The sequence below is a fragment of the Ornithorhynchus anatinus genome, chromosome Y2, assembly GCF_004115215.2.
Source record: "Ornithorhynchus anatinus isolate Pmale09 chromosome Y2, mOrnAna1.pri.v4, whole genome shotgun sequence".
Lineage (NCBI taxonomy): Eukaryota > Metazoa > Chordata > Mammalia > Monotremata > Ornithorhynchidae > Ornithorhynchus > Ornithorhynchus anatinus.
In genome coordinates, this window is record NC_053176.1 from 2,649,572 (window position 1) to 2,721,660 (window position 72,089).

Sequence of the window (72,089 nt, forward strand, 5' to 3'; positions counted from 1 at the left end):
CCTTCAATGGGACTGGCTGAGGAGATCAAAAGGCAAGAGACAAAGGACAGAAGGCAAAGGAGTGGAGAAGAGAGAAAGGAGTAGACAGAAGAGGATAAAAATAATGGAGGCTGGAGAGAGTAAACAGCCTCCTGGACTGAAGAGTTCAAAATTAAGGAACTCACTGGGGCAGGATGCCGAAAAAGATTCACTAAACTCCCTAAAATTCCTTCAATTTCCACTCTAGCAAATATTTCCACTCTAGCAATTTGTTTTAATTTTATGTGTTAAAAAGTTTAAAAAAAATCACAGTGGCTTCAGAGAAATATGATTTCCTCAGGCATTTCAATTTACCTCTGGTCCTGCTCACCAATGCTGTCCCCTTCACCCTCCCTAAGGGTTACTAGATCAAAATTTGGAGGAAACTTTAAGGATAATTCATAGCCATTTTATAGAACCAATGACAATCAATGACAAGCCTATATATTCCAAGGAGGTAGGAAAGAGGCCATTAACCAAAATATAACATATTATGAAACAAAAGCAAACAGATTAAATCATCCAAAAAAACTGAACTTGAAATTCTCAAAGGCTCTGATTTCAAGTGAGCACTCCAGAAGACCTGCAACATTATTTAGGGTAAGATATTTTAAGATTAGGCCCTTTTAATATATTCACACCAAACATTGAATGAAATTCCACCTATTATTCACTAGTAGTGCTATCTTTCATTACGAATTGCTTATTAAAATCCAAGCTTTTTATATTTGCAGGTGACAAGCACAGTAGCTTTAAAATATACTATCTCCCATATTAAATTGAAAGCTAAAATACTATGCATTTCACAGAAGGAAAGTTCAACAGGAATACAAACATAGGTAGCCCTCCATCTTAATCAATCGATCAATCAAATAATTGTATTTATTATGCACTTACTATGTAAAGAGCACTGTACTGACTGCTTAGAAGACTCCAACACAAAAGAATTAGCAGACATACTTTTCTGCCCAACTTAGACCCTGCATTAATCCACTGAGTAGAAATGAGTCTGAAAATATTATCTATCATGGACTTAGATGTTTGGTTCTTTCAGAAGAGTTTCAGAAAAGGATAGAAGACCAAGAGGGAAAAGGGAAATAGTAAGCAAAGAGGGGTAGAAAGTTAAATTAAAATACATAAAGCCCCTGGATCGCTCTTCCTTCTAAATGTGTAAAATGGCTTCTTCCTTTAGCTTCAGTCTTTATTCAGTCAAGCCTTAATGACAAAAAACTAATGACCTTCAAACTAGGTCATGGAGTAATGTACCTGGCTGGCTAAGTTCAAAACATTAAAGTTTTAAAGAAATTATGGGTCATCTTTTCTTTATGAGTCCCTTAAATTTTCAGTAAATACTTTTTTACTAAAAAGATTATTCATGTAAGCCTAAAATACACTTAAAAAAACTATCCAAAACATATGGGAAAAAAACTTGCTCTTAAAAACCAATCAACCAAATGAAAAACAGTTCACTCTGATTCGTTCAGGATTTATGACATCAGTGTGGATGAAATTTTTGAAGTGTTTTGAAGAATTTACAAGTGCTTTTTCTTCGTACTGGAATTCTAGCCCCTGTTCAGAAAACAAGTTTGGGAAATTCATGTACTCAATTAAACGTAATGCAATTTCTACAATGACAGATTTGTGCTAATGGAAAATTTTCCCTAATGTATAAATACTGAGGAGGCCTAACATCATTCAACAGCTATCTCTCTAGTTAGAGGCAACATAACTATGACAGACAATCAAATAGTTTGGCACACACAAGTGTACTTTTTTCTCCATTTATAAGAAAATTATTTTTCATAAACCTATTTCAGCATAAATGTATTGCTGAAGAAATCCCACATTTACACAAACTCATTTAATCATTATAAGGAAGTTTTCTTACTGTGCACATTACAATGAAGAGCAAAATCCCAAATAAAACATTATACTGCCAGAAGTAGCTTCCTGTAGATGCCTTTACAATACTAACTACCTAACACTCAACAAAAAAACCTACACAATTTGTGCCACTTTTGCTAAATCAGTAACTATTCAGACAAACAGAATGGCTGACAGGTAGTCTGCTGCACAACTCTAAGTATGACATAAGAAGGAGAAACTTCTTTTAACAGAACAGTAAGTTTTCTGGAAAAAAAATTAGAAACTTCAGTATTCTGAAGGCACATACATGAGGCATACCAGTGATTCTGCTAAAACCAACTGCTTATTACATCCACACACACAGATCTCAAGGTTTAAAAAACCAAGATTTTTTTTTTAAGAAAAGGAAATAACAGTGCATTTACAGCAATATTTTCACCACAGATTCTGATTACTCAGCCAAAAATTTAAGTTGTAGTTTCTTCAGATGTGGATATGGCTTCTCTGCACTAATTCCCACCAGGCCCCAAAAAGTGAGGAGAGTTTAGTAAAGATTAAATTGCTGCACATATTTCGATTTATTCATCTGAGCCCACTGTTCTTTTCTGTACTCTTTTCCGGGGCAAGCGTCTCGGTGAAGCTTTATCTGCGAAAAGAGAAAAAGGAAGTTTTAATAACTGCCTAAAGTGTGAAATTTTAAAAAAGAAATGTGTACAACTTAGTTTATTGCTTCCACTGATGATAAAGATTACTATATGACGGTTTACAGAAATGCACTGAGAGAAGATAACTTACTAGAAATAAAAGGCAATTCTTAGTCTGTGGTTTGGAGGAATTTCACCCTTCAAGAGAATTCCCTCCCTCTCTCCCTCCCTTCTCTGGAAAGGAAAAATAGAAAAAAATGGGAAAGATGGGAAAATACTCTGGCTATTGAAGACACTAGGGAAACTTCTTAGATCCAGTTGATCAATCAGTCAATCAATGGTACTTATACTAATTGATCACTGTATATAGGGCACTGTACTAAGGTTTGGAAGAGCACTAGATTTCACGAGACAAGTGGCATAACCAGGATGAGAACCCAGGTCCTTCTGATATCCAGGCCCATACTTTATTCACTCATTCAATAGTATTTATTGAGCGCTTACTATGTGCAGAGCACTGTACTAAGCGCTTGGGATGAACAAGTCGGCAACAGATAGAGACAGTCCCTGCCATTTTGATGGGCTTACAGTCTAATCGGGGGAGATGGACAGACAAGAACAATGGCAATAAATAGAGTCAAGGGGAAGAACATCTCGTAAAAACAATAGCAACTAAATAGATTCAAGGCAATGTACAATTCATTAACAAAATAAATAGGGTAATGAAAATACATACAGTTGAGCGGACAAGTACAGTGCTGTGGGGATGGGAAGGGAGAGGTGGAGGAGCAGAGGGAAAAGGGGAAAAAGAGGGTTTAGCTGCAGAGAGGTAAGGGGGGGTAGCATAGGGAGTAGAGGGAGAAGAGGAGCTCAGTCTGGGAAGGCCTCTTGGAGGAGGTGAGTTTTAAGTAGTGTTTTGAAGAGGGAAAGAGAATCAGTTTGGCGGAGGTGAGGAGGGAGGGCGTTCCAGGACCGCGGGAGGACTTGACCCAGGGGTCGACGGCGGGATAGGCGAGACCGAGGGACGGTGAGGAGGTGGGCGGCAGAGGAGCGGAGCGTGCGGGGTGGGTGGTAGAAAGAGAGAAGGGAGGAGAGGTAGGAAGGGGCAAGGTGATGGAGAGCCTTGAAGCCTAGAGTGAGGAGTTTTTGTTTGGAGCGGAGGTTGATAGGCAACCACTGGAGTTGTTTAAGAAGGGGAGTGACATGTCCAGATCGTGTCTGCAGGAAGATGAGCCGGGCAGCGGAGTGAAGAATAGCCTGGAGCGGGGCGAGAGAGGAGGAAGGGAGGTCAGAGAGAAGGCTGACACAGTAGTCTAGCCGGGATATAACGAGAGCCTGTAACAGTAAGGTAGCCGTTTGGGTGGAGAGGAAAGGGCGGATCTTGGCAATATTGTAGAGGTGAAACCGGCAGGTCTTGGTAACAGATAGGATGTGTGGGGTGAACGAGAGAGACGAGTCAAGGATGACACCGAGATTGCGGGCCTGAGAGACAGGAAGGATGGTCGTGCCATCCACGGTGATAGAGAAGTCTGGGAGCGGACCGGGTTTGGGAGGGAAGATGAGGAGCTCAGTCTTGCTCATGTTGAGTTTTAGGTGGCGGGCCGACATCCAGGTGGAGACGTCCTGGAGGCAGGAGGAGATGCGAGCCTGAAGGGATGGGGAGAGGACAGGGGCGGAGATGTAGATCTGCGTGTCATCTGCGTAGAGATGGTAGTCAAAGCCGTGAGAGCGAATGAGTTCACCGAGGGAGTGAGTGTAAATGGAGAACAGAAGAGGGCCAAGAACTGACCCTTGAGGAACTCCAACAGTTAAAGGATGGGAGGGGGAGGAGGCTCCAGCGAAGGAGACCGAGAATGACCGGCCAGAGAGGTAAGAGGAGAACCAGGAGAGGACAGAGTCCGTGAAGCCAAGGTGAGATAAGGTATGGAGGAGGAGGGGATGGTCGACAGTGTCAAAGGCAGCAGAGAGGTCAAGGAGGATTAGAATGGAGTAGGAGCCATTGGATTTGGCAAGAAGGAGGTCATGGGTGACCTTAGAGAGAGCAGTCTCGGTAGAGTGGAGGGGACGGAAGCCAGATTGGAGGGGGTCTGGGAGAGAATGGGAGTTAAGGAATTCTAAGCATCGATTGTAGACGACTCGTTCTAGGATTTTGGAAAGGAAGGGTAGTAGGGAGATAGGGTGATAACTGGAGGGGGAAGTGGGGTCAAGAGTGGGTTTTTTTAGGATGGGGAAGACGTGGGCATGTTTGAAGGCAGAGGGGAAGGAGCCATTGGAGATTGAGTGGTTAAAAATAGAAGTTAAGGAAGGTTGGAGGGCAGGGGCGATGGTTTTAATAAGGTAAGAGGGAATGGGGTCCGAGGCGCAGGTGAAGGGGGTGGCACTTGCGAGGAGGGCGGAGATCTCTGAGGATACTGCAGGGAAGGATGGGAAAGTAGGGGAGAGGGTACTTTATGTACTATGGCACACTGCTTCTCTGACAGTGAATAGTGGTTAAGAATGTACATTCATTTAAGGGTTGTTCCCCAGAGCTACCAGTTCAATAAACACTTTTACACCATTTTTAATATGTAGAAAATAGAGACTATGTTCAGATAAGATAAAATGAAGATGGGAATTGTGCTCCAGGAATCAAAGCCTGAATCAAATATAGTAGGACATCACGAATTAGTGATATTTCAAAGCAATCTGGGAGGGAGAGAGGGCTGTTTATGCTCTCAACTCTAACTGTTACTAGCCACTGGGCCACATTTCCTTAAAAGTAAATTAAAAAAACCAACCTACCTAATTTATAACTTTGTCTCATAAATATCTTCTTTACAACCAACACATTTATGAAGTTTTTACAACTAATTCCCAGGGCACATTCAAATGACTATTTTTAAGACTAGCACATCCAGGACGAGCTTCTGAATCTCTACTCTTAGTCTGTACAGCTCTTATTTTATTACTCCATCTCCAAATTAACTGCACCGAAAGATGGATCTGCATAACTTTCCAATCCTTCTTAAAGCCACTTTCTCAGTGGCCTAAAGGTAACAATAGCATGATAAGAGATTTTAATAACAAGAAGTGTGATATATGTTAAGAGCTCTGGTTCCAAGCACTATACTAAAAACTGGGGTAAATTCAATCCTATTGTCCCTAAGAGGGACAGTCTAAGAGGGAAGGAGAACAAGTATGGAATTCCCATTTTACAGATGAAGAAACCAAGACTGTGAAGTGACTTGCCCAGCATCACACAACAGGTTAAGTAATAGAATCGGGATTAGAACCCAGGACTCAACACATAGGCCTATGCTTTTTCCACCAGACTGTGCAGCTTCTCAATATGAATGTATTGTTGTCTTTTAATGATAGTCTGTCTTTTAAGGACAGACTAGCAAGAAAGAGGTTTTCTTCTTCAAATTCTTCTAGGTCCTAGAATTTCCAATCTAGAAGTTACCAAATTTCTTAAGAGAAAACAAGTTCATTTGGTTGGCTGGTTTTGTTGGTTGGAGTCTGGGAGGTGATTAGTTTCCTAAATTTTAAAGTGTTTCTGCAGGAGTGACACCCTGCCCAATGTTGTGGCAGCACTAACTATTCTTATACTAATATGGAAGGGTCAGAAGATGGCAAGTGGACTAGAAGCAAAATTTACTAAAATTCTAAATGAATTCTATAAATGAATTCAAAATGAATTCAAAATTCTAAATGAATTCTATATAGAATTCGAAAATTCTATATTTGGGATGAAGAAGGGAGAGCACGGTTTCACGGAGTTGGTTCGGAAGGGGGAGACGGCATTAGATTCTCCCCCACAGCTTTTGCGTAAGGCTACAACTTGCCTGTTAAGCCCTCTGGATTCAGGAGGTGTGGCCAAGATGCTGGCTTTAATTCTTTCCTGTCCTGGGCCAGCAGGAGGAGGATGACAATATTACCATTGCCACTTTTCTCATCCTTTAGTATCTTTTCAACCAGCTCTGGCAATTGGTATGTGGCAGCAACAATGAAGAGGGCAGATTTTCTCCATATCCTTCCCTCTTCTCTTTACCTTTTTCCCACACCACTCAAACTTCCTCTCCATTCCCAACTCCATCCCATTGCATTCCTTCTCCTGCCATACCCCAACCCAGAGTTCAAAATGAAAAATGTTGGAAGCCATGCTGGCTAGGCATTCTTTGATGTTGGTGGAAGCTGACTTATTTTTGGAATAGTAAAACTTTTTGTATTTGACTGTTTTTCAAATTTCCCCCCAAACTTTCAGGACACCACATATTGAATTTAACTGAACAAATGGAGAAACTCCTTCAAGAATGGAAGATACCCATGTATACCCCAGTGACATCCAGGTTCTCATACATTCACACTGACCTCGGAAGTATTCACTCATTCATTCAATTTACTGAACACTTACTGTGTGCAGATCACTGCACTAAGTGCTTGGAACGTACAATTTGGCAAGGTAGCAATAGGAGTGCAGACATCAGTGATTAAAGACGGGAAGCTCTGGGCTAAATCATCAAATTTAAGGCTAGAGGAAAAAGATTCTACATTTGTAAGAACACCAAAATGGTACACCCCCGAACCCAAATTTTTCTGAAATTACCTAAGAGTTAGGTTAGAACTTTCTACCAAGTTCTATTCTCTTCAATAAATTACTGTTGGAAACTGCATGAAATCCTGAATTAGATATTTACAATTTGTTCAATTAATATATTTATATTCAGGAAGAGTTGCCATTATTACATGAAATACCAAAAACAAAATGTAATTTCCTCACCTCTTCTACTGTGCACTAAGGGAGCAGAAAAGAAAAACGAAGATAGCAAAAAGATTAGTAATAAAGAGGCTCAATCTTAAATTATAAACAGAATTTAGATTCATTTTCAGTAAATATATGAAAAAATGAATATTTACTATTCTTCAAAAATTAGAAAAGAAACCAGAGAGAAAAGTCTGTAATTTAGCTCCTCCAGTGCTTGCTATAAGATTCAGGAGAACACTGTAATGTGATGTGCCATTACCACCTAGTCAACAAGTCCATTTATTGTTTTGTAGGCTTATTGTTTTGTATTATTTATACAAATATATATATATATATATATATATAAATTGTATTATTTATTGTTTTGTAGGCTCTTGCACAAGATCAAAAAACTTCTGTTGGGAAAAACTGATTTTTTTTTCTTCATGAAGTATGTTATATAAATCAAAGAACACATTTTACAGACATTTTAGAACAAAATAATACAAAAATAACAAAAATAATTCCAAGATCTTTGATTACTTACTGATTTGATTTAAAGTTTCTTGAGGAATCCAGCTCATATCAACATCATTCTGATTTGCGGAACCCATTTCAACTTGCTGTACCGGTCTTTTCTTCTGAAGAAGAGAGGCAGTTCAAGCCATTTATACAAAATCAACAAAAATATAATTTCCTTAGTTCACAGATCTATAGATAGCACCTGACCAGCTGGTTTTATGTTGAATAAAAACTGCCATTCCAGTAGCTCCTCGTCATTAGAAAACTCAAATGGCAAGACAGGATCAAAAACAATGAAGTTCTAGACAGAGTCAGTCTCCAACCATCGAAGCTTTGCTCACCTGTGTGGGACATGGTAGCAGAATGAGTGACAATAAGATGCCCAAAGAGCTGCCTGATGGACAGCTGAAATTGGGAAACCAAAAGTAAGGGGAGCAGAGGAAAGCTTTTCAGGGACATGGTAAAACAGAGGGTAATAAAATGCTAACCCTCAGCTAAAAACTGGGAGTCAATTGCAGAGGAGAGTTCTGCATGGCCACTGAGATCAAGACAGGAGTGGTTTTCTGAGGAAGAACTTAGTAAGGAAAGAGACACAAGGAGGAAAGGAAGAAATAGGCATCATGTGTTACAATCTAAGTGCATTGCAACTTTTTGTATTCCCAATGTAATTGAGACTGTAAATGCTACAGTGGCTTTTTAAGCCATTTACGCATGTAGGTGAACTTAATAATTCCATTAAAAAAAATAATTCCCCCAACATTTCTCCACCTTATTCACTTTCCTCTTAGTGTCACCTAGGCACTTAGGCATGTAGCTCTTAAGCACTCCATTCTTAGACTATTTACATTCGTAAATCTTTCTACTATACTGCTCCCCTATCTGTAACATTTCCATATCTGTATCCCTTTCTAGACTGTAAGCTCCTTGTGGGAAGGACCATTTCTACTTCATTCTACAGTACTGTACTCTTTCAACCACTTAGTACAGTGCTCTGTCCACAATAAGAGTTCAATGAATACCATGAATTGATTGATTTCACAAATAATAAAAACTAACTCTGAAGGAACTAGCTAACCTAATTCACCTTAGTTTATAGCCCACGCAGTTTAAGGACCCCCCCCCAAATCCAAAATCTTAACTTCAAAAATAGATGAAAGAAGATTTACATATTGAATTAACTTGGATGATACAATTTTCACTAATGTTACTGTCAATAAATGAATAATAATTACCTTTCTGGATTCTAGAAGTTGATGCAGACTAACAATGATAAGTAACCCAAGTCCAACAAGGAACACATACATGAAGATCCTTATTGAAAAGGAAGAAAAATAAATATAACCATAAATAGATGATCCCTCTCTACTCAACTATAAGCTATATTCCAAAAGAGGAGGAAAAAAGAAAATATATTTAGAAGTATTTTACTTTAGACAAACATACTGTACACAACACATTATCTCTAACCTCTTTAGGGATGCCTAGTACCCAGGAAAATACATTAACCAAAATAAAATGAATATGAAATACTTTCATATGTGCCATATTTAAAACATGGCAGCATTTAAGTTTTAAAATACATAACTCCAAAAAGAATTATTTTTTTCAACTTCTCTTTTCTCTTAGCCAACTATGAGGAGGACAGAGTCTGACTGTCATATTCCAAAAGGCTATCAAGATTATCTTATAAATATGAAACTTGTCTTACATTTCTCCATCCAGACTATCCTCCTTCTCAGTGATAGTGACGGTTTGATTGAAAACAGCATCTTGGAAAACATTCCCCTGTATAAATAATAAAAAAGTTTAATTTTTTCTAGAATCTTTATTATTTGAGTGTATTTCAGACCTGCAGCACAACAGGTGATATCACCGCACCTATACTTCAAGAACAAAAGTATACATGGCCAGGGATCAAGAAAACCACTTTCCTCAGCTCCCATTCCCTTCCACCTAACTCCCTTTACTCTTGCCCCCTCCCCATAGCACTTATGTATATATCTATAATTTTATTTATTTATATTGACATCTGTTTACTTGTAATGATGTCTGTTCCTCTCCCCTCCAAACTGTGATCCTGCAATGTGGGCAGGGACTGTCTCTCTTTACTGCTGTATTGTAAAAGTACATAAGTAAAAGAGTTTAGTTCAGTGCTCTGAACACAGTAAGCACTCAATAAATGACTGAATGAATGAAAGTCAATGCCATCCCTGATATCACCTCTTCCACTCCGAAGCAGGTCACTGACTATGTGACCTCCAGCCTCACAGCTAGACAAAGTGGGAAGAGGCCCCAAACTTCAAGAGCAGGGAATTAACAACTTCTTAGTAGCACTTCACTGTTTAAGGGGTATGGATTCAGGTGAGTGGGGAAGCAGAAGGGAAGGAAGACAGATGGAGATGTGAGAAATTAATCAAGAAAGGCCTCCTGGAGGAAATGTGGTTTTAGTAGGGCTCTAAAAATAAGGAGAGTGCCTGCTTTACAAATGTGGAGGAGAGAGTTACAGGCAGGAAAGAGGGCCTGTGCAAGAAGCAAAGAGTAAGAGAGATGAGAATGAGTTACAGTGAGTGAGTTAGCATTAGAGGAGTGAAAGGTGAGCTGGCCTGAAGTGGGAGAGGAGTAAGGGGCGAGGGGACGACAGCTGAATGAGTGGCTTAATGGTAAGCTGATGGTAAGAAGTTTCTGCTTGACTTAGAGTTGGATAGGTAACTACCAACCATTTGAGGTTTTTGAGAAGTGGGGGACATGTGCTGAATGATGCTTCCATAAGATGACATGGATAGCAAAGTAAGGCAACTAGACTGAATAGGATATTCCTACTATTCTTTAGGCATCTGGGGAAATTACAGCCCAATTACATAAAGAAACAAACACTCACTTATATGATGCACTTACATAAACCAGTTACAAGTTTCCTATTCTCATGTTTGGTTACTACATCTAAAGAGTAGTGGAAAGCTAAGATATTTGTAGCAAAAATAAGGTTTGGGTTGGCCTAATTTGCAGGCTTTTCCTTTTACCAGACACAAAAACAAGGTTAAGAGGATGTCAGAAGCGATAAGATTATGATATTGGAGGTGTTTACTTTGGTCAAATAAACATCCAGTCTCTCATAATAACCACAGAGACATTTTCTATCTTACTGAAAGTAAGTCCACATGGCATATATTATTTCTGTCAATTGTCAACACCTAAACTTGGGATGCAGAGCCCACTATTATTCCAAATCTATTCCAAAGACTGTTATCCAAAGAGTAAATCTCTAGGGTTTTTTCTTACTGAAATTCATCTGAAAAAAACATTTTAAATGAAGTTCAACAAAGAACCCCACCTTCCATTAGATGAATAAAAATAAATGTGCACTTATACAGGGGAGGCCTCAGTAACTACTGCTAGTATGCCAGAAAATTGTTGTCCAAGCACCTTCCCTGAAAACATACATCTCTGGTAAAGCTGCCATGAATTGACAACCTGGATGGAGTTCTTGATTCTGCTTCTGCAGTCACAGACCCTCCACTGTCCACTACTGTCTGTTTGAATGGCCCAAGATTCAAAAGACTTGCCCCAGGGAAATTGGGTCCCAGAAATTAACAAAAAACGGAGTTTGGGAAGAGGAGGAAGCTACTGCTATCGTTACAGAGAATGACACTTACACTAAGTACTTCCATGAAAAATCCAGAAAGCGCTATTGAAAAGTGAAATGGCCATAAAGCAAACAATGAGATTGACTTACTAAAACTGAAGACCTTGGTCTTCCTAAATAGTATGACCAATCCTTGAATTACAGGATGGACCACTAAGTTACTTGGTATGATTTTAACATGAAGTTAGGAAAAGCTAAGCAGTAAGCTTACATTTACATCCTTGTAGTTCAGATTGATAACTAAACCAAATGGGCGCCCACCCATTGGTTCTGCAGGGATGAAAGAGTATTCAAATGTAGCCTGCTTCTGGGGTGGCACCACAGTGTTGAGAGGAAGAGCCGTAAAATTCTGGATAAAAAATTGGTAATCTTGAGGATAACGAAAAGAGGCATCCAGGGATTCAATCACAAAATCTTCCAAACCCTTGTTTGTGAAACCCACTAGAAACTTCACAATGTTGTTTGCAGGAAAATCTAGGAAACAAAATATGGAAAAACATGAAAATTTCCAAGCAACCCACAAAGAAATCCCAAATTTCTACTTTAACCATCTATAACCGTACAAAAATCCCATCAATATTTCATGCCAAAAAAACCATACAAAATGAGCTGTCTCCAACACCCTACTGGATTCACTGTCAGAACCTCTTTTGAGAATATAAAGGATGTGAATCAAAATCACTAATGTTTTTCCATCCTAGGCTAACACCATGGATTCCTTTATTTCTAATGAGGATAGTAAGCAGGAGAAAATGAGTTAATGTGAGAGCACAATGATTTTGTTATTTAGAATGATAATACTTCCATTTTACCTTCTCCTTTTACAAACAAGATAGTTGTATCAGCATTAGATGAGGCTTTGGCCTCACCAAACAGATCTTCTTCCTCTTTATCTTCTGCCTAAAAGCAACAAAAAGATTTACTAGGATAAAAACAAAACAAGAAACCCCTATAGACCCAAACTTGTTTTTCCAAATAGGAAAAAGTGTTGTTCTTCTAAACCAATGTAAATTCTGAGTGTATGTGTTTTACTTTGAAGCAACGTAACCTAGTGGAAAGAGCACAAACCTGGAGATCAAATGACTTGGCCCCTAATCCTAACCTCATTATCTGACTGCTGGGTAACTGCAGGCAAGTCATCTATCTGTGAAATGGAGATGAAACACTTGTTTTACCTACTACTTAACCTGTTTCCGGTGGTCAGTGGTTGGGTCCAACCAGATTATCTTCTAACACCCCAGCACTCAGAACAGTGCTTGACACAAATAACACCCTTACTGAGTAACACTATTATTATTATTAAACAAAAATACTCAGTTCTTCCACACTTTCCCTGTGCTCTTTGATGAGAATACTGCATAGACTGTTGTTGGATTCCTGGCTCTGCTACTTGTCCACTGTGTGACTTTGGGCAAGTCACTTCACTTCTCTGTGCCTCAGTTACCTCATCTGTAAAATGGGGATTAACTGTGAGCCTCATGTGGGACAACATGACCCTGTATCTACCCCCAGCGCTTAGAACAGTGCTCTGCACATAGTAAGCGCTTAACAAATACCAACATTACTATTATTACCAATTATCCAATGCAACATAGGAGGGAAATGGTCACATTTAAGGATATGGTGCTATATGGCAGCATGGGGCACGGTGCATGATGCAAAGAGCACAGACCTAGGAGTCAGGAGGTCATGGGTTCTAATCCCAGCTCCACCTCTAGTTTGCTATGTGATCTTGAACAACGCACTTTCCTTCTCGATGCCTCAACTGCCTCATCTTTATAATGGAGATCGAAATTGGGAGTCCCACGTGGGACAGGACTGAGTCGAACCTGATTTGCTTATATCCACCCCAAAGCTTAGTACAGAGCATAGCACATAATAAGCACTCAACAAATACCATTATTATTATTATTAATGCAGGTTTTGGAAGAACACAAACCCCACATTATAGAACTGGGTATATTTATATTAAATCTTCACGTTTGGTTGATCATGTCATGCCACTGTTTCAACTATCATCTCTACGCAGATGACACCCAAATCTACATCTCCTCCCCCATTCTCTCCCCGTCCCTCCAAGCTCATATCTCCTCCTCTCCTCAGGACATCTTCACCTGGTTGTCCGCCTACCACCTAAAACTCAACATGTCCAAATTTGAGCTCTTCATTTTCCCTCCCAAACCCTGTCCTCTCCCTAACTTCCCTGTCACTGTGGATGGCACTACCTTCCTTCCCATCTCATAGGACCCGCAATCTTGGTACCATCCTTGACTCTGCTCTCTCATTCATCCCATACATCCAATCTGTCACCAAAACCTGCTGGTCTCACCTTCACAACATTGCCAAGATCCGCCCTTTCCTCTCCATCCAAACTGCTACCTTGCTGGTACAAACTCTCATAATATCCCAATTTCATTATTGTATCAACCTCCTCTCTGATCTCCCATCCTCCTGTCTCTCCCTGTTCCAGAGTGTTCTTCATTCTCCTGCCCAGATTATCTTTCTACAGAAATGCTCTAGGCATGCCACTCCCCTCCTCAAAAAACTTCAGTGGCTGCCTATCAACCTTCGCATGAAACAAAAACTCCTCTCTATTGGCTTCAAAGCTCACCATCACCGGGCCCCTCCTACCTCACCTCCCGTCTCTCTTCTACAGCCCAACCCTTACACTGCGTTTCTCTGCCACTAACCTCCTCACGGTGCCTCGTTGTCGCCTGTCCCGACATCAATTCCTGGCCCACGTCATACCATTGACCTGGAATGCCCTCCCTCCTCACATCCACCAAACTAACTCTCTTCCCTTCTTCAAAGCCCTACTGAAAGCTCACCTCCTCCAGGAGGCCTTCCCAGACTTAGCCCTCCCTTTCCCTTTGCTCCTTTTCCCTTCCCCGTTCTCCCTCCTCCCTCCCTCTGCTCTTCTTCCTTCCCCCCACAGCATTTGTGCATATTTGTATATATTATTTGTCTATTTATTTTACTAATGATGCGTATATATCTATGATTCTATTTATCTTGATGGTATTGATGCCTGACTACTTGTTTCGATTTGTTGTCTGTCTCCCCGTTTTAGACTGTGAGTTTGCTGCTGGGCAGGGATTGTTTCTATCTGTTGCTGAATTGTACATTCCAAGGGCTTAGTACAGTGCTCAATAAATACTATTGAATGAATGAATGAATGAACTGCTCCCAATTATGCTTTTAGCTATTTATTATAATGCATGTTCAAGAAATACTAGAAAAACCTATAAAACCCAAAAAAATTAGGCTTGCAAGTGGCTATATTTGAATGTTTTTGCTAGAAAATTGGCTATTACTGCAATTTTGTTTATGTTAAGGTAACTAAACTACACTTGGACAATGCCAGTAAGGCTATATTCCCTTCCTATACTGCTCAACAGTTCCCATGGCCAACAAACAGCATTTTAACTATTAAAAAAATTTAAAATTAAATTAAAATTTTTGATAGATAGTACCTTTTAAAAGTGCTTTTTCCTTAATAGATTCGGGGTATCCATGTAAGAATTATTTGCCTATTTTAATGCATAGGAAACTTGAGTTTTTCATAAAAAGTCACAAAGTAAGTGAGGAAATGAGCAGGAACTACTGTAAACACCTCTCATAGTACCAGCCTTGTTAGAATGGAAAGAGACCAAACTGAAAAACCCACCTGAACCAAGAAAGGACAGGAAGGAAGGAAGAAAAACAGAGAAAACCATGGTTCCATGGTTGACTCGGATAGAGCCCTGAACCCTGTGTGACTGTGGGCAAGTCACTTCACTTCTCAGTGCCTCAGTTACCTCATCTGTAAAATGGGGATGAAGACTGTGAGCCCCACGTGGGACTTGATTCCCCTGTGTCTACCCCAGCGCTTAGAACAGTGCTCGGCACATAGTAAGCACTTAACAAATACCAATATTATTATTATTAACTATTTGATCTGAGATTCCCGAGCTCTGGACAAGGTTGGATCAGCATAAAAACATCATCTGATTCAAAACATTACAACAGACCTGCTTCATATTGGTCCAGGATCTCGGTGCAATGAATAGGTTGCCACAAGGAATAAAGCCTGGTACACTTTTGGGATGGCACTGAAATCCTGATATGAGACCCTTGCCAGGTTCTAGTCCCTAAAGCAAATGCCATCCTGGGTAAAATATCTTCAATTTACTCCTTCCCAAACAACCCAAAACTTTGTAATCATTGTTTTATTAACTTACCATTACTGCTAATTTTAGAACCCTGATGGTTGGAATGGCCATCCACTCTGGGAGCAGAGGCATCACATGACCAAGATATCACATGCTCCAGGGTTTATAAGAAGCCATCTAATGCCTGGAGCAGACTCCTCAATCCCTATTCTAGTATTTCAGAGCCTTCTCCTCCTCACCCTTTCTCTCCACACAGCACAGTGGTCATGAGAATTTACCTTCTCAAACAGTATTTGGAACCCAAGATCAATGCCTGGAAGGCTGATAAATCCGAGTCTCCTCCAATGTACACATCAATAATTTATTTACATTAAGGTCTGTTTCCCCCTCTAGATGGTAGCTCCCAGTGGTCAGGGAATGTGTATACCAATTCTACTGTACTGTACTCTTTCAAGAGCTCAGTGCAGTGCTCTGTACAAGGTAGGGGCTCAATAAATATTACTGATTTCTCATTAAAAAAACTTTATTTGTTAACAAGTTTCTTAAGAAGTTACTATGTGCCAGGCACTGTATCAAGAGCTAGGGTAGATATGGGCTTATAAATTTGGCAGAGCCTATGTCCCAAATGGGGCTAACAGACTTAATCCCCATTTCACAGTTTACATGAGGCACAGAGAATTTAGTGACACCCCAAGGTCATAGAGAAGGCAAATGACTGATTGATAATATCAACCTAATCACTGCCTTGGTTTCTTGTCTCCTGCTTGCTCACAACATTGCTCCTGCCTGGACCTTTCAGCGGGCCACATTGCTTCTCTAATTCATTGACATTTATGGTCTTAATTTTGACTGAATTTTTAATTGCTCTCATTGTTTGTATTATGTTAGAGGTGAACATAATAAAAAGAGGTGTTGGGGTCTAACCCACTGAAGAGAATAGGAAGGGACTATCTTCAATGCTTTTCTACCAAATATATAACTGGGCATAGAACCTTATAATACCATTACAATAGTGAAAACAATAAACCCCCATTTTGTATCTGCCAGCTTTATGATGGTCTATACTGTTTTACTATCTGAGTGGATAATTGAGTAGGATTCCCATGAAAGGAGTTCTTGTAACTTTTATGATGAGTGGTAGCTGAATTCCACTTCTGTCTGTCCTCTACTGATGGTGACGAGCAGTGAACTCTGTTACTGAGCAGGACAGAAGAGGGAAGAAGGCTCCAATAATTGCCAGGCTGGAGAGGAACACAATCTCTGCTTCTTTACAACAACCAGAGTTGTGGAAGGTAAGGCTTTAAACTGAGGATTGGAGAAGAAAGAGAGACAGGCCATGAGATAAATTTAATTTGATATGGAGAGTTTTTTATTTTAAACTGTTTGTTCTTTTTCCAAGAAAAAGAAGAACTGCAAAACCCATACAAACTCTTCAAAAATCTTAAAAGTGAAGGATACTTGGTACTGATGTTTTCTAAATAGGGACCTTACTGTAACATAAGTCTTTTGATTTCCTATCTAGTGCTCTCATCATTTTCCCTAAGAAATGACCAACTGTTTTTCAAATCAATGAATCAAAGTATTTACTGAGCAGTGTGAGCAATGCACTGAATTGTTTGGGCATGTACAAAAGAGTAAATGGACACAATCTCTGCACTCATGCACCTTAGAATCTAGTGAGTGAGGCAGACCTTAGTATGGTATAATGGACAGGGCATGACCCTAGGGGTCAGAAGGACTCGCATTCTAATTTCGGCTCTGGCACTTTTCTGCTGTGTGACCTAGGCAAGTCACTTCATTTCTCCGTGCCTCTGTTACTTTATCTGTAAAATGGGGATTAAGACTGTGAGCCCCATGCGGGACAGGGACTGTGTCCAACCTGATTTGCTTGTATCTTTGCCAGCAGATAATATGCATTTAATGAACACCACAATTATCACCATTATTGTTATTATTGGGACAATTCAAGAGAGTTGGTCCATGAATTTCCTGACCACAATGAGTCTACACTCTAAAGGTCCTGCCTGTCTACCATCCACAGCCTTCCCTGACTAAACCTCTCATTTCTCTACCCTACTTCTACATCATCCATGCAATTGATTCTAAATCCCTGGAGCACTCTGATTTTCATAGTGCTGAGATATTCACAGAAGCAACATGGCCAAATGGATAGATCACAGGCTTGGGAGTTAGAGGTTGTGAGTTCTAATCATGGCTTTGCGACTTATTAGCTTTGGGACTTTGGGCAAGTCACTTAACTTCTCTATGCCTCAGTTACCTCATCTATAAAATGGGGATTAGCAATGTAAGCCCCACAGGGGACAACCTGATTACCTTGTAACTACCCCAGTGCTTAGAACAGTGCTTGACATATAGTAAGTGCTTAATGAATGCCATCATTACCTGACCCCACATCCTCCCATATCTGACATTACTTTAATGTCTCTCCCCACTTCAGGCATACTTCACTCTGCAAAAATAGATGTGATGAAGGTATTGTGACTAGGTTGGCATTAGAGGACCAAACTTTGTGGGGCTGGGTTGTTGTAGGAAATCAGCAAGGTAAGATTGGAGGGTATGAGGTAATGGAGTATTTTAAGGAGTTTATGTTTAATGCAGAGGTGGTGGGGCACACACACTGGAGGTTCTTCAGGAGTAGGGTAACCAGGACTGAACAACTTTGCAGAAAAATTATCTGAGCAGTAAAGAGAAGTATGGCTCAAGTGGGGAGAGATAGGAGGCAGGGAGGCTGATGATTTGCAGCAGGATAGACTAAGTGCTTGGATTAACATGTTAGCAGTTTGGATGGAGAGAAAAGGACAGATTTTAGTGACATGACTTTGATAAAACAGAGTGTTGTGTCAGACTGAATATATGCACTGAGTGACAAATCACTCAAGGACAAGCCAAAGGTTAAGGGTTTGTGAGATAGGGAGAATAGTGATACTGACTACAAGTGATGGGAACATAAAGGAGAGGATAGAGTTTGAGTGGGAAGATAAGTAGTACTGTTTCAGACATATTAAGTTTGAGGCATTAGTGAGATATCAAATAGAGATGTCCTGAAGGTGGGTGTTAATATGAGACAGTAGAGAAGAAAGATCAGGGCTGGAGATGTAGATTTGGAAATCACCTGCTTAGATATCATAGTTGAAGTCATGTGAGGAATTGAGTTCTCCAAGGAAGTGGGAATAGTTAGACAACAGGAGGAACCCGAAGACTGAGCCCTGAGACACTCCCACATTTAAAGGATGGGATGCAAAGGAGAAACCCATAAAAGACACCGATAATGAGCAGCTAGAGAGATGGGAGGAAAACCAAAAGAGGACAATGTCAGTGAAGCCAAGCTTAGAAAATGTTTCCAAGAGAAGGGGGAGGTCCACAATGTTAAAGGCAGCTATGAGGTCAAAGGAGGATTGGGATGGAATAGAGGTCAGTGGATTTGGCATGGAGGTCACTGGTAGCAGGGGGAAGTTCTAGTGGAGTCAAGGGCATGGAAGCCAGACTGGAGGGCATCAGGAGATTACTGGAAGAAAGAGAAAAGAGGAGATGTAGACAACTCACTCAAGGAGTTTTAGGGTAACTATAAGATTCATTCAGTAGTATTCACTGAATATTTTTTGTGTGCAGAGCACTATACTAAATGCTTAGAAGAGTAACAATATAACAATAAACTGACACATTCCCTGCCCACAATAAGCTTTCAGTATAGAGAAGAGGAGATAAGTGAAAGGAGTTGTGGGGTTATGGGAGGATTTTTTTTAGGATAGGGAAGCAAGAGCATGATTGAAAGCAGTGGGGAAGATGCCACTGGAGAGCTGACAGTTGAAGAACTGTAGTAAGAGAAGGAAGGGAATGGGCAAGAGTTTGATGAGGTGTGAAGGACTGGGGTTGGAGACATAGGTGGAAGGGGTGGATTTTGAAAGGAGGGAGGAAATCTCATCTTGAGATCCTGCTGGGAAAATGTATCAGAGGAGAGAAGTGTGTGGGTTTGTAGTGTGAAAGGGGATAGCACAAGTGTGGGAAGAGAACTGATTACATGCCTCAAAGCTGATGGTGAGGAGTTTCTGCTTGATGTGGAGACGAATAAGTAACCACTAGAGATTTTGAAGAGTGGGGAGTCATGCAAAGGACAATGTTTCAGAAGAAGAATATGGGACCAGAGTGAAACATGGACTGGAGAGTCAAAAAGCTGGAGGCAGGGAGGTCAGCAAGGAGACTGAAGTGATAATTGTGGTAGTGATTTGGATGGCAAGGAAGAGTGTAGGAAGAACAAAGGGAATTGATGATTGACTATACGTTTGAAGGAGAGAGAAGAGTCAAGAAGAGAGTGCTCTGCACACTCAACGTACTCAGTAAATATCACTGATTCCCTGACTGAGACTGCTGACTTGAGAGACAAGGAAGACAGCAGTGGGGTAAACATTAATAAGACAGTCAGAAGGAGGAGAGGGCTTGGGAAGGAAGATGAGTTCAGTTTCAAACAGAGTAAACTCAAGAAACTAATATAATTAAATTAAAACCAGTCAGTTGACTTAAATTCTGATTAATCTGAAACAGCTATATTTTAATTCACAAACTTTTTCAAATTCTTTGTTCTGGATAAAACTGGAAAACAAATAGCAACACACTTAAATCATGGGACTAACAAATTTTAATCAAACGCTTCTTCAGAAAGAAAAACCCAGATTTTATGTAATTCAAAATCTGTGATAACTAATGATAACATTCACCAAATCTGTAGGTTCATCTTCAATCTCTGCTTCATCATCCTCATCTTCAACCACTGTATCCTCTACTGTTTCCTCATCTTCTGTAGAATCTTGGGCCAATACTAGTGTCCCTATGACAACACAAAATAGAAATGTTAAATGTTTCCATATAATTTTTAAAAAATTATACTATCGTAAGCATTTTCCAACATTTTAAAAACTGGATATGACACCTGGATTTTCAGGTGTACATTCAAGTAGTAAGGAAACTTATAATGCAAAAAACAAGCAAACATAAATGATTTACAAATAATGGGGACAGGAGTGTGGCCTAGCTGAAAGCTTAAGACTGGGAACCAAGAGGCCTAAATTCTAGTCCCAGCTTGATCACAGGCTTGATCACTTTAGTGTGACCACGGCCAGGTGATTTAATCACTCGGTACTTTACTTTCCTCATCTGTACAAAGGGGAAAAATATAGGTTTTGAAAAATTTAGGAGTGGGCCAGAGACTGCGACCAATCTGGTAAGTTCTTATATCTGTAAGCTCCACGCGTGCAGGGGACAGGTCTACCAACTCTGTTATATTGTACTTTCCCAAACATGTAGTAAGTGCTCACTAAGCACATAACAGGAACTCCTTACCATAGTCTTCAAAGCATTTCATCACCTTTCCCCCTTCTACTTTACCTCCCTGATTTCCTATTACAACCCAGTTCACACACTTCACTCCCCTATCTAGTTTTTCTAGCTGCGGACCTCTCACCCATATCCTGCCTCTGGCCTGCAACTCACCATATTCTCATATCCAGCAGATGCTCCCTCTCCCCACCTTCAAAACCTTAGTAAAAGCACAATTCCTACAACAGGTTGCACCCGACTAAGCCCTCAATTCCTCTTTTCCCACTCCTTCTGCATTGCTTTTGCACTTGAAATTGCACCCTTTATTCATCCCTCCCCAATCCCATAGCATTTAAGAACATGTCTGTTTCACCTCTAGCCTGTAAACGCCTTGTGGACAGGGAAAATTTCTATCAACTTTGTTAGACTGTACCATCCCAAGTGCTTATTAAAGTGCTCTGCACCTAATAAGTGCTCATTAATGCAAATGATTAATAGAATAAAAACATTACTTAGCAAATATTAAGTGCTTAATACATGCCTTACTTAAGGAGAAAGGATACCAACTAGAATACACCTAGTCCATACAGAAAGGAATTAGAGCCCCAGGTTCCAGAAAAATTGTCTTATTGCCGTCTACCACTGCCAGAGTCCAATCACAGTAAAAAGGGCAGAAGCTCAAGCTACCACATACTTCCCCAACTGTTGGATTAATGTTGGCCTTGCTGAAATGATATTCAATTGGTAAACTTTTCACATAGTAGTTACATACTCCAGATCTTTTTTTTTCCTGTTGTCCTGATTTTTAAAGTGATCAAAAGACTTTACTGCATACTTACTGTAAACAGAGCACTGAATTAATTAAATTGGGCAATTCAACTTGCTTGTATCCAACCCAGTGTTTAGTAAAATGTCTGGCATGTAGTAAGTACTTAACAAATACCATTATTATTATTATTGTTATTATTCAAAGAGTGATTACTTTTGTGGGGGAGAGACACAGGTAAAAAGGAGGATGAAGAAAATGGATCAGTGGATATGTGCATAAATAAGCACAGTATTCATTCATTCAACTGTATTTATTAAGCACTTACTGTGTGCAGGGCACCTTACAAAAGTGCTACAGATGTTAGTGACTGTGTGCCATGCAGAAATTGCTCTTGTAGATAGGGGATTTCAGGAGACCTTTTTATTTTTAAAAAGGTGCTTCCTATGTGCTGCACACATTGGTCTATGCCCTGGGGTACATACACGATAATCAGGTTAGATACTGTCAGTTCCTTCCTAGGTAAGGCTCAGTCTGAGTTGGAAGGACAGGGTTTAATTTGCATTTTACAGATGACGGAACTAAGGCACAGAAGTGAAGTGACTTATCCAAGATCACACATCAGACAACTGGCATTGGCAGAGATCCCAGAACCTCTGATTCCCAGGTCTGTGTGCTTTCCAACAAGCCCCATTACTTTGAAGATACTCATTCATTCATTCAATCAATAGTATTTATTGAGCGCTTATGTGCAGAGCACTATACTAAGCGCTTGGAATGTACAAATCGGCAACAGATAGAGACAGTCCCTGCCAACTGATGGGCTTACAGTCCAATCGGGGTAGACAGACAGACAAAAACAACAGTAATAACTAGAATCAAGGGGATGTACATCTCATTAACAAAATAAATAGGGTAATAAAAATATATACAAATGAGCAGATGAGCACAGTGTGGAGGGGAAGAGGGGGAGAAGGAGAGGGAAATGTGGGGAATAGGGGGCTTAGGTGAGGGGAGGTGAAGGGGGGGGCAGAGAGGCAGCAGAGGGAGCAGAGGGAAAAGGGAAAGCTCAGTCTGGGAAAGCCTCTTGGAGGAGGTGAGCTCTCAGTAGGGCTTTGAAGAGGGAAAGAGAATTAGTTTGGCGGAGGTAAGGAGGGAGGGCATTCTAGGACAGCAAGAGGATGTGACCCAGGGATCGAGGGCGGGATAGGCGAGAACAGGGGACGGTGAGGATGTGGGCGGCAGAGGAGCAGAGCCTATGGGGTGGGCAGTAGAAAGAGAGAAGGGAGGAGAGGTAGGAGGGGGCAAGGTGATAGAGAGCCTTGTAGCCTACAGTGAGAAGTTTTTGTTTCATGCAGAGGTTGATAGGCATGTTTTTAAGAAGGGGAGTGACAAGCCCAAAGCGTTTCTGCAGGAAGATGAGCCAGGCACCGGAATGAAGAATAGATTGGAGCGGGGAGAGACAGGAGGAAGGGAGATCTGAGAGAAGGCTGACACAATAATCCAGCCAGGATATTATGAGAGGCTATACAAGTAACATCGCCGTTTGGATGGAGAGGAAAGGGTGGATCTTGGCAATGTTATAAAGGTGAGACCGGCAGGTCTTGGTGATGGATTGGATGTGTGGGGTGAATGACAGAGCCAAATCAAAGATGAAAAAGAGGTTGCGGGCTTGAGAGATGGGAAGGATGGTCGTACCATCCACTGTGATAGGGAAGTCAGGAAGAGGACAGGACTTGGGAGGGAAAATAAGGAGCTCAGTTTTGGACATGTTGAGCTTTAGGTGGCAGGCAGACATCAAGGTAGGCAGGAGGGAGGGGGGAGGGGAAGAGATGTAGATTTGTGTGTCATCTGCATAGAGATGAGAGTTGAAACCGTGACAGCAAATGAGTTCACCAAGGGAGTGAGTCTAGATGGAGCACAGAAGAGGGCCAAGAACTGACCCTCGAGGAACCCCAACAGTTAGAGGATGGGAGGGGGAGGAGGAGCCTGCGAAGGAGACCGAGAATAAACTACCGGAAAGATAAGAGGAGAACCAGGAGAGAACGGAGTCCATGAAGCCAAGGTGAGATCAGGTGTGGAGAAGGGGATGGTCTACAGTGTCAAAGGCAGCTGAGAGGTCAAGGAAGATTAGAATTAGAGTAGGAGCCTATGGATTTGGCAAGAGAATCATATTTGAACCTCTTCACATGACAGGAAAGGAATGAGGTGTAGGTCAGGGTAGGAGAGTTGAGAACAAGGTACAGAGAGTAGGTTACCTGGAGAAGGATGAACTCTGTGAACTAGGGAGTAGTGAGATGAAGAGTAGGTGTTAGGGGAATAGAGCTGATGGAGTGTCTTAAAGTCAACAGCCAGTTTTGATTTGATGTGGAAAAAGTAACAATTAAAGGTTTTTGTGGAATGGGGAGATGTGTGCAGATGGCACTTGAGCAAAATGATCCAGACAACAGAGGTTGATTGAAGATGGGAGGGACTGAAGGCATTGGGATTAGGGAGGAGAATGACATAGTAGCCTTATCAAGATACTGAAGTGCCAGGACTAAGAGTCTTTGACTAAAGTGACACTTCCTTGGAGAAAGGAAAAAATTTAAGAAGAAACGAAAGGACTTAAATGACAGATTGGGAGTAAGAGGGTGTGGGTTCTAATGATGACGGATGATGTTTTCGTAATGTTGAGTTTTTAGGTGGTGGGCAGACAGCCCCTGTCCTCTCCCCCTCCCTTCAGGCCTCCAGGACGTCTCTACCTGGATGTCTGCCTGACACCTAAAACTCAACATGACCAAAACTGAGCTCCTCATCTTCCCTCCCAAGCCCTGTCCTCTCCCTGACTTCCCTATCACCGTGGATGGTACGACCATCCTTCCCGTCTCTCAGGCCCGCAACCTCGGTGTCATCTTTGGCTTGGCTCTCTCGTTCATCCCACACATCAAATCCGTTACCAAAACCTGCCGGCCTCACCTGTATAATATCGCCAAGATCTGCCGTTTCCTCTCCATCCAAACAGCTACCTTACTGCTACAGGCTCTCATAATATCCTGGCTAGATTACTGTGTCAGCCTTCTCTCTGATCTCCCTTCCTCCTCTCTCTCCCCGCTCCAGTCTATTCTTCATTCTGCTGCCCGGCTCATCTTCCTGCAGAAATGCTCTGGGCATGTCACTCCCCTTCTTAGAAACCTCCAGTGGTTGCCTATCAACCTCCGCACAAAACAAAAACTTCTCATTCTAGGCTTCAAGGCTCTCCATCACCTTGCCCCTACCTACCTCTCCTCCCTTTTTTCTACTGCCCACCCCACACCCTCCTCTCCTCTGCCATCCACCTCCTCACTGTCCCGCGTTTTCACCTATCCGGCTGATGACTCCTGGGTCATGTCCTCAAGCGGTCCTGGAACTCCCTCCCTCCTCACCTCCGGCAAACTAATTATCTTCCCCTCTTCAAAACCCTACGTAAAGCTCACCTCCTCCAAGAGGCCTTCCCAAACTGAGCTCCCCTTTTCCCTCTGCTCCCTCTACCCCCCCTTCACCTCTCCGCAGCTAAACCCTCTTCTCCCCCCTTTCCCTCTGCTCCTCCCCCTCTCCCTTCCCATCCCCTCAGCACTGTACTCATCCACTCAACTGTACATATCTTCATTACCCTATTTGTTAATGAGATGTACATCACCTTGATTCTACTTGTTATTGTTTTAATGAGATGTTCTTCACCATGATTCTATTTACTGCCATTGTTCTTGTCTGTCCGTCTCCCCCGATTAGACTGTAAGCCCGTCAAAGGGCAAGGTCTGTCTCTATCTATTACCAATTTGTACATTCCAAGTGCTTAGTACAGTGCTCTGCACATAGTAAGCGCTCAATAAATACTACTGAATTAATGAAAGGTAGAAACGTCTTGGAGGCAGGAGGAGATATGAACCTGAAGGGAGGGGGAGAGGACAGGGGCAGAGATGTAGATCTGTGTGTCATTTGCATAGAGATGCTAGTTGAAGCTGTGAGAGCAAATGAGTTCACCAAGGGAGTGAGTGTATATGGAGAACAGAAGAGGGCCAAGAATTGACCCTTGAGGAACCCCAACAGTTAGAGGATGGGAGAGGGAGGAGGAGCCTGTGAAGGAGACCAAAAATGACCGGCCAGAGAGATAAGAGGAGAACCAGGATAAAACGGAGTCCGTGAAGCCAAAGGGAGATAAGGTGTGGAGGAGAAGGGGATGGTCGACAGTGTCAAAGGCAGCTGAGAGGTCAAGGAGGATTAGAATGAAGTAGAAGCCATTGGATTTGGCAAGAAGGAGGTCACGGGTGACCTTAGAGAGAGCAGTCTCAGTAGAGTGGAGGGGACAGAAACCAGATTGGAGGGGGTTCAGGATAGAATGGGAGTTAAGGAATTCTAAGCATCAAGTGTAGATGACTCGTTCTAGGATCTTGGAAAGGAAGGGTAGTAGGGAGATAATGGCAATAACTGGAAGGGGAAATGGGGTCGAGAGAGTGGGGTCAACAGATGTGACTGAGGTACAGTGAGAAGGTTAGTATTAGAAGAACAAAGTGTGTGGGCTAGGCTGTAATACGAAAGTAGTGAGGTGAGGCAGAAGGGGGAAAGGTGATTAAACGTTTTAAAGACAATGGTGAATTTTTGTTTGAAAAGGAGGATAGGCAACCACTGGAATTTCTTGAGTAGTGGGGAACCATGGTCTGAAAGTGTTTGAAGGAAAATGATTCAGGCAGCAGAATGGAGTATGGACTGGAGTGGGGAGACATAGGAAGTAGGGAGGTCAGCAAGGAGGCTGATACAATAAACAAGGTAGGATAGGACAAGTGCTTGCAAAGCACTGTTGCCTAATCGCAAGAGCACAGGCTTGGGAGTCAGATGATGTGGGTTCTAACCCCGACTCTGCCACTTGTCTGCTGAATGACCTTGGACAAGTCACTTAACTTCTGTATGCCTCAGTTACCCCATCTGTAAAATGGCGATTAAGTCTGTGAACCCCATATGGGATTAAGTCTGTGAACCTGATTACCTTCTATCTACCCCAGTGCTTAGAAGAGGGTTTGGCACACAGTAAACACTTAACAGATACCAATATTATTATTATAACTATTATTTATTATTAATGGGGTTGCAGTTTGGACTGAGCAGAAGGGGATGATTTTGGCGATGCTGTAAAGATAGACTGACAGTATTTAGTGATGGCTTGAATATGTGAGTGGAATGAGAAAGAAGTCAAAGATAATGCTAACGTTACAAACCTGTGAAACGGGAAGGATGGTGGTGCCATCAAACGTGATGGGAAAGTGAGCAGGAGGACAGGGTTTGGGTGGGAAGATAAGAAGTTCAGTTTTAGCCGTATTAAATTTGAGGTGACAGGAGGACAGTCAAGTAGAGATGTCTTGACAACAGAAGGAAATGCAAGACTGCACAGAGGGAGCGAGATCAGAGCTGGAGATGAGGATTTGGGTGTCATCAGCATAAAAATGATAATTGAAGCCATGTCAGCATATATGTTTTCTAAGGGAGTAGGTGTAGACAGAGAAAAGAAAGCGACCCATAGTGAACTTTAAGGGATACCCATAGTTGGGGGATGGGCAGCAGATGAGGTGCCTAGGAAAGAGACTGAGAATGAGAGGCCAGAGAGACAGGAGAACCAGGAGGACAATGTTAGTGCAGTCAACACTGGATAATGTTTCCAGATTAAAGCAGTGGTCATTAGTGTCAAAGACAGCTAAGAGGTCGAGGATCAGGATGGAGTAGAGGTTGTTGGACTTGCAAGGAGGAGATAATTAATGATCTTTGAGTGGGTGGTTTCTGTGGAGTGTAGAGGATGGAAGTCAGATGGAAGGGGGCCAAGGAGAGGAACTTGAGACAGCAGATGTAGACAGCTTGCTCAAGTATTTTGGGGAGGAATGGCAGGAGGGAGATGGGCGATAATTGAAGGAAAACTTTGGGCAAGTTTAAAAGTAGTAGGGGAGAAGTCTACAGTGAAGGAAAAGTTATGGGGAGGATAGCGTTTGGATGGGAAGATAAGTTCTGTTTTACACGTTTGAGGTAACAGGAGGGCATCCAAGTAGACATGTCTTGAAGTCAGGAGAAAAGAGAGGGAGAGAGGGAGAGATCAGGGCTGGAGTAATAGTTTTGGGATAATCTGCAGAAAGGTACTACTGAAGGCATGTGAGCGAATTAATAAATTCTCCAAGGGAGTGGGATTAGAAGCAGGCCTATGCTCACTACTAGATCAGCGCTTAGAACAGTGCTCTGCACATAGTAAACGCTTAACAAATAACAACATTATTAGACCACACTGCCTGTGATGATGATAATAATAATAATGATATTTGTTAATTGATTACTATGTGTCAGACACTGTACTAATGGCTGGGGTAGACATAAGCAAATTAGGTTGGACCAAGTCCCTGTCTGCATGGGCCTCACAGTCTTAATCCCCATTTTACAAATGAGGTAACCTAGGCACAAAAGGGAAGTGACATGCCATACAGCAGACAAGTTTAGAAGTCGAACAATCTACTCACTCAAACAATTTGGCCTTGATCTATCTGGACAGGCTAGCCTCAACTACCCACTCTGCTGCTACCAGAGGGAGCTCTTAGAGTCTCCTGACCCAGACAGCCTCATCTACACTCCAGCCAAGCTTTACTCCTTTCAGCACCTGTCCAAACAGGTATAGTGCATCCAAGAATGGACTCTTGTATTAAGGACACAGATTTACTGAAATAAATTCTCGTTTTGGATGGCTTGGTAAAAGAGATACCCTTGCATGAGTCTGTCACTGGTTTATGTCCTCCCTATGCAGTTTTGTTAGCTTTACTTCCCAACAATCAATAATGAAAAATTAAGTTCTTAAAAAAGGAAAGTAGTTCTCCTTTTTGAGGTTCCTAAAGTACACAAGTCTAAAGGAAAAAAAGGAGCATATTGACCATTTAAGTTAAATAAGACTGTGAACAGAGTTTCCAGGCTACTGATTGCTCCTATAATTTTAGGAAGAAAGATGATGTGGGAATTCACTTCAAAACAACAAAATGAGGGAAGGGGAACACACAGATGACCTAATGCAATACCCCAAAAGAACAGTGTCCAAAGAAAGGATCCTGCATCCTAAAATAGGTGTCTACTTTCTTGATTTGCCTGTTTAATTTGTGCTCTTGGAGAGCACAAGAGCTCTGCAAGTTTCAACTGAACATTACCCTATATGTTGTGACTACATGCTAAGAGATAACCGCCTCCGATTTTCCAAATCAGATTTATGTAAAAGTAGCTGAAAATTTCAAGTTACAATTCTACTACAATCTTAATTACCTCTACTCATTCAGTCACTTTAATTCTTGATTCTTTAATTCTTAAGAAACCTTTATTTGATTTGGTATAAAATGTATAATAACTGCATTTAATTCTTAATTCTTTCATTCTTAAGAAAAGTTTATTTGATTTGATATAGAATGTAAAATAACTTCACTTTCATAGTTGAAATAATACCTTTAACTCACAAATTACAAAAAAGATTGAGGAGGAATAAGTAGGGGGAAATTTAGGGATATGACATCTCATAATAAGGGAGGGCTGGGGAATATGCCCTGTTCTATTTGCTAGTACCTCCCGGAGTCACAGCCCAAACTACATCCTGCCCAGTCACTGCAGGTAAATCCATTCCCTCTGAGTCCCCACTCCCTCCTTATCCACTGGTTCTTTTGCTGTTCTGAGTAATTTTCCTGCCAATCAATCAATGCCATATACTGAGCATATACTGTGTGAGAAGCACTGTACTAAGAGCTTGGAGACTACTACAGAATTTGTACAACAGAATTTTGTGGTAGGCACAAAATATGCCCCCAGGGAGTTAGTTTAGAATCATTAATTCATTCATTCAATCGTATTTATTGGGCACTTACTGTGTGCAGAGCACTGTACTAAGCACTTGGAATGTACAATTCAGCAACATATAGAGACAATCTCTACCCAACAAAGGGCTCACAGTCTAAAAGGGGGAGAGACAGCAAAACAAAACAAGTAATCAGGCATCAATACCATCAAAACAAATACAATAATAGATGTAATACTGTTAATAATAACAGTAATCGCCACCCCAGACCCCACAGCCACCAGATTCACGAATAGCTCCCAGACCTCCCCACTACTTTCCATGACCCTCATAGCCCATCCTGGTAGCAAACCTGAGCCGCAGGACTCTATTTTCCCCAGGACCCACTCCCCACATGGGGTCGTGGGACACTGTGCTCCCCTGCTCGGGCTTTGGGACATTGTGCTCCCTACTCCTCCCACCCTGGGCCTTGGGACATTGTGCTCCCCAACCACCCTCCCCCAACTGGCCCAGAAGAGGCCATTCTTTGGGAAGCCCTCCCTCCCTCTTTCCCTGTGAGGTGACTGATTTCCCCCATGCCCTCCTTCCACTCCCCATCCCTGGGCAACAGTGTCCTTATTCTCACTGTGTTACCTTACTTTAGCCGCCACCTACGCCCGCAACCCACATCAGACATCCTCCGGGGTCCCTCCACTGCCTCAGAGACATTTGGACCATAAACCCCAGGACTCTCCTTTGCCGTTAGCCTTTTGACTTTGATTTTGATCAGGTCGACTCTTAGTCAAGTCAACACCCAACCCTGGTCATCACCCGCTTATTAATAATACTTTATTGTATCATGTTACTATATTTCCTCTTTCACATGTTATTGTTAATTGTTCTCAGTGCTGCCACCTACCTCTCTGGCCTCACCTTGTCCTCCTCCCACCCCCCCATCTGCCCCTTCAAATCCTCTCCTCCCCCTTCCCCTCTCTCGCCCAGCCCAGCTCTTTCCAGCTCTCTCCTCTGCCTCCTCCCCTCCCCCGCCCTATAACCCCACTTTACCAGCGCCACCACTCTTCCCTCTCCCCCATGCTCCTCCCCACCAAACCCCCTCCTCCCACCATCCCCCCTTCCCTCTTTCATTCATTCAGTAGTTTTATTGAGCGCTTACTATGTGCAGAGCACTGTACTAAGCGCTTGGGATGAACAAGTCGGCAACAGATAGAGACAGTCCCTGCCGTTTGACGGGCTTACAGTCTAATCGGGGGAGACGGACAGACAAGAACAATGGCAATAAATAGAGTCAAGGGGAAGAACATCTCATAAAAACAATGGCAACTAAATAGAATCAAGGCGATGTACAATTCATTAACAAAATAAATAGGGTAATGAAAGTATATACAGTTGAGCGGACGAGTACAGTGCTGTGGGGATGGGAAGGGAGAGGTGGAGGAGCAGAGGAAAAAGGGGAAAAAGAGGGTTTAGCTGTGGAGAGGTAAAGGGGGGGTGGCAGAGGGAGTAGAGGGAGAAGAGGAGCTCAGTCTGGGAACGCCTCTTGGAGGAGGTGAGTTTTAAGTAGGGTTTTGAAGAGGGAAAGAGAATCAGTTTGGCGGAGGTGAGGAGGGAGGGCGTTCCAGGACCGCGGGAGGACTTGACCCAGGGGTCGACGGCGGGATAGGCGAGACCGAGGGACGGTGAGGAGGTGGGCGGCAGAGGAGCGGAGCGTGCGGGGTGGGTGGTAGAAAGAGAGAAGGGAGGAGAGGTAGGAAGGGGCAAGGTGATGGAGAGCCTTGAAGCCTAGAGTGAGGAGTTTTTGTTTGGAGCGGAGGTTAATAGGCAACCACTGGAGTTGTTTAAGAAGGGGAGTGACATGCCCAGATCGTTTCTGCAGGAAGATGAGCCGGGCAGCGGAGTGAAGAATAGACTGGAGCGGGGCGAGAGAGAAGGAAGGGAGGTCAGAGAGAAGGCTGACACAGTAGTCTAGCCGGGATATAACGAGAGCCTGTAACAGTAAGGTAATCGTTTGGGTGGAGAGGAAAGGGCGGATCTTGGCGATGTTGTAGAGGTGAAACCGGCAGGTCTTGGTAACGGATAGGATGTGTGGGGTGAACGAGAGAGACGAGTCAAGGATGACACCGAGACTGCGGGCGGGAGAGACGGAAAGGATGGTCGTGCCATCCACGGTGATAGAGAAGTCTGGGAGAGGACCGGGTTTGGGAGGGAAGATGAGGAGCTCAGTCTTGCTCATGTTGAGTTTTAGGTGGCGGGCCAATATCCAGGTGGAGACGTCCTGGAGGCAGGAGGAGATGCGAGCCTGAAGGGAGGGGGAGAGGACAGGGGCGGAGATGTAGATCTGCATGTCATCTGCGTAGAGATGGTAGTCAAAGCCGTGAGAGCGAATGAGTTCACTGAGGGAGTGAGTGTAAATGGAGAACAGAAGAGGGCCAAGAACTGACCCTTGAAGAACTCCAACAGTTAAAGGATGGGAGGGGGAGGAGGCTCCAGCGAAGGAGACCGAGAATGACCGGCCAGAGAGGTAAGAGGAGAACCAGGAGAGGACAGAGTCCGTGAAACACCCCACCCACGCTTCATCCCAGTCCTCCTGTCCCACCGCCACCCCTCTTCTCACTCTCCCTGCCCAGGACCCTGCCACCTTGTTCCCATCCAAACCCTCCCCTCCCCCCACTCTCCCCCACGTCCCCCCCAAAACCCAGAGCTACTTTAAAGTGTGGCCTCTGGAACTGCCGCTCCATTACAGGTAAACTACCTTTCATCCTTGTCCTTTGCCTTTCCTGCTCTCTCCTCCTCCTCATTCTTATAGAGACCTGGCTCACTCCTAAAGACATGGTCTCCACCACTGCTCTCTCCAATGCAGGTCTCTCCTCCCACTCCCCCAGACTCACTGGAAAGGGAGGAGGCGTCAGCTTCCTTCTCTCACCCTGATGCCGATTCCGCACTATCCCTCCCCCCCTTCTCTCTCCTTCCCCTCCTTTGAAGCCCATATCATTTACCTCTACCACCCCTCCAGACTCTTGTAGCTGTCATCTACAGCCCTCCTGGTCCCACCTCCGACTTGTTCAAACCACCTTGACCCCTTTCTCACCTTCTTTCTCTCCTTTCTGCCCACTCTGATCCTCGGAGACTTCGACATCCAAATGGATGTACCCAGTGACTCCTCTGCTGCCTGCCTGCTATCGCTCCTCGACTCTGCCAACCTCCTTCTCCATCACACCTCGCCCACTCACCAACCTGGTCATACCCTCTATCTCATCATCGCCTACCATTGTACTATCTCCTCCCTCACCAACTCTGAAATCCCTCTCTTGGACCATCACCTTCTCACCTGCCTCCTCTCTCCCACTCTCTCCCCCTGCAAATCTGTATTACTCCCCCACAGAGACCTCCGCTCTCTTGATAATAATACTGTTGGTATTTGTTAAGTGCTTACTATGTGCAGAGCACTGTTCTAAGCACTGAGGTAAATACAGGGTAATCAGGTTGTCTGACGTAGGGCTCACAATCTTCATCCCCATTTTACAGATGAGGTCACTGAGGCCCAGAGAAGTGAAGTGACTTGCTCACAGTCACATAGCTGCCAAGTGGCAGAGCCAGAATTCGAACCCATGACCTCTGACTCCCAAGCCCGGGCTCTTTTCACTGAGCCACACTGCTTCTCTGACCCATCTGTCTCTCCAAAAGCATCTCTCCCCAACTTGCCTCCCTATTCTCTCTCCCCACTCTCGATGATCAATCAGGTCACCGCTCTCATCTCCACCCTCTCTACTCATCTCAACTCACTGGTCCCCCTTTCCCTCCACCACTCTCGCTCCACTAACCCACAGCCCTGAGTCACTGCCTCTGTCCGCCTCCTACGGTCTTATGCTCGAGCTGCTGAACGCTGCTGGAAAGGTCCAAGCACCAAGCCAACCTTATCCATTTTAAATTTATCCTTCCTGCCTTAACTCTGCCCTCTACTCCGCCAGGCAAAACTACTTATCTTCCCTCGTTGACACCCATGCCCGTCACCCCCAACTGTTCCAGACCTTTAATTCTCTCCTCAGGCCTCCTGTTCCTTCCTCTCTCCCATCCCTCACCCCCAACGATCTGGCCACCTACTTCATCAAGAAAACTAACACAATCAGGTCTGAGCTCCCCAAAGTCACCCCTCCCCCTTCTGCCTCTCCCCGACTCCCACCCCTCTCCCCTACTTTCCCTTCTTTCCCTGCAGTATCCTCAGAGATCTCTTCCCTCCTCGCAAGTGCAACCCCCTCCACCTGCGCCTCGGACCCCATTCCCGCTCACCTTATAAATACATCGCCCCTTCCCTCCTCCCCTCCTTAACTTCTATCTTTAACCACTCACTCTCCGATGACTTCTTCCCCTCTGCCTTCAAACATGCCCGTGTCTCCCCCATCATAAAAAAAGCTCTCTCTCGACCCCACTTCCCCATCCAGTTATCGCCCTACCTCCCTACTACCCTTCCTTTCCAAACTCCTAGACCGAGTCATCTAGACTCGCTGCCTAAAATTCCTTAACTCCAATTCTCTCCTGGATCCCCTCCAATCTGGCTTCCATTCCCTCCACTCTACCGAGACTGCTCTCTCAAAAGTCACCCATGACTTCCTTCTTGCCAAATCCAATGGCTCCTAATCCATCCTAATCCTCCCTGACTTCTCAGCTACCTTTGAGACTGTAGACCATCCCCTTCTCTACCACAACTATCTCACCTTGGCTTCACGGACTCCTTCCTCCCTGGTACTCCTCATCTTTCATTCTCGGTCTCCTTCCGCAGGCTCCTTCTCCCCTTCCCATCCCGTAACTGTAGGAGTTCCTCAAGGGTCAGTCCTTGGCCCTCTTCTGTTCTTCATTTACATTCACCTCCAGTGAACTCATCCGCTCCCACTAACATCTTCAACTATCATCTCTATGCAGATGACACACAAATCTACATCTCTGCCCCGTCCTATCCCCCTCCCTTCAGGCTTGTATCTCCTCCTGCCTCCAGGACATCTCTACCTGGATGTCTGCCTGCCACCTAAAACTCAACATGTCCAAAACTGAGCTCCTAATCTTCCTTCCCAAGTCCTGTCCTCTCCCTGACATCCCTATCACTGTGGATGGTACGAGCATCCTTTCTGTCTCTCAAGCCCGCAACCTCGGTGTCATCCTTGACTCGGCTCTCTCATTTACCCCACACACCCCCGTCACCAAGACCTGCCGGTCTCACCTTTATAATATTGCCAAGATCTGCCCTTTCCTCTCCACCCCAATCGCTATTTTACTAGTACAGGCTCTCCTAATATCCTGGCTGGATTATTGTGTCAGCCTTCTCTCTGATCTCCCTTCCTCATCTCTCTCCCCGCTCCAGTCTATTCTTCATTCCGCTGACCGGCTTACCTTCCTGCAGAAACCCTCTGGGCATGTCACTCCCCTTCTGAAAAACCTCCAGTGGTTGCCTATCAACCTCGGCATAAACAAAAACTTTTCACTGTAGGCTTCAAGGCTCTCCATCACCTTGCCCCCTCCTACCTCTCCTCCCTTCTCTCTTACCACAGCCCACCTTCTCACCGTTTCTCGCCTATCCCGCTGTCGACCCCTGGGCCATGTCCTCCCACAGTCCTGGAATGCCCTCCCTCCTCACCTCCGCCAAACTAATTCTCTTCCCCTCTTCAAAGCCCTACTGAGAACTCACTTACTCCAAGAGGCCTTCCCAGACTGAGCTTCCCCTTTTCCCTCTGCTCCCTCTGCTGCCTCTCTGCCCCCACCTTCACCTCTCCTCAACTAAGCCCCCTTTCCTTCTGCTCCTACCCCCTCCCTTCCCCTCAGCACTGTGCTGTCTGTTCATTTGTATATATTTTTATTACCCTATTTATTTTGTTATTGAGATGAACATCTCCTTGATTCTATCTATTGCTATTTGTTTTTGTCTGTCTCCCCGGATTAGACTGTAAGCCCATCAATGGGAAGGGATTGTCTCTATCTGTTGCCGAATTATACATTCCAAGTGCTTTAGTAAAGTGCTCTGCACACAGTGAGCGCTCAATAAATACTACTGAATGAATTCTATGTAAGAATAATAGATATAATGTATAAATAATGTATACATTAATAAAATAAATAATATATACAAATATACGAAAGTGCTGTGGGGAGGGGAAGGGGAAAGAGCAGAGGGCGAGAGAAGGGGCAGTGCGGAGGGGAGGAGGGACAGAGGGAAAGGGAGGGCGCAGTCTGGAAAATCCTGAAGGGTTGACACACAGGTGTTCAGTACAGTGCTCTGTACACAGTATACGCTCAATACAATTCATTGATTAAAATAAATTATAAATAAGGAAAATGAAAATGGCAGCTTCTTCAAAGCAAAAAAGATCTCGACCAAGTTCTCTCATGATCATCCACTTTGGCCACTGCTTTCTTTCCCCCGTGACTCTCCTATTCTGATTTCCTCAATCACTACTCCTTTATTCAAGTCAGCTCTTACTGCTAACTTACTGGTTCACTCTTAAATGAAGGTGCAAACTACAATACAAATGTAAGGAATTGAGTTGAAGGCAAACCCAGATATTAAAGGTCAGGAAAACCCAGAAATTCTTGGGCAAAATCCAAGCCATTACCCTTAACGAGCCGTGCATTGGGCCCTGACGGGTGTAGAGATACAGGAACCAAGAAACGGGCCAGTAGCCCTGGGTCATCTGGACTGCAAGACTGCGGACAGGTAAAAGAATCTACCAACTATTATACTGTACTCGCCCAATTGCTTATTATAGTGTTCTGCACATAGTAAACCATAAATAAATACGAATAATCGGTTGGGGAGTAGACGATCAAAGAGTGCTGAGCTGGGGAAATGGAGGGAGATGAAGAGGAGGGATGGCGAAAAGTGAATGGGCCCTAACACGGGCGCAGCCTGGAGATAGTAACACGTCAGCCTTGCGGCCGGCCCCAAGCACTGGAGGGGAACACAAGCATCGGACGCTCCGCTCTCTCCCGAGGCACACGGGAACACGTCCACCCAACCTAAAGCACATACCAAGCCCCTGCTCGGTGCACAGCACTGTCCTACGCGCTGGGGCGAGGCCGTGTTTCCCCGTTCCTTTTCTCCCATCCCGGGGAGAGGCGGCATCGCACCCTGGCTCCCGCGGAGGCGGCCCATCCGGACGGTCGGGTGGCGGGGCCGGGCTCCATTCCCTTCCTCCCGCCCCGGTGCCCCGCGTGTGGGCTGACGAGACAGAGGAAGGCGCGGGGTAGTGGGCGCGTCGACCCCCCTCCTCACCTCCGACACCGCCCCCGAGAAGCAAGGTGGCGGGGAGCACCAGCAGCGCGAGCAGGAGCAGCCGCGGGAGGAATCGCATGGCGACTCCGGGACCTCCGCCACTTCATGGAATTTCGCTGCCGTCGGCGACTCAGCCGTAATGGCTGCGGCCCCTCCCCAACATCTGGGCCCCGGGAGGGAGCGGGGTGACGCATGTTACGTCACATCCGTGGCCACGCCCCCTGTTGCTCGGGCAACGGGCGTAGTCCTGCGGTGTGACGGAAGCCAGAGGACAGGTGGCCAGGGAGAAAGATTTACGGGCAGTTAGGAAGATGCTGGTGCTTCGTTTTATGGGGAGTTGCCCCCTTCTAACTGTACTCCGACCGTCATTTGGCCCCGTGGCGGGCGATTTAACGAGGGACGTTCTTCACCATAGTGAGTTTACAATGACTCACCATAGTGAGTTTGAATGCCGTAGTATTGCTCGACTCTAGAACTGGAAAGCCTTGAGCCAGGACCCTTTCATTCAATAGTATTTATTGAGCGCTTACTATGTGCAGAGCACTGTACTAAGCGCTTGGGATGAACAAGTCGGCAACAGATAGAGACAGTCCCTGCCGTTTGATGGGCTTACAGTCTAATCGACTGTAAAGACCCTATCTTGCTGGATATAGGAGCGGGCCACCAATGTACTCGAAAACAGACACCCCTTGGCCAACGCCTTCCCTCCTCCAAAAAATATTTTTAGGTAAATTATTTTTAGAGAAAAATAATCCACAATAATCTACACATTTGTGGGTTTATAACCCACAAATAGTCATTCAGAACAGTGATAAAGAATAACATTAAAGGATCAAAGATAAGAACCTGTCTTTATTTACCTTGCAGGTACAATTAGTGTTGATATTTCTGCCAGTTTCTGATTGACTCAAATATCCATTTCCACAGTGCTTGACGGTGGCATTCATTGCCTGTCTCCTCCTCTGGACTGAAAGCTTGTTGTCGTCAGGAAACATGTTGACCAACCCTGTTTTATTGTACTCTCCTAAGCGTGTTGTACAGTGCTCTGCACGTAGTAAACATTCAATAAATACGATTGAGAAGCTGACTGAATTTTCCTCCTTATCACTTCGCCAATTTGAGTGAGACATTGCTCTATATGAATAAATGGTTCCGTTTTGGGTATTGTAATTACACAAGCACTTTTTACAGTACTTTGCACAACTGAAAGTACTCAATAAATGTTGTTGATGATGATGATGATTACCACAAACCATATTCTTCCTTTTGATAAATATGGATACTTGTTCTTCCTACCTCTGAGAATGTGAGCTCTAGTTGAAATAGGGACTGTGTTTGTACTAATTATCTTGTAACTTAGAACAGTGTTTGACACATAGTAAGTGCTTAATAAAACCATAATTACTATTAAATACCCCAGGACTAAATACCATATTTGGCACACAAGGAGTACTTACTAAATATCAATATACTTTACATTCAAAGTGGTAATGTTTCTTGTAATGCAGGATGTATTGTGGGATATGTTTTCCAGGAGACTCCTATAGGACATGGGCAGTGTCTAACCTGATTATTTTATACGTAACATAGCACTTAGTACAATTCCAGGCACATTGTAAGTGCTTAGAAAGTACCATAAAAAAATCAGGGAGGTAAGGTAGCAGGAGGCAAGAAGATTCAGTGCTTAAAACCCAATGGAAAGAAGTTGGTTATGGAGGTAATAATAATAATAATAATGTTGGTATTTGTTAAGCGCTTACTATGTGCAGAGCACTGTTCTAAGCGCTGGGGTAGACACAGGGGAATCAGGTTGTCCCACGTGGGGCTCACAGTCTTAATCCCCATTTTATAGATGAGGGAACTGAGGCACAGAGAAGTTAAGTGACTTTGCCCACAGTCACACAGCTGACAAGTGGCAGAGCAGGGATTCGAACTCATGAGCCCTGACTCCAAAGCCCTTGCTCTTTCCACTCACCACGCTACTTCTCAGAGTGGAAGAACAACTATGGGAAGTTCTTGAGAAGTCAGGAAACATGAACTGAATGGTTTTGTAGAAAAATGACCCAATCAGCAGAATGATATATAGACTGGAGGTGGTGGAAGACACAAGACAGGGAGATCAGCAGTGAAGCTACTAGTGAGACAGTGCGGAGTGGATAAATGGATTAATATGGTAGCTATTTGTCTGGCAAAGAAAGGGTGGATTTATGGATATTGTGAAGGATGAACTGATGGGATTTAGTGACGGATTAAATATCTGGATGAATGCCAGAACAGTTGATAATGCCAAGGTAATGGGTTTGTGATAAAAGGATGCTCTCTGTAATGATGGGAAAGTCAAGGGGAGGATAGGATTTGGGCACGAAGATGATTTCTGTTTTGGGCATGCTAAGTTTGTGGTGTCTTTGTGATGTTCAAGTAGAGATGTCCTGAAGCCAGGAGGAAATATGAGATTGCCGAGAAGGAGATATAGATTTGGGAATCATCCTCATAGACATGGTAAATGAAGCTGTAGAAGCAAATGAACTCTCCAAGGGAGTGGATGAAGATGACTAATACCAGGTGTCCCAGAACTGAGCCTTGAGGGACTTCGAGAGTTATGGGGTGGAGACAGAAGAGGAGTCTGTGAATGAGACTGAGAATTAGTGGCCAGAGACATAGAAAGGGAATCTGCATGACCTCAAGGGGAGAGATCCAGGCCTGGGAGTCAGAGGACTTGGGTTCTTTGAACTTGGGCAAGCCACATCATTTTTCTTTGCCTCAGTTACCTCACCTGTAAAATGGAGATTAAGACTGTGAGCCCCACACTGGACACAGATGGTGTCCAATCAGATTAACTAACATTTACCCCAATGCTCAGTACAATGCCTAGCATATAGGAAGTACTTAACTAATATCATTAAAAAAATAAAACTGATAGTGTCAGTTAATCCAGTAAAGCCAGGAGAAGAGAGTAGTCAACAGTGTTGATGGCATCTGAGGGGTCAAAAAGGATTAGGATGGAGTTGAGGCCATTGGACTTGGCAAGAAGGAGATCATTAATGACCTTTGAGAGGGCACTTTGGGTGGAGCAAAGAGGGTGGAAACCATTCATTTTTTCAATAGTATTTATTGAGTGCATACTGTATGCAGGGCACCGTACTAAGCATTTGGAATGTACAATTTGGCAACAGTTAGAGACAATCCCTGCCCAGTGCTGGGCTCATAGTCTAAACAGGGGAGACAGACAGCAAAGCAAAAAAGAAAAACAAAACATCATCAAGATAAATAGAATCAAGGAGATGTACACCATATTAACAAAATAAATAGGGTAATAAATAATATATACAACTGAGCACGGTGCTGAGGGGAGGGGAAGGGCAAAGAGTGGAGGGTGGGGAGAAGGGAGGAAGAAGCAGAGGGAAAGGGGAGCTCAGTTTGGGAAGGCCCCTTGGAGGAGGTGAGCTCTCAGTAGGGCTTTGAAGAGGGGAAGAGAGTTTGGCAGACGTGAGGAGGGAGGGCGTTCCAGGTCAGCAGTAGGATGTGGGCCAGTGTTGATGGTGGGATAGGCGTGAATGGGGGACAGTGAGGAGGTGGGCGGCAGAGGAGCGCAGCCTACGGGGTGGCAGTAGAAAGAGAGAAGGGAGGTGAGGTAGGAGGGGGAAAGATGATGGAGAGCTTTGAACCCAAGAGTGAGGAGTTTTTGTTTCGAGTGTAGGTTGAAAGACAACCACTGGAGGTTTTTGAAGAGGGGAGTGACATGCCCAGAGCGTTTCTGTAGGAAGATGATCCAGGCAGCGGAATGAAGAATAGACTTGAGTCAGGGGAGAGACAGGAGGAAGGAAGATCCATGAAGAAGCTGACACAATAATTCAGTTGGATATTATAAGAGCTTGTACTAGCACGATTACAGTTTGGATGGAGAGGAAAGGGTGGATCTTGGCGATATTGTGAAAGTGAGACACCTCTCAAACGCCTGCCCAAGCCCCTTACAGTGCCTCTATGGTACCACATAGAGGAATGGGATGGACATGCTTGGGGTGCTCTGGATCCATCTCTGCAGCTGAATACTGACTCTATCGTGGCTGAATGAGAGATTATCTGGGCACCAGATTGACACTCCACAACACTGTCATCACTGGAGCTGCAGTGGGGAGCAAACAAGTGAGCAAAGGGAGCCATGAGAAGAAATACTACCTGGGTGATTGCCTGAGGGTGGAGGACCTGGGAGAACTGCTTGCTAGGTCCCTTGGCTAGGTTATGGGATTGTGAGACCCTGGGAATTTGTGAAACCCTGACCCTGTGTTTTGGGAATTTCAAAATCTGTCTGCAATGGGTCATGGCCACTGCAGTCAATCAGTCAATCAATTAATTATATTTAGTGAGTGCTTATTATGTACAGATCATTTGGTAATGTACAATAGGGAGTTGGTAGGCATAATTCCTGACCTCGATGGATTTACAATTTGGGGGTTGGAGAAAGACTTTAAAATAATTTGTAGATCAGGCAATATGCAGAGTATATGAGAATCATGACAGACTGAATGTGAAGGTTGAATGAGAGAGATGAATTGATAATTCCATTGTTGATGGGCTAATGAGACAAGGATGGTGATGTTGTCAACAGTGATGGGAAAATGAGGGGAGTTGAGAGGTTGGCTCGGGAAATGAATACTGTTTAGTGTGAGATGCCTGGAAGGAGGAAGTGCTTGACACATAATAGGCACTTGAGAAAACAGTGGTAGTAGTAAAGGTAATCCCTCTCTCTGACCATAACCTTCTGACCTGCCTCCTCTCTCACACTCCCTCCCCCTGAAAATCTTTATTACTCCCCACAGAGACCTGCTGGTGAAAGTCTAAGCACCAAACCAACCTTATTCACTTCAAATTTCTTGCCTGAACTCTGATCTCTCCTCTGCCAGGCAAAACTAAACTGCTTTTCTTCCCTCATTGATGCCCATGCCCATCACCCCTCCCAATTGTTCCAGACTTTTAACTTGCTCCTCGGGTCCCCTGTTCCTCCCCATCCCCCATCCTTCACCCCCAATGATCTGGCCACCTACTTCATTACGAAAAATAACACTAACAGGTCTGAGCTCCCCAAAGTCATCCCTCCCCCTTTCTCCATCTCCCAGTTCCCAACCCTCTCCCCTACTTTCCCATGCTTCCCTGCAGTATCCTTAGAGAAGATCTCCTCCCTCCTCACAAGTGCAACCCCCTCCAACTGTGCTTTGGGCCCCATTCCCGCTTACCTTATAAAAACGATCGCCCCTGCCCTCCTCCCCTCCTTAACTTCTATCTTTAACCACTCACTCTCCAATGGCTTCTTCCCCTCTGCCTTCAAACATGCCCATGTCTCCTGCATCATAAAAAATCCTCTCTGGACCCTACTTCCCTTTCCAGTTATAATTCTATCTCCCTCCTACCCTTCCTTTCCAAACTAAACCACCCAAGAGTATTATTGAGCACAGGGTTTCTTTCAGAAAACAAGTTTAGGACAGTCAAATGGCAGAGTCAGAAACACACCCGAGTTTCTGTGGTTTGGACATGGAGGTTCCTGTGCATGGCCATCTGAAATAGATGCTAGGGTGCCCAACGTGACTTGCTAATCAGAAGGACAGAGATAGAAAGGTAGACAAGATCGAGAAAAGACAAGAATATTTTCCTAAATCCCACTGCCCCGGGTCAATCTTACTTCCTTTAGATTCCAAAGCTCCAATGATGAACTTATTTTATATTGATCAAATGTTCTGTCTGTGGGGAAATTTAGTAGGTTTTGATGGCAGAAAAAGGAGGTCCTGGTGTGTTTTTGCAGCCTTGAAGAGGAGGCCATGGTGTGCTTTTGGAGGCCATGGTGTGCTTTTGCTGCCTTGATGAAGCACTTACTCATATATCTAACAACTGCCCTGTCCAAGTATCTCAACCCCACAAGTAAATAATTGTCGCCCTAACAGGCAGCTATCTTAGCCGTACGGGCAAGCTACCCCGAGGTTCAACCCTTATCCTGGGATGCAGCTGATTCAGATCAAAGAAGGCCAAGGGAAGCAAGGAAGCCGATGGAGTCACAAGGGGTTTTTCTGCCTAGCTGACGAACCAGCCTCCAGCCGAGTTTCGACATTGGAAACTGGATGGTCGCCAGGTGACGACAGAAAGGCCACCAACATCAGTCCAATCACCGCTCGACATAAATGGGCCCAAAAGCAGACTCCACCCTAAGAAGGGAACTATAAGAAGAAGCCAACCACTTGACCCGGGGTGCCACCTCCCTTAAGGAGGGGACACGCGCTGCATGCGTTACACCGATTAAGCCAACTGGGGGGACTTGTAATCAGAATAAAGGTGCTCGTGTTTGCTATTGGCTTGATCCTCTGAGTAATTCTTCACTCGCCCCTGATCTGAACCCTGTACGGGTGGACTCTGATGTCAGCCATCAGGTTTATCCTGGGTAAAAATTCCCATTTATCTAAGAGCTTATCAATTTTAGGTCCATAATGAATTTACATGAAGTAAGCCGGAGTTCCCTTCGTCTGGAGAGGAACCTCTTTTAATTGTCCTTTTCCCATTTTCTTCATGATTAATGCCTTCTGGTGCCCTGTGCCACTATGATGATGTGGTGCTCTGCACCCGGGTCTGACGCCCTGCTCCCAGCACCTTGCCCCTTGATTTTGGTGCCCTGCACCTGGAGAAAAGTCCCAATCTGCCTATATTGTTAGATGGACCAAATTATCACTTGTGTCTAACATACTTTTCACCAAGTGGTAGAATGACTGAAACTCATTTCAGTCCAACAGCCACAGTCCTTCTCTCTCTGAACCCCAAATAGAGATTTCAAAAGGACTCTTACCTCTGTGGTTGTGCCTGAAGGTCACTGTGAGATGGACTGCTCCAGACCGTTGTTGAGTGTTGTCATCTGAGTCGCGGTATCAAATTACTGTGGAAAAAAAGCTTTACAGACTGCGTTGTGGTCAGAAAAAGGTACGTCAGAGACAAATTTTATTACTACTAGCACTTCATCTGGCATTAGTAGGGAGAGGCAACTGTGCAGCAGAGATTCCCCTGCTAGTAAAGATCAGCTCAACTTCAAGTGATGCAGAGCTTCTTTCTTTACCATTAGTACAGCATTCAAAATGATCTGAACTATACAATAGGATAAATACTTTAAGATAGAAAGCAGTGAGTCCCTGGGGCTTTTTCTGTTTAGTCTTGGACCTCCTTTGATAAGGTGATAAGTAGGGCCAGTGGCTTGATTGGTTCAAGGGCATGGTTTTACCACATTGTAATGTGCTTGACTGAGGTCGAGTTTGGCTACTCAGTTTGAGTCAACCCATCAGGCACACCCAAAGTGGTCAAGCATGCCTGGGCAGAGGGAAAGGACAGAGAGAAAAGTGGACAAATGCAGGGACCTTGACCATTGTATTTTCACGGTGCCCCACTCTTCCTGAGACCTAACCAACTTGCAGGGGCAATTCATCAGGGTGCCAGGAGGCTCTAAGCCCCCTTCTAAGCACAGGGAAAAGAGGAAAAGTGACCGTTGGTAAAAGCTCCATGACACTGCATTGCACATCCACCAGGGCCATTCCTCATCAAGTTAGGTTTTATTTTATTTTTATAATGGTATTTGCTAAACACTATGTGCTGGGCCCTCTCCTAAATACTAGGGTAGATACAAACTAATCAGGTTGGACACAGTCTAAGTCCCACATAGTACTCACAATCCTGAGCTCACAAACTGAGCTCCTTATCTTCCCTCCCAAACCCTGTCCTCTTCCTGACTTCCCTGTCACTGTGGACGGCACGACCATCCTTCCCGTCTCTCAAGCCCGCAACCTTGGTGTCATCCTTGACTCAGCTCTCTCAGTCACCCCACACATCCAGTCCGTCACCATTGCCTGGCGCTCTCACCTTTACAATATTGCCAAGATCTGCCCTTTCCTCTCCATCCAAACGGCTGTCGTGCCAGTACAAGCTCTCATAATATCCCGGCTGGATTATTGTAATAATAATAATAATAATAATGTTGGTATTTGTTGAGCACTTACTATGTGCCGAGCACTGTCCTAAGCGCTGGGGTAGACACAGGGGAATCAGGTTGTCCCACGTGGGGCTCACAGTCTTAATCCCCATTTTACAGATGAGGTAACTGAGGCACCGAGAAGTTAAGTGACTTGCCCAAAATCACACAGCTGACAAGTGGCCGAGCCGCAATTCGAACCCATGACCTCTGACTCCAAAGCCCGTGCTCTTTCCAATGAGCCACGCTGCTTCTCATTGTGTCAGCCTTCTCTCTGATCTCCCTTCCTCCTGTCTCTCCCCACTCCAGTCTATTCTTCATTCCGCTGCCCGGATCAACTTCCTGCAGAAACGTTCTGGGCATGTCACTCCCCACCTTAAAAACCTCCAGTGGTTGCCTGTCAACCTCTGCATGAAACAAAAACTCCTCACCCTGGGCTTCAAGGCTCTCTATCACCTTGCTCCCTCCTACCTCACCTCCCTTCTCTCTTTCTACTGCCCACCCCACATGCTCCGTTCCCCTGCCGCTGCCCTCCTCACTGTCCCCCGTTCACGCCTATCCCGCCGTTGACCTCTGGCCCATGTCCTCCCGCTGTCCTGGAATGCCCTCCCTCCTCACCTCCGCCAAACTAACTCTCTTCCCTTCTTCAAAGCTCTTCTGAGAGCTTGCCTCCTCCAAGAGGCCTTCCCAGACTGAGCTACCCCTTTTCCCTCTGCTCCCTCTTATCCCTCTCTGCTCCCCCTCCACCCTCTGTTCCTCCCCCTCCCCCCTTCGCCTCCCCTCAGCTAAGCCCCCTTTCCCTCTGCTCCTCCCCCTCTCCCTTCCCCTCCCCTCAGCACTGTGCTCATTTGTACATATATTTTTATTACCCTATTTATTTTGTTAATGAGGTGTACATCCCCTTGATTCTATTTATCGTGATTACACTGTCTTGTTTTTGTCCGTCTGTCTCCCCCGATTAGACTGTGAGGCTGTCACTGGGCAGGGATTGTCTCTATCTGTTGCCGAATTGTATATTCCAAGTGCTTAGTACAGTGTTCTGCACATAGTAAGTGCTCAATAAATACTACTGAATGAATGAATGAAAGAAGGACCTTAATTCTAATCCTGACTCTGCTACTTCTCTGCCGTATGACCTCGAGCAAAGTCATTTACCTTCTCTGTGCCTCAGTTACCTCACCTTTAAAATGGGGATTTGAGACTCTGAGCCCCATGAGGGACCATGGACTGTGACCAACCTGATTAGCTTGTAACTATTCCAGTGCTTGGCACAGTTCCTGGTACACAGTAAGCAATTAACAAATACTATTAAAAACAACCAAAAAAAAAAGACAAAAAAATCAGCATGCACACTTCAACAATGAATACATTCTGAAATATCTGAATTATATTATGGTATTTACTGAGTGCTAACACTCTGCACAGTGCTGATCTAAATCCTGAGGTGACTAGAAGAAAAAGAAAAAGGTGGATTGAAGAGAGAATTTACAGCATGATGTCCTAAGAGACAGGATCCTGGTTTCCTCTTGACCCTAGGAAACTTAGCTGCAATACAGAGAGTGGGGTTGGCTGTCCTACTTGCTGAGCTCTTGGCCATGATTTCGATTAGATTTTCTACTTAATGTTGACCCGGGTGTCTGCCAACTCGTTGCCTACTGACACGGTTTTCCCTGAGCCCAGGAATTTGGCCTGAGTTAAGCATGCATGTAAGCTTCGCAAATCCGCAGATGTTCACTGAATTGTGTTCAGAGACGTGTTAAGGAAATAGCCAATCCTTCATGGTAACTTTAATAGAATTACTTTCTTCTTCCTGGGGTGCTTCTGCTTCAGATTTGTCAGTACCTTCTCAAAATGGTGCCTACTGGCAATATAAAATCACGTCTTTGGAGCACAGTATAGACTGTTGGAGAGAGAGTTAAAAATAAATTTATAATATGGGGAGGCTCCCGGAATTTCAAAACATTGGGGTGTATGTTTTTTAAAAAATGTTTATTTGATTTTAGAATCTATTTTTGTGATTCTTATGATTGTTTATTTATTTGTGATTTTTCGTTTTTATGATTCATTACTCCTTTTGGGTGTTTTTTTGAGGCTCTCATGAGAGATAAGCAAAAATGGACCAAGGCAATCAGTTACCCAAGGAAATTCCAGACTCCTTGTGAAGAGGAGGGAAGGGGCATCCTCCAGGAAAAATAAAAAAATCACAGATTTCAGCATTTATTTTGCAAATGCACTAAAAAATTAGTGGCAAAACTAGCAATGATTAACCAAATAGACTTAAAATCAGTGCTGACAAAGAAAGTGTAAAAATTTATTTGGGATTAATCCAAACTTTAAGAACATGATTCAGGAGTTAAAAATCCAGTTTAACTGGGCAAAACTTTAAAAATTCCACCCTCACCTAAGTTCATTCATTCATTCAATAGTATTTATCGAGTGCTTACTATGTGCAGAGCACTGGACTAAACGCCTGGAATGTACAATTCGGCAACAGTGTCACTGTGCCTGAAACCTAAGAAGTGTATTTTTCCAGGGTGTCTTATCCAGGCTGCAACAGGGCCAGAGTGGGAAAAATGAGTCCTAATTCCTCATGAGACTTTACTTGCTGTTTTTATGGATTGAGGGGAAACTGGGATTTCCTAGGATGGAAACACACGCTCGGCTGAGAGGGCTTTTGAGATTCCATGCCCAACAAGTGATCTGCTCTATATATTGGTAGTAGAGATCCAGGATTCCTCCCCGGGAGCCACTGGGCACTGGGTTGCCATAACCAGGTATCTTTTTCAATAATAATACTAATTGTAGGACCTACTGAGCACTTATTATGTGCCAAGCTCCATGCTAGACATTGGGTAGACACAAGATAATCAGACTGGTCACAGTCCTTGCCCCATAAAGTCTGAGGGGAGGGAGAAGACATACTGGATCCCCATTTTACAGAAGGAAGAAGTGAAGTGACTTACCCAGAGTCACACAGCAACCTAGAGGTAAAGCTGAGTTTAAAACTCAGTTTCTCTGACTCTTTCTACAAAGCCATGCTGCTGCTTCAAGTGAGTGGCATGGACCTTGTGAAATGGCATTTTTCAGGCCTCATTGGATTCGAGCAGTTTGTCTATGGGGTTTTCATCGACCTTGTTTCTGAGGCTGTGGTGGAACCCCTGATTGAAAGCCATGACTCTGCCTGTGTTTGGGGTCTACGGGAAGGGAGGAAGCCAGAATTTTTCTGTGCCCCCCAAGGTGGTTTGACTGGTCAGGCCTTGGCCAGGCTAACAAGCTTAAACACCAGGGGGTGCTGGTTGGGAGCGATAGGAAGCAGTCGGCTAAACGAACACACCCCATCTCTTCCAGTTCCACTGACTCTAGTGTGTGTTTGGGGGGAGGGTGGGGAGGCGGACCCTGAGTGAGCAATAAGGATGAACAATTTGATGGGTATGAGTATATTCTGTTGGGTCTTGTCACATGACGCTTTCCCCCCTCCCCCCCCCCCCCCAAATATGGCAGGTGGGAGGGAAGAGGAACGGGAGGTAGCAAGGCATATGTGGGGAGGGGTCTCCATGAACTCTTGGTAATGGGTTGGGATTCTGTCACACTGACATCGTGGGTCGACTCTACCCAGAGTTTGGGGACTCTCAGTCTGTCAGACCCTGTGTAGTGCTGAGTGAACTTCCTAGGGAGCTCCTAGTGCTGGGTGATTTTAAAGAGTTTACTATGTGCCAGGCATTGTACTGAATGCCGGGGTAGATACAAATCAGTCAGGTTGGACATGGTCCCTACCCTCCATGGGGCTCACAATCTTAATCTCCATTTAACAGATGAGGGAACTGAGGCAGATGAGGGAACAGATGAGAGAAGTGAGTGACTTGCCCAAGGTCACAAAGCAGACAAGTGGCAGAACCAGAATTAGAATCCAGGCCCTACTGATTCCCAGGCCCATGCTCTTTCCATTAGACCAGACTGCTGTGTCCTTCCCAATTCCACCAGCTGCTATAAATTGAAGATCATGCTGGCTGCATAAGTGTATTCCTCCCAAGTAGGAAACATTTGTCGGGCAGGAGCTAGGTGCTTCGTCATGTGTGAATAACTAAATAAGTGTATTCCTCCTGAAAGGGAAGTTCAATTCTCCACACGATTTAATTCTGGCATGGCTTAGCCTTTCTGACTCCAGTTTCTCACTCTCATCACGCCGATCCTCGAACCTGTCCCCACGCAACAGGTACAGGTGGGTACTCTGCGTACCTTGGATACCCTGGGTACTCTGGGTATTCTGTAGGGGTACTGCTGTGATGCTCTGCATTTTATCACTTTGCTTGGGGGCTCCTTCTTTTCATCTTAGGTGATGTTTGTTTCATTAAAGAGATTGGCTTTCCAGCACCACTCTGCATTACCGTTAAACAAAGCATCTAAACTGTAAACAGGCAGAGAAATGATAATGATGATGATGATGATGATATTTGTTAAGTGCTTACTATGTGCAAAGCACTGTTCTAAGCGCTGGGGAGGATACAAGGTGATCAGGTTGTCCCACGTGGGGCTCACAGTCTTCATCCCACTTTATAGATGAGGTAACTGAGGCACAGAGAAGTGGAGTGATTGATTGATTTACATTATTTTGAAACATAAAAGTTTTGTCCTATTTAAAAAATGAACATGTCAGATTGCTTCCTGGTCATCTTTCCACCTGAAGATGAACCAGCTCACTAAAAGATATGTTGGTCTGTGCAAAAGCAATGTCGCCTGATGGAAAGGCGACATTGTTCTCTGTTCTCTCCCCCTGTTCTCTCTCCCTCCCTCCAGGCTTGTATCTCCTCCTGCCTCCAGGACGTCTGGATGTCTACCCGCCACCTAAAACTCAACGTGTCTAAAACTGAGCTCCTCATCTTCCCTCCCAAACCCTGTTCTCTCCCTGATTTCCCTGTCACTGTGGACGGCACGACCATCCTTCCCGTCTCACAGGCTCACAACCTTGGTGTTGTCCTTGACTCAGTTCCCTCATTCACCCCACACATCCAATCCATCACCAACACCTGACGGTCTCACCTTCACAGTATCACCTAAGAGCCACCCTTTCCTCTCCATCCAAACTGCTATCATGCTGGTACAAGTGCTCATAATATCCCGACTGGATTATTGTGTCAGCCTCCTCACGGATCTCCCTTCCTCCTGTCTCTCCCCACTCCAGTCTATTCTTCATTCCGCCGCCTGGATTATCTTCCTGCAGAAACGCTCTGGGCATGTCACTCCCCTCCTCAAAAACCTCCAATGGTTGCCAATCAACCTCCGCACAAAACAAAAACTCCTCACTCTTGGGTTCAAAGCTCTCCATCACTTTACCCCCTCCTACCTCTCCTCCCTTCTCTCTTTCTACTTCCCACCCCGTACACTCCGCTCCTCTGCCACTCACCTCCTCACTGTCCCCTGTTCACGCCTATCCTGCCGTCGACTCCGGTCCCCGTCCTGCTGCTGACCTGGAATGCCCTCCCTCCTCATGTCTGCCAAACTAACTCTCTTCCCCTCTTCAAAGACCTACTGAGAGCTCACCTCCTCCAGGAGGCCTTCCCAGACTGAGCCCCCCTTTCCCTCTGCTCCTCTTCCTCTCCCCCCCACCCTCTGCTCTTCCCCCTTCCCCTCCCCTCAGCACTGTGCTCATTTGTATATATTATTTCCCTATTTATTTTGTTAGTGAGGTGTACATCCCCTTGATTCTATTTATCTTGATGATGTTGTCTTGTTTTTGCTTTGTTCTGTTTTGCTTTGCTGACTGTCTCCCCCGTTTAGACTGTGAGCCCGTCACTGGGCAGGGAATGTCTCTAACTGTTGCCAAATTGTACATTCCAAGTGCTTAGAACAGTGCTCTGCACATAGTAAACGCTCAGTCAATACTATTGAATGAATGAATGAATGAATGAATGAATGAATGAAAGATCACGAGATTAAGAGTTGGGCGACCTGGGTTGTAACCCCAGTTCTTCCACGGACCGACTCTGTGAACTTAGACAAGTCACTTTATCTCTTTGGGCCTCAGTTTCCTTATGTAAAATGGGGACTAAGATTCCTGCTTTCTTCCCTTCACAGTTACTGAGCCCCATCTGAATTAGGCATGGTGTCTTATTCCATGAAACTACCCCCTCACTTAGCGTACCCTATTTGGTACTTTGTAAGGAACATTCTCTGCCTACAAGGAGCTGGCACTCTACCAAGAAAGACAGAAAAGAAAATATCTACAAATTGAGTCAAGATAAATAATTGAATGTTCAACAGTAAAGATACACATACCGAAGTTCTGGTTGAAAATATGTCCAAAGTGCTAGAGATGACTGACAGATTTTACATGACTTGAAGTTATAAGTCATCCCAGGACTCAGACCTGATCATGAAGTCTTGCAGTTGGAGGTGGGATTTTAAGGGAGATTTGCAAATGAGCAGAGTTATGTCAGTTCTGGGGAGTGAAAAAGCCTCGGGGGGCTGTAGAGTCAAGAGTCTGTTGATCTCTCACCTATGGGCTTCTGTGGATTTTTTGTGCATCTGCACAATTTCCCGTGGCAGTGAACACCCTGTGTTTACCACCTGTTTGTTCAAAGATGTTTTCCTTTGGTTTGCTCTGGACAAGTCATCTTTAAGCTTGAATTGGTGCTCCCTCTACTCCTGGTCTTCTGGGATTTGAACAATTTAGGTTTCCCTTCTGAGCCTGAACAATTCAATCATCTTCCCTTTTACAATAATGGTAGTACTTGTAATAACAGTTATCACTATGGGGTTAAGCACATTAAGCATTTTCTAAAAGCACTGTGTTTGAGAGCTGGGGTAAGGTACAAGAGAATCACACTGGCCACTCTCCCTGTCCCACTTGGACCTCACAGTCTAAGAGGGAGAATGAGTTATAATTCCCATTAACACGCCCTTTGGGGTCCGAGCCGTTGGAGCAGAACATCTGCCCCAGGATGCCTTGGGGCTGTGGAGAGGGAATAGTGAGGCCGCAGGGCGGAAAGACAGCAGTGGAAGGAAAGAAAGGAAAGCTGTCCTTGGCAGCCCCCCTGACACCTGCCAACTTCTTCTGAACCTCCTTCTGGTGGCAGTGGGGGCCTCTGGGGCATTTTGGGCACCTGTGAATCCACAGGAAGCCGGCTGGAGCGGGGTTAAGTTTGTCTCGGGGACTCAGGCATCCAAGCTGCCCGCTTCCCAGGTCCTCATCTTCAGGCCACCCCGATACATGTTCTGGGAGTCCCTGAGCTCCTTCCCAGAAGGGCCCCCAACTTGGGCCCAAAGCAGCACCCATCCACTGGATTCCCGGGAATATCGGTGCTTTGCGGGGCGGACCCTCTCTTCTTTCTTTCTTTTTTTTTTTTAATGGCTCACAACGTGCCAAGCACTCTACTAAGCACCCTCGGCTCCAAACCATTTGTATTCACTTGTACTGATGTAAGCACTCAAATACAATTGATTGATCTCCTCGCCTCTAGGCTGTGAGTTTGTTATGGGCAGGGAATGTCACTCTTTATTGCTGTATTATACTTTCCCAAGCACTTAGTACAGTGCTCTGCACAGAGCAGGTGCTCAATAAATATGATAGAATGAATCAATGAGCTCCTTTGCCCTACTTCCCAGTGAGGTGTCCTCTCAGTTTTCGGCAGGGAAAACTGAGGATCCAGAGAGGAGAAGCCAGCTTAAGTGTGTTGGCTCATGGGCGGGAGTGCTAAGGGTGGGGTGGGGGGAGTCCTTGGCCTCTCTTTGCCCCCAGCCAAGGGGGGAGTCCTTGGCCTCTCTCTGCCCCTAGCCAGGCAGTGGAGGAACTGGGGGTGGTTCCCCAGTCAATCCATCAGTCAATCAATCAATTGTATTTGAGTGCTTACTGTGTGCAGAGCACTGTACTGAGTGCTTGGGAAAGTACATTATAACAGAGTTGGAAGATCTGTTCCCTGCCCACAATGAGCTTACAGTCTAGAGGGGGAGGCAGACATTAGTATAAATAAATAAATTATGGGCATGTACATAGGACTGTGAGGCTGAGGGAGGGGTGAATAAAGGGAACAAAATCCAAGTGGCAAGGGCAACGCAGGAGGGAGCGGGAGAGGAGGAAATGACGGCTTAGACAGGGAAGGCCTCTTGGAGGAGATATGTGTCTTCAATAAGACTTTGAAAATGGTATTTAATGAGTGCTTATTGTGTTCAGGGCACTGTGCTAAGCGCTTTGGAGATTACAAAACCATAGACTCAGAAGGCAGACACGCGCCTCACCCTCAAGGTGCTTACAGTAGTTCTCTCACAGATCTCCATGGGAAGCAGCATAGTATAGTGGACAGGGCTCAGATCTGGGAGTCAGAAGGTCATGGATTCCACAAGTCTGCTGTGTGACCTTGGGCAGGTCACTTCACTTCTCTGTGCCTCAGCTGCCTCATCTGCAGGATGGAGATTAAGACTGTGAGCCCCACGTGGGACAGGGATTGGCTATGTAACCCGATTTGCTGGTAATAATAATAATGATGTTGGTATTTGTTAAGCGCTTACTATGTGCCGAGCACTGTTCTAAGCACTGGGGTAGACACAGGGGAATCAGGTTGTCCCACGTGGGGCTCACAGTCTTAATCCCCATTTTACAGATGAGGGAACTGAGGCACCGAGAAGTTAAGTGACTTGCCCAAAGTCACACAGCTGGCAAGTGGCAGAACCGGAGTTCGAACCCATGACCTCTGACTCCAAAGCCCGTGCTCTTTCCAGTGAGCCACGCTGTGGTATCCACCCCAGCGCTTAGTACAGGCCCTAGCACATCATGAGCGCTCTAACAAATACCAAAATTATTTTTGCTACCACTCCTAGTGGCTTGTACCATACAGAACACAGACACCACGGATTGCTCCAGCTCAGGCTCCTTTAATCCCACTTTCCCCACCCCGGGAGGGCTCAGCTCAAAACACGTCCACCAGCCTACGCACGGAGGTACCGCGAGTGGGGCAGTCCAGTACTGAGGGTGGGCCGTTTACGTGGGAGTGGTTTTCACACATCCTCTCATTTGCATCAGCCCGCCCCTGGCTGGCACTGACAGGGGCTCCCCTTGGCCCTCCCTAAGAGGCTTCCATGGAAGAGACCCTCATAGTCCCCGTGCTGTCCGTCGGGTTCCGCGGCTTCTCACTGGCAGTTGAGCACGACGTCCGAAGTTCCCCAATGGTCCCGTTCATCCCTCTTAGTTTCTCCTCCAGCGGTCCGTTGATTTCCGCCTCATGGCCCATCCTCCCTTTTAGAGCCATGTGGCCGAGGGGCAGGAGGAAGAGCAATCCCCAAACACCAGGACGAAGGGGAACCACGGGGAGCTAGGTCAGTCCCAAGTGTCACAGGGCGGGTGGCTGACGTGCATGGCTCCTACTCCATTCTGATCCTCCTTGACCTCTCTGCTGCCTTTGACACTGTCGACCATCCCCTCCTCCTCCATACCTTATCTCACCTTGGCTTCACGGACTCTGTCCTCTCCTGGTTCTCCTCTTACCTCTCTGGCCGATCATTCTCGGTCTCCTACGCTGGAGCCTCCTCCCCCTCCCATCCTGTAACTGTTGGAGTTCCTCAAGGGTCAGTTCTTGGCCCTCTTCTGTTCTCCATTTACACTCACTCCCTCGGTGAACTCATCCGCTCTCACGGCTTTGACTACCATCTCTACGCAGATGACACGCAGCTCTACATCTCCGCCCCTGTCCTCTCCCCCTCCCTTCAGGCTCGCATCTCCTCCTGCCTCTGGGACGTCTCCACCTGGATGTCGGCCCGCCACCTAAAACTCAACATGAGCAAGACTGAGCTCCTCATCTTCCCTCCCAAACCCGGTCCGCTCCCAGACTTCTCTATCACCGTGGATGGCACGACCATCCTTCCCGTCCCGCAGGCCCGCAATCTCGGTGTCATCCTTGACTCGTCCCTCTCGTTCACCCCACACATCCTATCCGTTACCAAGACCTGCCAGTTTCACCTCTACAATATTGCCAAGATCCGCCCTTTCCTCTCCACCCAAACGGCTACCTTACTATTACGGGCTCTCGTTATATCCCGGCTAGACTACTGTGTCAGCCTTCTCTCTGACCTCCCTTCCTCCTCTCTCGCCCCGCTCCGGTCTATTCTTCACTCCGCTGCCCGGCTCATCTTCCTGCAGAAACGATCTGGGCATGTCACCTTCTTAAACAACTCCAGTGGTTGCCTATCGACCTCCGCTCCAAACAAAAACTCCTCACTCTAGGCTTCAAGGCTCTCCATCACCTTGCCCCTTCCTACCTCTCCTCCTTTCTCTCTTTCTACCGCCCACCCCGCACGCTCCGCTCCTCCACCACCCACCTCCTCACCGTCCCTCGGTCTCGCCTATCCCGCCGTCGACCCCTGGGTCACGTCCTCCTGCGGTCCTGGAACGCCCTCCCTCCTCACCTCCGCCAAACTGATTCTCTTTCCCTCTTCAAAACCTTACTTAAAAATCACCTCCTCCAAGAGGCGTTCCCAGACTGAGCTCCTCTTCCCCCTCTACTCCCTCTGCCATCCCCCCTTTACCTCTCCGCAGCTAAAGCCTCATTTTCCCCTTTTCCCTCTGCTCCTCCACCTCTCCCTTGCCATCCCCACAGCACTGTACTTGTCCGCTCAACTGTATATATTTTCGTTACCCTATTTATTTTGTTAATGAATTGTACATCGCCTTGATTCTATTTAGTTGCCATTGTTTTTACGAGATGTTCTTCCCCTTGACGCTGTTTAGTGCCATTGTTCTTGTCTGTCCGTCTCCCCCGATTAGACTGTAAGCCCGTCAAACGGCAGGGACTGTCTCTATCTGTTGCCGACTTGTTCATCCCAAGCGCTTAGTACAGTGCTCTGCACATAGTAAGCGCTCAATAAATACTATTGAATGAATTGAATAAGTGTCCAGGAGCCGCTGCCGCACACACTGCGACACCTTTGGAAATGGGCGGGAGGGAGGAAGGAGGTGTGGTGGGCGCCTCAGACAAGAGGGGAAGGGGAAGGAAGGGGCGGAGTCACCAAGTCAGAGCTCTGTCAGAACCGCTGGGGCGTCAACGTGGTTTGAATCTCTAGCCCCACACCTTGGCAGAACTCAACCCAGACCGCGGTTTGCAGCTCGGGAGGGGGAGCAGCAGTGAGAAAAACCCACCGCGACAGCTGAGGCTCTTTGGGCGGGGCTCCGTGTTAGAAGGAGCCCGAGGATGGCCTGAAGCAGCAAAGGCTCTATTATGCAAGGGGTTCGGGTTAGAGACCAAGCCTGAGAAGGGCAAGGGTAACAATCATTACTACTACTAGTAGTAAAAGTATTAATTAATGAATTATTCCATTTAACACTTTCATAAATGAGGAGACTGAGGCACAAAGACACAAAGTGACTTGCCCAGTACCACAAGACTGGTCAGTAGCTGAGCCTGGCTAGAACCTAGGTCTCCTGATAAATCCCGGGCCTATGCTAACCTTTTCTTTTGGCTAAAGCTTTATAGGCTCCATTTTTCCAGAATGCACCCCTTTTCCATCAGTCCTCATGTGGAAGTTACTTCACATCCCTAAACCATCGTGCTTATGCTTTCTCTGTTCTTTCGGATGTTCTTGTTTAAATCATACTTAATGGCATTTATTAAGCATTTGTTATGTTTGTGCCAGGTAGTTTGCTAGGCGCCCGGGTAGATCCAAGCTGGTCAGGTTGGACATAGTCCATGTCCCACATGGGGCTCACAGGCGTAATCCCCATTTTACAGATGTGGTAACTGAGGCCCAGAAAAGTTAAGTAACTTGCTGAAGGTCACATAGCAGTCAAGTGGCAGACCCAGGATCAGAACCCAGGCTCTTCTGAGACCTAGGGCTGTGCTCTATCCAGTAGGCGACACTACTTCTCTAAGATGGCCTCCCTTAGGTGCAGGTGCTAGCATTTGTTGAGAAGATCTGAACCAGGCCTGAACCACAGTTCAGTCCACAGGGACTCCCGAGCCACAGTGACTCCAATACTTTTTTTTGTTTTTCTTCTTTTTCTAAAAGGGACTAGGTGGCACGCTGTCTATGTATACCTCGGGGCGCTGGGCATACACTGTTCACCTGCACCTCAGCCCCTGATTGGTCCTGGCACCTGATCTGGCAGAGACCTTGGGGCAAGCTGAAGGGAGTTCAGGGAAGAGCCTAGCACAGAGATAAAAGTTTTGTTAGGTTTTAGCCATATAAGGAGAAGTTCTGATATTGTTTCGTTGATTGGGTTGCTACTTGCACGTGCGAGTGTGGTCGGGTGTAATGCGGAATTACTGTCTAATAAAAGTAAGCTGGGCGGGATGGTCCGGGGCCGTTCGTCGTTTGTACCCCATCTGGGGTGAACGGGTGGGCAGCTCACTTTCCTCCCTTTTCTGCTGTTTGGCTTGCTGTCTTGAGTCCGTTCATTTCTTCACCAAGGTTACAATCTCCTCTCATTCACGTGGGAGAGTAAGCCTCTCCCAGCAAGAATCCCTAACAAATTGCATTTCCAATTGTGGACAAACCAGGGTTTTGTTGTCGTGCTTTATGTTTCGTTTCCCGTGCTCTTCCTGATGGTGCCCAGCATTTTGTTGGCCTTTTTGGCTGTTGCCACAATTTGACGAGTCCGCTGCAGGTTCAAGTAGCGCTTACAGTACTTACAATTAGATGGAATATCTTGAAGATGTAGCCAGATCTTCAGCCAGGCAGCACACCTTCAAATTGAAATAGTTCTTCGTGTTTAGAACTGTCTGTCCACAGGAGCCAAAGTGTTGGTTCAATTCTTTACTAATTTTTTTTTTTAACATAAAAGTCTTCTGATGTGAAATGAGGGCTAAGCCACATGCTCAGGTAAAGTGCCCAGCTAGGGCTCAGTTCAGTGCATTTCTCTCATGAGCCTCTCAGTGAAAAGTTTGACCATAGTATTCCTTTGATCCTTGATCATGAAGTCTCAGCCGTCATTCTTGGCGTGATACTCCATTAGTGGCATCAGTACCAGTCAGACCTTATTAGAGTACTGGGGTCTATTTTGACATTCACATTTTTAAAAGGATATTGAGAAACCTAAGAGCGTTGGGGAACCAGGGTGGGCCCAGTGGAAAGAACACGGGCCTCGGAGTCAGAAGGACCTGGGTGCTAATCCCAAGTCCCCTCGTGGGTCTCTTGTGTGATTTGGGGCAAGTCACTTAACTTCTGTCTGCCTCAGTTACCTCCTATGTAAAATAGAGTTTTAAGACTGTGAGACCATTGGGGCCATGGACTGTCCCCAATCTGATTAGCCTGTGTCTGCACCAGCGTGTAGTACAGCACTGGCACCCACTAATTGCTTAACATTTAACATTAACTTGGCTTAACATAGCTTAACCCACTGTCATTTTTAAAAAAAGAGAGAGAAAGAGAGAGCAGTAAGAATCATTAGAAGTTTTAATTAGAAGGTCTAGATGAGATTCCTTTGAATTTCTGGATTTCTTAGAATCTAGAAAAGTAGATTCTGTGAGGGAAGATCAAAGGTCTGGGGATTGTTTAAGAAAGAAAGCCAGGGGATCGTCAAGGATATGAAAGGACTTTTATGGGGCTTCAGGCTCTTGTTCTCCAATAGTAACCGAAGCCTGAAAAAGTGGAAATATTTTTAAAATAAAGCAGGACATCAGGACTTCTTGCCTATCAGGGAGTGACAAAACACCAAAGGGGTTTCCAAAAGAGGCAGTAGAGCTTTCATCCCTGGTGATTGCTGGAAAAAGAAAAAACGCTTGGTTTACTTCACAGATTGTTCAAATCTGCCCTTTCCCCTCCATCCAAACTGCCACTAGGTTAATCCAAGCACTTCTCCTACCCCATCTTGATTACTGATTCAGCCTCCTTGCTGACCTCCCTGCCTCCTGTCTCTTCTCATTCCAGTCCATATTTCACTCTGCTGCCCAGATCATTTTCAGTCCATGATTCCCCACTTCTCAAGAACCTCCAGTGGTTGCCCACCCACCACCGCATCAAACAGAAACTCCTTATTATCGGCTTTAAAGCACTCAATCACCTTGTCTCCTCATACCACACTTCGCTGCTCTCCTATTACAACTCGGCCCACACACTTAGCTCCTCTAATGCCAACCTACTCACTGTAACTCGATCTCATCTATCTTGCTGCTGCCCACTTGCCTGGAATGCCTTCCCTTTCCTTTCATTCCCCACAAATGATTACTCTCTCCCCCCTCAAACCGTTATTGAAGGCACATCTCCTTCAAGAGTCCTTCCCTGACCAAGCCCTCATTTCCTCTTTTCCCACTCTCTTCTGTGTCACCCTGACTTCCTCCCCTTTATTCGCCCCCTCCCCCCAGCCCCCCAGGACTTCTGTACAGATCCGTAATTCATTTATCGATGAATTTTAGAGAAGCAGCGTGGCTCAGTGGAAAGACCCCGGGTTTGGGAGTCATAGGTCATGAGTTCGAATCCCTGCTCTGCCACTTGTCAGCTGTGTGACTGTGGGCAAGTCACTTAACTTCTCTGTGCCTCATCTGTAAAATGGGGATGAAGACTGGGAGCCTCACGTGGGACAACCTGATTACCCTGTATCTACCCCGGCGCTTAGAACAGTGCACTGCACATAATAAGCGCTTAACAAATACCAACTTCAACTTCATCGATCCGTAATTCATTTATCCACATTAATGTCTGTCTCCCCCTCGAGGGGATAAGCTCGTTGTGGGCTGGGAATGTGTTCACGGACTCTGCTGCACTGTACTCTCCCAGGCGCTTAGTACTGTGGTCTGCACCCAGGAAGCTACTCAATAAATTTGATTCTCCCTGCCGCCAGTAATAATAATAATGATGGTATTTGTTAAGCGCTTACTGTGTACCAAGCACTGTTCTAAGCGCTGGGGTAGATACAAAGTTATCAGGTTGTCCCACGTGGGGCTCACTGTCTTAGTTTCCATGTTACAGGTGAGGTAACTGAGGCAAAGTTAAACAGCTGACAAGTGGCAGAGCAGGGATTTGAACCCATGACCTCTGACTCCCAAGCCCATGCTCTTTCCACTAAGCCACGCTGCTTCTTAATGCCCCAGTGCAAACAGCAGTCAATGAGGAAGCAGAGAAGCAGCTTGGCCTAGTGGATAGAACATGGGCCTGGGAGTCAGAAGGACCTAAATTCTAGTCCCAGCTCCACCACTCGTCTGCTGTGTGACCTTGGGAAAGTCACTTAACTCTTCTGTACTTTGGTTACCAAATCTGTAAAATGGGGATTAAGACTGTGAGCCTCTTGTGAGACATGACTGTATCCAACCTGACCGGCTTGTACCTACCCCAGTGCCTGGCACATAGTGAGTGTTATAACAAATGCCATTTAAATAAAGGGGGGGGGGGGATGGAGGGAGGGGCGGCAGCCCAGGGAGAAGGGCTCTTCTCCACTCAGGGGAGGAACTCACAGGGCACTGGCCCCAACCAAGTTCAGGGGAGAACTCCTCTTCTGAGATGCCAGAGCCCATCTGCCTGTTTTCTTCACTGTAAGAGTTTCTGTTTAGGATGGGGACACTGGTTCTTCTGGTCAGCCAGCTTAGTGCAAGTTACCAACTGAGATGAGAGGCTGCCCCTCCGCCCTCCCCCCACATCTCTTGAGGAAGAGGGAAGCGTAAGGAAAATCACTGAAGTGCAGTGAGTTTTCAAAACTCACCAGGCTGCAAAAACTGCATGAGAGCACAAGGTATTGAGACCCTCACTGAGACTCTCAACCAAACTCTGAAAACTAAACCAAAATGCATTGTGAAGTGAGGCAGCACTGTGGAATTTCCCATTAACCCCACGGCTCTAGTGTTGTAGTTACGCCACGGCTCCATAGGCTAGTAATCACAATAATAATTATGGTGCTTGTTAAGCACTGTTCTAAGTGCTGGGGTAGATACAAGTCGATCTACAGATCAGATCAGTCCCTGTCCCACATGGGGCTCACACTCTTATCCCGATTTTACAGATGAGGCAACTGAGGTCACACAGCAGACATGTGGTGGAGCCGGGGTTAGAACCCAGGTCCTTCTGACTCCCAGGCCCGTGCTCGGTCCGCTAAGCCATGCTGCTTCTCCTTGTCTCTTCTCATTGTCTATGGGGGGGTAATAATGGAAAAGGCCACCAAGAGAGTTGGTGGCACCAAGAAATCAGAGTGGATGGTGCAGTCCTTCATGGCTGTGAAAGAGTCTGGGAAGGGTGGGCATTAATAAGTAAAATCCTCAGGGATTATGGTGCCTTTACCCCCGGAGAACACAGAGGTCTGGACAGAAGAATCCTCAGGTCCCCTGAGCCACCTGCTCATCCCTCCAGAAGCAAGTTTCTGGCCTGTTTAAGTTGGGCAGTGCCACAGTTTCCTGCCTGAAATAGGGGGCTGGGAGGTTACCTGACCTCAACTTGAACGGGTTCAATACTGGGCCGACCTGGCATAGCCCAAGAGCTCCACCCCTGCAGAAACCTGAGGAGTCAGAAACCTATGTGAGCCTCTAGCTCTAGGCTGAATTATTATTGCTCTCTAGTGGTCAGTCCCCTGAATGAAAAGAGGGCCCACTTCAGGTTGTTCTAGGTTGCAGGAGTTGTTTTTGAAGTAACTCATGTTAAGAAGAAAATCAGTGAGAGTCTATCAGCCAATCTATCGGTGTCATTTACTGAGCACTTACCATGTGCAGAGCACTGAGCTCAACACCTGGGAGGGTACAGTACAACAGAAATTAGTGGTCATGTTCCCTGGCCCATATGAGTATAGTAAGCATGGCTCAGTGGAAAGAGCCCGGGCTTGGGAGTCAGAGGTCATGGGTTCAAATCCCGACTCTGCCACTTGTCAGCTGTGTGACTGTGGGCAAGTCACTTCACTTCTCTGTGCCTCAATTAACTCATCTGTAAAATGGGGATTAACTGTGAGCCTCACATGGGACAACCTGATTACCCTGTATTTATCCCAGCGCTTAGAACATTCATTCATTCATTCAATAGTATTTACTGAGCGCTTACTATGTGCAGAGCACTGTACTAAGCGCTTGGAATGAACAAGTCGGCAACAGATAGAGACAGTCCCTGCCGTCTGACGGGCTTACAGTCTAATCGGGGGAGATGGACAGACAAGAACAATGGCAGTAAATAGAGTCAAGGGGAAGAACATCTCGTAAAAACAATGGCAACTAAATAGAATCGAGGCGATGTACATTTCATTAACAAAATAAATAGGGTAATGAAAATATATACAGTTGAGCGGACGAGTACAGTGCTGAGGGGATGGGAAGGGAGAGTGGGAGGAGCAGAAGGAAATGGGGGGAAAAGAGGGTTAAGCTGTGGAGAGGTGAAGGGGGGTGGTAGAAGGAGTAGAGGGAGAAGAGGAGCTCTGTCTGGGAAGGCCTCTTGGAGGAGGTGAGTTTTAAGTAGGGTTTTGAAGAGGGGAAGAGAATCAGTTTGGCGGAGGTGAGGAGGGAGGGCGTTCCAGGACCACGGGAGGACGTGGCCCGGGGTCGACGGCAGGATAGGCGAGACCGAGGGACGGAGAGGAGGTGGGCGGCAGAGGAGCGGAGCGTGCGGGGTGGGCGGTAGAAAGAGAGAAGGGAGGAGAGGTAGGAAGGGGCAAAGGTGATGTAGAGCCTCGAAGCCTAGAGTGAGGAGTTTTTGTTTGGAGCGGAGGTTGATAGGCAACCACTGGAGTTGTTTAAGAAGAGGAGTGACATACCCAGATCGTTTCTGCAGGAAGATGAGCCGGGCAGCGGAGTGAAGAATAGACTGGAGCGGGGCGAGAGAGGAGGAAGGGAGATCAGACAGAAGGCTGACACAGTAGTCTAGCCGGGATATAACGAGAGCCAGTAGCAGTAAGGTAGCCATTTGGGTGGAGAGGAAAGGGCGGATCTTGGTGATATTGTAAAGGTGAAACCGGCAGGTCTTGGTAACGGATAGGATGTGTGGGGTGAACAAGAGAGACGAGTCAAGGATGACACCAGTGCTCTGCACATAGTAAGCGCTTAACAAATACCAACATTATTATATGAGCTTACAGTCTAGAGGGAGAGGCAGGCATTAATGGAAATAAATGAGTTTTTTATGACATATAATTTAGAGACATGGACATAAGTGCTGTGGGGTTGGTGGATGGACATAAGTGCTGTGGGGTTGGTGGTGGGGTGAATATCAAAGGTCAGTGATTCAAGTGCATATATGGCGCAGAAGGGAGACCGAGCTGGGGGAAGGAAGGGGCAATCAGGAAAGGCCTCTTGGGGGAGATGTGACCTCAATCATGCTTTGAAGGAGGAGAAAGTGGTAGTGGTGGCCAGGTGCATATGGAGTGGGAGGGAGTTCCAGGCTAGGGGGTGGATGTGGGAAAAGGGTCAGTGGCAAGGTAGTCAAGACCGGGGTACAGTGGGTAAGCTAGTGTTAGAGGAGCAGAGTGTGCGGCCTGGGCTGTTGTAGGAGATCAGTGAGGTGTCGTAGGACGGAGCGAGCTGATTGTGTGCTTTAAACCCGTTGGTAAGGAATTTCTGTTTGACCCGGAGATGGATGGACAGCCACTGGACGTCCTTGAGGAGTGGGAAGAAGTGAAAAGTGATCCGTGCAGGAGAGTGAAGTATGGACTGGAGTAGGGAGAGGCAGGAGGTCAGGAGGTCAGCGAGGAGGCAGGTGGGATAGGATTATGTGCTTGGATCAGCTTGGAAGCAGTTTGGAAGAAGAGGAAAGGGTGGATTTTAGCAATGTTGTGAAGGAAGAACCAATAGGATTTGGTAATTGGGATTTTGGGAATTAATGAATCAGCAGGAAGGTGGATTCAAAAGATCATCAAGACTGGCATTTTTCTATGCAAATTACCATTTTGTGCCACAAGTTAGGTGCCTTACACCCTTGCCACTCACTGATATTTTACTTTATTAAGTATTGTAAAGGGACCAGAATAGAAAATAAATTAAGTTCTGGGGGGCAGGGGCCAGAGAGGTCTAGTAGAGGAGCATGGATCTCTGAGTCAGGAGGTCCAGATAATTTAAATAACGTACTGAAGATCATTCAACCTTGAGTGAAGAAGCTAGAACTTGAACCTGGGCCTCCTGACTCACAGATCCACGGTTTCCTCACCTGTAAAAATGAGATAGGATAAATTGTGAGGTCCACGTGGGCCACGAACTGTGTCTTACCTGATAAATCATTTCAACCAGTGGCCTAATCCCAAAATGATGAGTGAGTAGGATTGTCAACCTGTGCAGGTGTTGCCGAGCAAAGGGTAATAGCATCCTGAATGAGAGGGCCTATTCGGTCTCCCTGGCTGTCTTTCCGGTAGAGACAAAATGGAAGAGGGAAGAGAGTGAAGAGTACTTGGCTGGGGCCTGCCTAGCCAGAGGAGCGGATGTGGTGGGAGCAATTTTGGCTCTCATGTGCCTGGGGAAAGGCCCAGGATGACATCAGGATGTGGCTAGGATAGGCTTCTGCCACTTCAATTGTCTTCCTGGCACCCCTTGCCCTACTGCATGATGCTTCTGTGATTGTGCACTTTTGGGACAAACCCTGCTGTGGCCTGGATGCGGAAGGAAAGCTAAACTGCTTCTCCCTGCCCCTTCCTGGCTCCACAAGGTGATTTCCAATGGCAGTTGTGCTTAAGATGCTCTCCTGCTCAAGTGTCTCAAGTGCTTAAAATCCTCTCCTGCCCAGGTTGTATAATGGGGCTCCTGAGCCGGCCCTTAGAGGAGGGATGATGGAAAGTGTTCTTTTCCCTGTTTTAACAGTGAGGAGATCAAGGCCCAAAGGGCTGGAGTGCATTGTTCTGCATCACTATCACCGGTCGATAAGAACTGGGTTTTGGAATCCCCTTTCGCCTGCCCGTGTGAGCTGGGAACTAGACAGAACGAGCTGGGACGTGTTTAAAAAAAAGAAATAAGAATCTTGATCTCTTTATTGCACCCCACTCCCCCAGGCACAATCCCACATGGGAAAGGGGCTGTGTCCAACCTGATCAACTTGTATCCACTCCAGCACTTAGTACGGTGTCTGGCACATAGTAAGTGCTTAACAAATACCACAATTTTTTTATTATTATTATTATTATCTTGCATGAATATCATGGGTGAGAAGCAGACTCACACAGGACTGCTTACAGCAATATCTTGGGTGAGAAGCAAACTCATCCAGAGCTACCTTAGAGCCTTGTCTGGAGGCAGCCGACAGCACAGCCTCCTTAGGGTGACTTGGATCCTCATCCACTGGTAGCAGGCAGCACGGGCATTCAGGTGAAGGTAGGGTCCACTGAGGCACAAGAAAACAACGGCCAACCAGGTGCCCCGTCTTTCTAGTGGTGCCATTGCAGAGTGGATATCCTACACTCTGGGGAGAGGTGAGTGTTTAGGCCAGCTAACAGTGACCTTGTCCCACTACAAAGGACTGTGCCCGGGTGTTGATTCTTATGGGATCTGATGGGGCTGTTCACCTTTCTGTGCACAGAACCCTGTACTGAACACCTCAAAATGTCTTAGATTTAAAACACAAAAATAATCCAAAAAAAACCCACGGTAGCTCACCTGGAGGGGTCTGATGGGAAGGAAGCAGTATTGCTACTACAAGGCCTCAGTTTCCCTTGCAGCACAATAGGTAGAATTTACTCCAACAGCGGGTCCAGGGTGGAAGCAAATCTTCTTTCCTGGCTCCACATAGTCTCTGCCTCTCTCAGCCTTGCCTCTCTGGGCCCTGACGCACTGATGATCCATGAGATCGTTCAAGTCCCAGAGTGGATGGCCACCTTTTTGTCCGGCCTTCGCCTTCTTGGGCTTCTTGGGCTTCTCCTGCCCTGCCTCATCTTCTCCTCTTTTTGCTGGGTGTCACTCCTCATCTCCTCTGGCTGTTCCCAGCAGTCAGCCTGCAGTCATCAAGACGCAGATAAGCTCCCAGGGAGGGAGAAGGGCACTGGGACCAGGGAGCAGATGGTGGATCACTGCAGATGGTCCACAGGCTTCCATATAAACAGCTGTCAGGCTGGGTGCAACCTGGTGCCAATCTCAGTGGAGATCCAGGGGCCAGACTGTTTTACTCCGCACCCTGAATTCACAGAGACTCCCTTTCTTTCCCCTGTGCAATCCATGCCCCAGGCACAGGGCCCAGTGGTGGAACGCACCTTTTGAAGATTTTCACCTTGCACCCTCAGTTTTTTGCCTCTGTGGCCTCCATCTATCGCTCATACCTGCCATAGCAGCCATAGCCATTTATGCCATAGCAGCGTGGCTTAGTGGGTAGACCATGGGCCTAGGAGTCAGAAGGACCTGAATTCCAATTCTGGTGCTGCCACTTGTCTTGCTGTGTGACCCTGGGCAAGTCACTTAACTTCTCCATGCCTCAGTTACCTCATCTGTAAGATGGTGATTAAGAGTGTAAGCCTAATGTGGGACAGGGACTGTGGCCAATCTGATTAACTTGTATCTATCCCAGCGTTTAGAACAGTGCTTGGCACTTTTATTGATTTCTTCACTCATTCAGTGATATTTACTGAGCACCTAACAGGTATCTAAATTATTATTATTATTTGGACAGACAGCACTACCCGGTTTACTGCACAGAAAATCTTGAATTAAATATACACATGCAGAGGAATCTGATCAGTGAGGTCTCTTGCCTCCTGGAAGACCCCCTGTGTTTCAAGCATCAGTAAAGAGGAACACATAGCAAAGCATCTCCCCTCTTTGGCCAGTGCCCCCCCCCCCCCCCGGCATTTGATCACCCAAGCCCAGGATCTCTCCAAAGGGCACCCTCGGTTGTACCCCACAGCCTACATCTGCACAGATCCTGGGGGCTTCCAGCCAGGGAGCCTCCGGCTGGCCCAGGAGGGACTAATGCAGGTGACCCCAGTGCATGGGGTGGCACAAGACATCCCCCCAGGATCCCAGGAAGGAGGCATCACCTCACCATTTCTGGCTACCCCACTGGGAATGAGTTTAGGTGGGCGGGGTGTTTCAGGGCTGGTCTAAAGTGCCTATGGCCCGGAACGCTCCCACCCTGGGAGTATCCAAATCCTGGAGCTCCATTGGGCAGCCCCACCCTGGGAAATCCATCAGGCCAGGTGCCCTCTACCCTGCTGCCCTGGGCTCTGGGTCCACAGAGGGGACTTGGCAACGATAAGGCAGCTCTGGATCCACAGAGGGGACTTGGCAAGAATAAGGCATGTGTAGGTGATGGGGAAGGGAGGGAGAGGGGCAAGGTTATGGGGTCTAGTTTCCTGTTCACCCAGGAAGGCTGGGAGAGCTCAGGCCGCGCTAATTTTATCTGGTGGCCTGTACCATTCCAGGACATGACTTTGAGCCTGAGGTCAGTCAGTCCTGGGGTCACCTGGAGGCCTGTGACTGCACTTAGGGTGGTAAGAGCCTCTCTACCCACCGGGATGTCACTGCTGGAGTTGAGTTTCTGCTTTGGCTCCTTGCAGGGCTTGGCATTTGCTGAGCAGCAGCAGAAGCCCTGGTTGGAAGGCCTCTCCTGGTGCAGGAGCACCAACAGTATCAGCAGCAGTATCAGCCTCAGCAGCAGCAGCAGCAACAGCAGCAGTAGCGGTGGCAGCAGCAGCAGCAGCAGCAGCAGCAGCAGCAGCAGCAGCAGTAACATCTCCTGAGGAAGAGCCAAGCCCAGCCAGGATGAGGGCAGGGGATGGGGTGGGAGGGCAGGGCCCAGCCTCTTAGCTGCTGTGTAGCCAAGGGTGGCCCAGGGGTACCCAGGATGAACAAGACTCCTGGGTCTGTGGCTTGAGGGTGGGCCTGGGGGTGACATACAGGACTGGCCTCTCATCCCCAGGTTTGCCAAGAACTGGGCCTGGTGGGGCTTGTTCTGTGTCCCCAGAACAACACAAACCCAGGTGTGCAGCCAGCTCCCCTGGGTAGGTGGAGGATGGGATAGGGAAGCACCAAGCTGTCTACTCCCTATGTTTGCTTTCTAACTGGGAGTCTTGCTTAGGGGAACGTAATGGGGGGAAAACGGGGAGAGCATCAGGAATTGTGGGCGCATGGGATGGGGTGCCAACCTCCTCTCCCTCTTCAGCCCTGGCCTCTCTGCCCTGCTGTGGTGCCAAGGACAAGGGTCATGGCTTCCCTTGGGCTGGGGAATGTGATTGGGTCTAGGAGAGCAAAGAGGGCTCAACGGCATTCCAGCCTCAATAGTCTGGGACAAGGGAGGGTTGGGGGGCAAATTTCCTTTAAAATGAAGTCCAAAACAAAGCTCCCCTTCCCTTCCTAAGCCCCATCTTCACCTGGCATTTCCATAACAGTAGACAACAACACTGTCCTACCTGTCCCATAAGTCCCTAACCTTGGCATGATCTTTGACTCATCTTTCTGACTGAGCACACTTATTTGACCTATCACCAAATCCTGTCAGTTTGACTCCACTACATGTCCAGAATGCACCCTTTCCTCTCCTCCAAACTGCTCTCACACTGATCCAAGCATTCATCTTGGCTTACCTTGATGACCGCATCAGCTTCCTCACTTCCTCCCTGCCTCCTATCTCTCCCCACCCCAGCCTTCCACTCAGCTGCCTGGATCAGGATCATTTTCCTGAGAAAAAATAACAACAACAAACCACATACTTTGCCTTTTCCTTCTCTCTCTCCTTCTTTTTTTTTTTAATTTAGTGGTATTTGTTAAGCACTTACTATGGGTCCGGGTGCCAGGGACGGTACTAAAAACTAAGGTAATCAGGACACAGTCCATGTTCATTCTTTCATTCAATCATATTTATCCAGTGCTTACTGAGTGCAGGGCACTGTACTAAGCACTTGGGAGAATACAGTACAACAATAAACAAACATATTTTCCCTGCCCAGATTAAGCTTGCAGTCTAGAGGCCTTGTCCCACCAAGGGCTTACAGTCACAATCTCCGTTTTACAAGTGAGGTAGTTCAGGCAAAGAGAAGTTAAGTGACTTGACCAAGGTCACAGAGCAGGCAAATGGCAGAGCCTGGTTCAGAACCCAGGTTCTTCTGACTCCCTGTATTCACGGGGCCACGCTGCTTCTGCTTCTTTCTCCTCAGGCACCTCCAGTCATTGTCCAACCACCTCCTCCTCAAATGGAAATTCTTGCTATCACCCTTGGAGGCGCTCAGTCAGCTGTCTCCCTCCTACATTAGCTCGCTGATCTCCTACTACAACCCCCTTTGCTGCTCTTAGGACACTCTACTCACTGTACTTCAATCTGGCCTTCCTCACCACTGATACCTTGCCTGCGTCCTTCCAATAGCCCGGTACTCCCATCCCCTTCATTTCCCACAGACCACCATTCACCCCATCTTCAAAACCTTTTTAAAATCATACCTCTTTCACGGGGCCCTTCCTGACTAAACCCTCACTTCCCTGTTCCTATGAACTTGGGACTGTACCTGTTAAACACTTAACTATTCACTGCACTTATGAGCATATTCACCTGGAATTTATTATATGTCTAGCTCCCTCCAGTCTGTAAATTCCTTGTGGGCAGGGATCAAGTCTACCTATGCTAGTGTACTGTATTTTCCCAAGCACCTAGTACAATGTAAGCATACAGTAAGCATACAATAAATATCATTCTTTGATTGGTTGGTAGTTCTGGAGTTTCGAGGATGTGTATTAGGGAACTTCCCACAGTACCGTGCATGCTCCATGCTCCAAATAAGAAGTCCAGGCATTGGAGAGCTGGGGGCATGAGCTATACCAAATCTCCAGATGGCTCCTTTTCATGAAAATGGGCTCCCTAATCCCAGTGCAGTCAGAAGAGGCCAGAGTCAAGAGTCTGTATCATTCCTACTAGATGGCAGACAACACTCTTGGGAGTAATGGAGAAACATGGGGAAAGAAGGAGAAAAAAGGGAAAGAAGGACTTTAAGCTTCATTCCCCAGTGGATGTGTTCCACTGGACATTTTGAGTTATGTGGGCTACAGAAAAAAACGTACTTCTGAACTTGTGCGAATGACTTCCAGTAGACAGACATATGTAATTCCACTGTCTATGCAGATCACTTTGGCCTAGGCAAGCACAGTGCCCAATTTACAGTGAAACTATCTGGCCACTCATTTATTCAATCACATTTATTGAGCACTTACTGTGGACAGAGCACTGAAACAAGTGCTTGGAAAGTACAATACAGCAATAAAGAGAGACAATCCCTGCCCACAGCGAGCTCACAGTCTAGAGGTGGGGAGCCAGACATCAGTGCAAGTAAACAGACATCAATATAAATAAAGTGTAGATATATACATAAGTGCTGTGTGGTGGGGAAAGGGGGAAGAGCAAAGGGAACGAGTCAGGGTAACATGGAAGGGAGTGGGAGATGAGGAAAAGTGGGGCTTAGTTTGGAAAGGCCTCTTGGAGGAGGTGCGACTTCAGGAGGGATTTGAAGCCGGGGGGAGAGTGACTGTCTGGCGGATTTGAGGAGAGAGGGCATTCCAGGCCAGAGGTAGGATGTGGGCCAGGGTTCGGGGGTGAGACAGGCAAGATCGAGGCACAGTGAGAAGGATAGCACCAGAGGAGTGGAGTGTGCGGGCTGGGATGTAGAAGGAGAGAAGGGAGGTGAGGCAGGAAGGGGCAAGGTGATGGAGAGCTTTAAAGCAAATAGTGAGGAATTTTTGTTTGATACGGAGGTGGATAGGCAACCACTGGAGATTTTTGAGGTGGGGGGGTGACCATACCTTGACCGTTTCTGTAGAAAGATAATCCGGGCAGTGGAGTGCAGTGTAGACTGGAGTGGGGAGAGGCAGGAGGTTGGGAGGTCAACAAGGAGGCTGATGCAGTAATCTAGGCAGGATAGGATGAGTGATTGTACTAACGTGGTAGTGGTCTGGATGGAGAGGAAAGGGCGGGAGAGGACAGAGGGAGAGGTGGTGTTGTGAAGGAGAGACAGACAGGTTTGGTGCGGTGTTGTGAAGGAGAGACAGGCAGGTTTGGTGATGGATTGGATATGTGGTTTGAATGAGAGAGTGGAGTCAAGGATGACACCACGGTTACGTGCTTGTGCGGCGGGAAGGATGGTTGTGCCATAATAATAATAATAATAATAATGTTGGTATTTGTTAAGCGCTTACTATGTGCCGAGCACTGTTCTAAGCGCTGGGGTAGACACAGGAGAATCAGGATGTCCCACGTGGGGCTCACAGTCTTAATCCCCATTTTACAGATGAGGGAACTGAGGCACAGAGAAGTTAAGTGACTTGCCCACAGTCACACAGCTGACAAGTGGCAGAGCTGGGATTCGAACTCATGAGCCCTGACTCCAAAGCCCGTGCTCTTTCCACTGCGCCACGCTGCTTCTCATCTACAGTGACAGATGCTGCTGTCATCTACAGTGACAGGAAAGGTTGGGAGAGGACAGGGTTTGGGAGGGAAAATAAGGAGCTCTGTTTGGGACATGTTGAGTTTAAGGTGGCGGGAGGACATCCAAGTAGGGATGTCCTGAGGGCAGGAGGAGATGCGAGCCTTGGAGAGAGGGAGCGAGAACAGGGGAGGAGATGTAGATTTGGGTATCATCTGCATAGAGATGGTAGTTGAAACCGAGGGAGCGAATGAGTTCTCCAAGGGAGTAGGTGTAGATAGAGAATAGAAGGGGACCAAGAACTGACCCTTGAGGGACCCCTCAGTTAGGGGGTGGGAGGGAGAGGAGGAGCCCACGAAGGAGGCTGAGAATGAACGGCCAGAGAGGTAAGAGGAGAACCAAGAGAGGGCAGAGTCAATGAAGCCAAGGTTGGGTAATGTATCCAGGAGAAGGGGGTGGTCCACAGCGTCAGAGGCAACTGAGAGGTCAAGGAGGATTAGGAGGGAGTAGGAGCCACTGGATTTGGCAGGAAGGAGATGAAGCAAAGCTATGGTTCATTGGTCCTTAGCGCCTTCACCATTAATGTCATCCTGAATGTCCAGGGCCAGATTAAGCCCCCGTGGACCACATGCTTGTCAGTTTTCTGGGGCCCTCACAGGACATGTAGAGTCAATATGTGACAATGTGATGTTGTCACACTCTTCTCCGCCATCTCCTCCTCCCCCTTCACTCATTCCCTTTGACTCCAGTGAATTCCCTCTCCCTACCTTCTCCTTCCCCCAGAACAGTGAAGATAATAGGAAGCATCCAAGGCCACATGGCCTTTAGTCTGAGGGGTCCCTGAAGGGAGCAGGGCTTAGAATAGTGCTCTGCACATGTTAGACCACAATTACTCTCAGTTAATAAAAGGACTGATAGTAGTAATAGTAGTAGTAGCACACAGTGAGGGTGTCCTGAGTGCAGTGCCCTGAACTAAGACCCCGGAGGAATACAAAACCAAGAGGTGAAACATTCCCTGTGCATGTGGAGTTTACACTTTAATGGGGAGGGCATGATCAGGGAAGGCTTACTGGAGGAGGTGAGATTTCAGAAGGGCTTTTAATATGAGGAGTGCTGTGGTTCCTTGATTTTTTTGTTTTGCTTTGTATTGTATTTGGTAAGTGCGTACTGTGTGCCAGG

The 72,089-nt window shown here is 46.0% G+C and overlaps 1 protein-coding gene across 4 annotated transcripts; it reads right to left on the reverse strand.

Annotated features, from left to right (window-relative positions):
- Positions 1-412: 412 nt before the first annotated feature.
- Positions 413-36,924, reverse strand: LOC114808661 (translocon-associated protein subunit alpha). 4 transcript variants are annotated; one of them, XM_029056448.1, is made up of 9 exons: positions 36,733-36,924; positions 20,301-20,410; positions 12,229-12,316; positions 11,628-11,890; positions 9,482-9,558; positions 9,006-9,084; positions 7,799-7,889; positions 7,288-7,302; positions 413-2,530 (listed from the first exon to the last, which is right to left on the reverse strand). In XM_029056448.1, the coding sequence occupies exons 1-9, from the start codon at positions 36,809-36,811 to the stop codon at positions 2,463-2,465; spliced, it is 870 nt and encodes a 289-aa protein (XP_028912281.1). In that variant the 5' UTR covers positions 36,812-36,924; the 3' UTR covers positions 413-2,462. The 4 variants fall into 4 exon arrangements, with proteins under 4 accessions (XP_028912281.1, XP_028912280.1, XP_039766907.1 ...); XM_029056447.1 differs by having other exon boundaries at positions 7,799-7,892; XM_039910973.1 differs by lacking the exon at positions 7,288-7,302.
- Between the last annotated feature and the right edge of the window lie 35,165 nt (positions 36,925-72,089).

Coding starts and splice junctions, on each gene's coding strand:
- LOC114808661 (XM_029056447.1), bottom strand. CDS start 36,811: ATGCGATTCCTCCCGCGGCTGCTCCTGCTCGCGCTGCTGGTGCTCCCC. Junction 9,559..11,627: donor TGAACTACAAGGATGTAAAT/GTAAGCTTACTG, acceptor TTATTTATACAG/GGGAATGTTTTCCAAGATGC. Junction 9,085..9,481: donor GATAGTCTGGATGGAGAAAT/GTAAGACAAGTT, acceptor CTTTTCAATAAG/GATCTTCATGTATGTGTTCC.